The sequence below is a fragment of the Megalopta genalis genome, unplaced genomic scaffold, assembly GCF_051020955.1.
Source record: "Megalopta genalis isolate 19385.01 unplaced genomic scaffold, iyMegGena1_principal scaffold0029, whole genome shotgun sequence".
Taxonomy (NCBI): Eukaryota; Metazoa; Arthropoda; class Insecta; order Hymenoptera; family Halictidae; genus Megalopta; species Megalopta genalis.
In genome coordinates, this window is record NW_027476098.1 from 1,602,875 (window position 1) to 1,674,963 (window position 72,089).

A 72,089-nucleotide genomic window follows, 5' to 3' on the forward strand; every position below is an offset into this window, starting at 1 on the left:
AACAACAAGAACAACAAGAGCAACAAGAGCAACAAGAACAACAAGAACAACAAGAAGAACAACAAGAACAACAAGAACAACAAGAAGAACAACAAGAACAACAAGAACAACGAGAACAACGAGAACAACGAGAACAACAAGAACAACAACGAGAACAACAAGAACAACAAGAACAACAAGACCAGCAAGAACAACAAGAACAACAAGAACGACAAGAGCAACAAGAGCAACAAGAGCAACAAGAGCCACAAGAACAACAAGACCAAAAATTGCAACAAGAACAACAAGAACAACAAGAACAACAAGAACAACAAGATCAACAAGAGCAACAAAAGCAACAAGAGCAACAAGAACAACAAGAACAACAAGAACAACAAGAACAACAAGAACAACAAGAACGACAAGAGCAACAAGAGCAACAAGAGCAACAAGAGCCACAAGAACAACAAGACCAAAAATTGCAACAAGAACAACAAGAACAACAAGAACAACAAGATCAACAAGATCAACAAGAACAACAAGAACAACAAGAACAACAAGAACAACAAGAACAACAAGAACAACAAGAACAACAAGAACAACAAGAACAACAAGAACAACAAGAACAACAAGAACAACAAGAAGAACGAGAACAACGAGAACAACGAGAACAACGAGAACAACGAGAACAACGAGAACAACGAGAACAACAAGAATAACAAGAACAACAAGAACAACAAGAACAACCAGAACAACAAGAACAACCAGAACAGCAAGAAGAACAACAAGAACAACAAGAACAACATGAACAACAAGAACAACGAGAACAACGAGAACAACGAGAACAACGAGAACAATGAGAACAACGAGAACAACGAGAACATCAAGAACAACAACGAGAACAACAAGAACAACAAGAACAACAAGAACAGCAAGAACAACAAGAACAACAACAACAAGAACAACAAGAGCAACAAGAGCCACAAGAACAACAAGACCAAAAATTGCAACAAGAACAACAAGATCAACAAGAGCAACAAAAGCAACAAGAGCAACAAGAGCAACAAGAACAACAAGAACAACAAGAACAAGAACAGCAAGAACAACAACAGCAAGAACAACATGAACAACAACAACAAGAACAACAACAACAAGAGCAACAGGAACAACAACAACAACAGGAACAACAACAACAACAAGAACGACAAGAACAACAACAACAACAATAACAAGAACAACAAGAACAACAGGAACAACAAGAACAACGAGAACAACGAGAACAACGAGAACAACGAGAACAACGAGAACAACGAGAACAACGAGAACAACGAGAACAACGAGAACAACGAGAACAACAAGAACAACAACGAGAACAACAAGAACAACAAGAACAACAAGAACAACAAGACCAGCAAGAACAACAAGAACAACAAGAACAACAAGAACGACAAGAGCAACAAGAGCAACAAGAGCAACAAGAGCCACAAGAACAACAAGAACAACAAGAACAACCAGAACAACAATAACAAGAACAACAAGAACAACAAGAACAACAAGAACAACAAGAACAACCAGAACAACAATAACAAGAACAACAAGAACAACAAGAACAACAAGAACAACAAGAACAACAAGAACAACAAGAACAACAAGAACAACAAGAACAACAAGAAGAACAACAAGGACAACAAGAACAACAAGAACGACAAGAACAACAAGAACTACAAGAAGAACAACAAGAACAACAAGAAGAACAACGAGAACAACAACAAGAACAACAACAACAAGAACAACAAGAACAACAAGATCAACAAGATCAACGAGAACAACAAGAACAACAAGAACAACAAGAACAACAAGAACAACAAGAACAACAAGAACAACAAGAACAACAAGATCAACAAGATCAACAAAAACAACAAGAACTACAAGAACAACAAGAACAAGAACAACAAGAGCAACAAGAGCCACAAGAACAACAAGACCAAAAATTGCAACAAGAACAACAAGAACAACAAGAACAACAAGATCAACAAGAGCCACAAGAACAACAAGACCAAAAATTGCAACAAGAACAACAAGAACAACAAGATCAACAAGAGCAACAAAAGCAACAAGAGCAACAAGAGCAACAAGAACAACAAGAACAACAAGAACAAGAACAGCAAGAACAACAACAGCAAGAACAACATGAACAACAACAACAAGAACAACAACAACAAGAACAACAGGAACAACAACAACAACAGGAACAACAACAACAACAAGAACGACAAGAACAACAACAACAACAACAAGAACAACAAGAACAACAAGAACAACAAGAACAACAAGAACAACGAGAACAACGAGAACAACGAGAACAACGAGAACAACGAGAACAACGAGAACAACGAGAACAACGAGAACAACGAGAACAACGAGAACAACAAGAACAACAACGAGAACAACAAGAACAACAAGAACAACAAGACCAGCAAGAACAACAAGAACAACAAGAACGACAAGAGCAACAAGAGCAATAAGAGCAACAAGAGCCACAAGAACAACAAGACCAAAAATTGCAACAAGAACAACAAGAACAACAAGAACAACAAGAACAACAAGATCAACAAGAGCAACAAAAGCAACAAGAGCAACAAGAACAACAAGAACAACAAGAACAACAAGAACAACAAGAACAACAAGAACAACAAGAACGTCAAGAGCAACAAGAGCAACAAGAGCAACAAGAGCCACAAGAACAACAAGACCAAAAATTGCAACAAGAACAACAAGAACAACAAGAACAACAAGATCAACAAGATCAACAAGAACAACAAGAACAACAAGAACAACAAGAACAACAAGAACAACCAGAACAACAACAACAAGGACAACTAGAACAACAACAAGAACAACAACAAGAACAACATGAACAACAAAAACAACAAGAACCACAAGAACAACAAGAACAACCAGAACAACAAGAACAACAAGAACAACAAGAACAACAAGGACAACAACAACAACAACAACAACAAGAACAGCAAGAACAACCGGAACAACAAGAACAACAAGAACAACCAGAACAACAAGATCAACAAAAACAACAAGAACAACAAGAGCAACAAGAACAACAAGATCATCAAGAACAACGAGAACTACAACAACAACAAGGACAACAACAACAACTACAACAAGAACAGCAAGAACAACAAGAACAACAACAACAAGAACAACAAGAGCAACAAGAGCCACAAGAACAACAAGACCAAAAATTGCAACAAGAACAACAAGAACAACAAGATCAACAAGAGCAACAAAAGCAACAAGAGCAACAAGAGCAACAAGAACAACAAGAACAACAAGAACAAGAACAGCAAGAACAACAACAGCAAGAACAACATGAACAACAACAACAAGAACAACAACAACAAGAACAACAGGAACAACAACAACAACAGGAACAACAACAACAACAAGAACGACAAGAACAACAACAACAACAACAACAAGAACAACAAGAACAACAAGAACAACAAGAACAACGAGAACAATGAGAACAACGAGAACAACGAGAACAACGAGAACAACGAGAACAACGAGAACAACGAGAACAACGAGAACAACGAGAACAACGAGAACAACAAGAACAACAACGAGAACAACAAGAACAACAAGAACAACAAGACCAGCAAGAACAACAAGAACAACAAGAACGACAAGAGCAACAAGAGCAACAAGAGCAACAAGAGCCACAAGAACAACAAGACCAAAAATTGCAACAAGAACAACAAGAACAACAAGAACAACAAGAACAACAAGATCAACAAGAGCAACAAAAGCAACAAGAGCAACAAGAACAACAAGAACAACAAGAACAACAAGAACAACAAGAACAACAAGAACGACAAGAGCAACAAGAGCAACAAGAGCAACAAGAGCCACAAGAACAACAAGACCAAAAATTGCAACAAGAACAACAAGAACAACAAGAACAACAAGATCAACAAGATCAACAAGAACAACAAGAACAACAAGAACAACAAGAACAACAAGAACAACCAGAACAACAACAACAAGGACAACTAGAACAACAACAAGAACAACAACAAGAACAACATGAACAACAAAAACAACAAGAACCACAAGAACAACAAGAACAACCAGAACAACAAGAACAACAAGAACAACAAGAACAACAAGGACAACAACAACAACAACAACAACAAGAACAGCAAGAACAACCGGAACGACAAGAACGACAAGAACAACCAGAACAACAACAACAAGAACAACAAGGACAACAACAGCAACAACAACAACAGGAACAACATGAACAGTAAGAACAACAAGAACAACAAGAACAACAAGAACAACAAGAACAACAAGAACAACAAGAACAACAAGAACAACAAGAACAACAACAACAAGATCAACAAAAACAACAAGAACAACAAGAGCAACAACAACAACAGGAACAACAACAAGAACAACAAGAACAACAAGAACAACAAGAACGACAAGAGCAACAAGAGCAACAAGAGCAACAAGAGCCACAAGAACAACAAGACCAAAAATTGCAACAAGAACAACAAGAACAACAAGATCAACAAGATCAACAAGAACAACAAGAACAACAAGAACAACAAGAACAAAAAGAACAACCAGAACAACAACAACAAGGACAACTAGAACAACAACAAGAACAACAACAAGAACAACATGAACAACAAAAACAACAAGAGCAACAAGAACAACAAGAACAACCAGAACAACCAGAACAACAAGAACAACAAGAACAACAAGAACAACAAGGACAACAACAACAACAACAACAACAACAACAAGAACAACAAGAACAACCGGAACGACAAGAACGACAAGCACAACCAGAACAACAACAACAAGAACTACAAGGACAACAACAACAACAACAACAACAACAACAACAGGAACAACATGAACAGTAAGAACAACAAGAACAACAACAACAAGATCAACAAGAACAACCGGGACAACAAGAACAACAAGAACAACAAGAACAACCAGAACAACAAGATCAACAAAAACAACAAGAACAACAAGAGCAACAAGAACAACAAGATCATCAAGAACAACGAGAACTACAACAACAACAAGGACAACAACAACAACTACAACAAGAACAGCAAGAACAACAAGAACAACAACAACAAGAACAACAAGAGCAACAAGAGCCACAAGAACAACAAGACCAAAAATTGCAACAAGAACAACAAGAACAACAAGATCAACAAGAGCAACAAAAGCAACAAGAGCAACAAGAGCAACAAGAACAACAAGAACAACAAGAACAAGAACAGCAAGAACAACAACAGCAAGAACAACATGAACAACAACAACAAGAACAACAACAACAAGAACAACAGGAACAACAACAACAACAGGAACAACAACAACAACAAGAACGACAAGAACAACAACAACAACAACAACAAGAACAACAAGAACAACAAGAACAACAAGAACAACGAGAACAATGAGAACAACGAGAACAACGAGAACAACGAGAACAACGAGAACAACGAGAACAACGAGAACAACGAGAACAACGAGAACAACAAGAACAACAACGAGAACAACAAGAACAACAAGAACAACAAGACCAGCAAGAACAACAAGAACAACAAGAACGACAAGAGCAACAAGAGCAACAAGAGCAACAAGAGCCACAAGAACAACAAGACCAAAAATTGCAACAAGAACAACAAGAACAACAAGAACAACAAGAACAACAAGATCAACAAGAGCAACAAAAGCAACAAGAGCAACAAGAACAACAAGAACAACAAGAACAACAAGAACAACAAGAACAACAAGAACGACAAGAGCAACAAGAGCAACAAGAGCAACAAGAGCCACAAGAACAACAAGACCAAAAATTGCAACAAGAACAACAAGAACAACAAGAACAACAAGATCAACAAGATCAACAAGAACAACAAGAACAACAAGAACAACAAGAACAACAAGAACAACCAGAACAACAACAACAAGGACAACTAGAACAACAACAAGAACAACAACAAGAACAACATGAACAACAAAAACAACAAGAACCACAAGAACAACAAGAACAACCAGAACAACAAGAACAACAAGAACAACAAGAACAACAAGGACAACAACAACAACAACAACAACAAGAACAGCAAGAACAACCGGAACGACAAGAACGACAAGAACAACCAGAACAACAACAACAAGAACAACAAGGACAACAACAGCAACAACAACAACAGGAACAACATGAACAGTAAGAACAACAAGAACAACAAGAACAACAAGAACAACAAGAACAACAAGAACAACAAGAACAACAAGAACAACAAGAACAACAAGAACAACAACAACAAGATCAACAAAAACAACAAGAACAACAAGAGCAACAACAACAACAGGAACAACAACAAGAACAACAAGAACAACAAGAACAACAAGAACGACAAGAGCAACAAGAGCAACAAGAGCAACAAGAGCCACAAGAACAACAAGACCAAAAATTGCAACAAGAACAACAAGAACAACAAGATCAACAAGATCAACAAGAACAACAAGAACAACAAGAACAACAAGAACAAAAAGAACAACCAGAACAACAACAACAAGGACAACTAGAACAACAACAAGAACAACAACAAGAACAACATGAACAACAAAAACAACAAGAGCAACAAGAACAACAAGAACAACCAGAACAACCAGAACAACAAGAACAACAAGAACAACAAGAACAACAAGGACAACAACAACAACAACAACAACAACAAGAACAACAAGAACAACCGGAACGACAAGAACGACAAGCACAACCAGAACAACAACAACAAGAACTACAAGGACAACAACAACAACAACAACAACAACAACAACAGGAACAACATGAACAGTAAGAACAACAAGAACAACAACAACAAGATCAACAAGAACAACCGGAACAACAAGAACAACAAGAACAACAAGAACAACCAGAACAACAAGATCAACAAAAACAACAAGAACAACAAGAGCAACAAGAACAACAAGATCATCAAGAACAACGAGAACTACAACAACAACAAGGACAACAACAACAACTACAACAAGAACAGCAAGAACAACAAGAACAACAACAACAAGAACAACAAGAGCAACAAGAGCCACAAGAACAACAAGACCAAAAATTGCAACAAGAACAACAAGAACAACAAGAACAACAAGATCAACAAGAGCAACAAAAGCAACAAGAGCAACAAGAGCAACAAGAACAACAAGAACAACAAGAACAAGAACAGCAAGAACAACAACAGCAAGAACAACATGAACAACAACAACAAGAACAACAACAACAAGAGCAACAGGAACAACAACAACAACAGGAACAACAACAACAACAAGAACGACAAGAACAACAACAACAACAACAACAACAAGAACAACAAGAACAACAAGAACAACAAGAACAACGAGAACAACGAGAACAACGAGAACAACGAGAACAACGAGAACAACGAGAACAACGAGAACAACGAGAACAACAAGAACAACAACGAGAACAACGAGAACAACGAGAACAACAAGAACAACAACGAGAACAACAAGAACAACAAGAACAACAAGAACAACAAGACCAGCAAGAACAACAAGAACAACAAGAACAACAAGAACGACAAGAGCAACAAGAGCAACAAGAGCAACAAGAGCCACAAGAACAACAAGAACAACAAGAACAACCAGAACAACAATAACAAGAACAACAAGAACAACAAGAACAACAAGAACAACAAGAACAACCAGAACAACAATAACAAGAACAACAAGAACAACAAGAACAACAAGAACAACAAGAACAACAAGAACAACAAGAACAACAAGAAGAACAACAAGGACAACAAGAACAACAAGAACGACAAGAACAACAAGAACAACAAGAAGAACAACAAGAACAACAAGAAGAACAACGAGAACAACAACAAGAACAACAACAACAAGAACAACAAGAACAACAAGATCAACAAGATCAACGAGAACAACAAGAACAACAAGAACAACAAGAACAACAAGAACAACAAGAACAACAAGAACAACAAGAACAACAAGAACAACCAGTACAACCAGAACAACAATAACAAGAACAACAAGAACAACAAGAACAACAAGAACAAGAACAACAAGAACAACAAGAACAACAAGAACAACAAGATCAACAAGATCAACAAAAACAACAAGAACAACAAGAACAACAAGAACAACAAGAACAACAAGAACAACAACAACAAGGACAACTAGAACAACAACAAGAACAACAACAAGAACAACATGAACAACAAAAACAACAAGAGCAACAAGAACAACAAGAACAACCAGAACAACCAGAACAACCAGAACAACAAGAACAACAAGGACAACAACAACAACAAGAACAACAAGAACAACACGAACAACAAGAAGAACAACAACAACAACAACAACAAGAACAACAACAACAACAACTAGAACAACAAGAACAACAAGAACACCAAGAACAACAATAACTACAACAACAACAAGGACAAGAACAACAACTACAACAAGAACAACAAGAACAACAAGAACAACAAGAACAACAAGAACAACAAGAAGAACAACAAGAACAACAAGAAGAACAACGAGAACAACAACAAGAACAACAACAACAAGAACAACAAGAACAACAAGATCAACAAGATCAACGAGAACAACAAGAACAACAAGAACAACAAGAACAACAAGAACAACAAGAACAACAAGAACAACAAGAACAACAAGAACAACCAGTACAACCAGAACAACAATAACAAGAACAACAAGAACAACAAGAACAACAAGAACAAGAACAACAAGAACAACAAGAACAACAAGAACAACAAGATCAACAAGATCAACAAAAACAACAAGAACAACAAGAACAACAAGAACAACAAGAACAACAAGAACAACAAGAACAACAACAACAAGGACAACTAGAACAACAACAAGAACAACAACAAGAACAACATGAACAACAAAAACAACAAGAGCAACAAGAACAACAAGAACAACCAGAACAACCAGAACAACCAGAACAACAAGAACAACAAGGACAACAACAACAACAAGAACAACAAGAACAACACGAACAACAAGAAGAACAACAACAACAACAACAACAAGAACAACAACAACAACAACTAGAACAACAAGAACAACAAGAACACCAAGAACAACAATAACTACAACAACAACAAGGACAAGAACAACAACTACAACAAGAACAACAAGAACAACAAGAACAACAAGAACAACAAGAACAACAAGAACAACAAGAGCAACAAGAGCAACAAGAGCCACAAGAACAGCAAGACCAAAAATTGCAACAAGAACAACAAGAACAACAAGATCAACAAGAGCAACAAAAGCAACAAGAGCAACAAGAACAACAAGAACAACAAGAACAACAAGAACGACAAGAGCAACAAGAGCAACAAGAGCAACAAGAGCCACAAGAACAACAAGACCAAAAATTGCAACAAGAACAACAAGAACAACAAGAACAACAAGATCAACAAGATCAACAAGAACAACAAGAACAACAAGAACAACAAGAACAACAAGAACAACCAGAACAACAACAACAAGGACAACTAGAACAACAACAAGAACAACAACAAGAACAACATGAACAACAAAAACAACAAGAACAACAAGAACAACAAGAACAACCAGGACAACCAGAACAACAAGAACAACAAGAACAACAAGAACAACAAGGACAACAACAACAACAACAACAACAACAAGAACAACAAGAACAACCGGAACGACAAGAACGGCAAGCACAACCAGAACAACAACAACAAGAACTACAAGGACAACAACAACAACAACAACAACAGGAACAACATGAACAGTAAGAACAACAAGAACAACAACAACAAGATCAACAAGAACAACCGGAACAACAAGAACAACAAGAACAACAAGAACAACCAGAACAACAAGATCAACAAAAACAACAAGAACAACAAGAGCAACAAGAACAACAAGATCATCAAGAACAACGAGAACTACAACAACAACAAGGACAACAACAACAACTACAACAAGAACAGCAAGAACAACAAGAACAACAACAACAAGAACAACAAGAGCAACAAGAGCCACAAGAACAACAAGACCAAAAAATGCAACAAGAACAACAAGAACAACAAGAACAACAAGATCAACAAGAGCAACAAAAGCAACAAGAGCAACAAGAGCAACAAGAACAACAAGAACCACAAGAACAAGAACAGCAAGAACAACAACAGCAAGAACAACATGAACAACAACAACAAGAACAACAACAACAAGAACAACAGGAACAACAACAACAACAACAGGAACAACAACAACAACAAGAACGACAAGAACAACAACAACAACAACAACAAGAACAACAAGAACAACAAGAACAACAAGAACAACGAGAACAACGAGAACAACGAGAACAACGAGAACAACGAGAACAACGAGAACAACGAGAACAACGAGAACAACGAGAACAACAAGAACAACAACGAGAACAACAAGAACAACAAGAACAACAAGACCAGCAAGAACAACAAGAACAACAAGAACGACAAGAGCAACAAGAGCAACAAGAGCAACAAGAGCCACAAGAACAACAAGACCAAAAATTGCAACAAGAACAACAAGAACAACAAGAACAACAAGAACAACAAGATCAACAAGAGCAACAAAAGCAACAAGAGCAACAAGAACAACAAGAACAACAAGAACAACAAGAACAACAAGAACAACAAGAACGACAAGAGCAACAAGAGCAACAAGAGCAACAAGAGCCACAAGAACAACAAGACCAAAAATTGCAACAAGAACAACAAGAACAACAAGAACAACAAGATCAACAAGATCAACAAGAGCAACAAGAACAACAAGAACAACAAGAACAACAAGAACAACCAGAACAACAACAACAAGGACAACTAGAACAACAACAAGAACAACAACAAGAACAACATGAACAACAAAAACAACAAGAACCACAAGAACAACAAGAACAACCAGAACAACAAGAACAACAAGAACAACAAGAACAACAAGGACAACAACAACAACAACAACAACAAGAACAGCAAGAACAACCGGAACGACAAGAACGACAAGAACAACCAGAACAACAAGAACAACAAGAACAACAAGAACAAGAACAGCAAGAACAGCATGAACAACAACAACAAGAACAACAGGAACAACAACAACAACAGGAACAACAAGAACAACAAGAACAACAAGAACAACAAGAACAACAAGAACAACAAGAACAACAAGAACAACAAGAACAACAAGAACAACAAGAACGACAAGAACGACAAGAGCAACAAGAACAACAAGAACAACAAGAACAACAAGAACAACAAGAACAACAAGAACAACAAGAACAACAAGAACAACAAGAACAACAAGAACAACAAGAAGAACAACAAGAACAACAAGAACAACAAGAACGACAAGAACAACAGGAACAACAAGAAGAACAACAAGAACAACAAGAACAACAAGAACAACAACAAGAACAACAAGAAGAACAAGAACAACAACAAGAACAACAACAACAACAACTAGAACAACAAGAACAACAAGAACAACAAGAACAACAAGAACAACAAGAACAACAAGAACAACAAGAACAACAACAACAAGATCAACAAAAACAACAAGAACAACAAGAGCAACAACAACAACAGGAACAACAACAACAACAACAAGAACGACAAGAACAACAAGAACAACAAGATCAACAAGAACAACGAGAACTACAACAACAACAAGGACAACAACAACAACTACAACAACTACAACAAGAACAGCAACAACAAGAACAACAAGAACAACAAGAACAACAAGAACAACAAGAACAACAAGAACAACAAGAACAACAAGAACAACAAGAACAACAAGAACAACAAGAACAACAAGAACAATAAGAACAACATGAACAACAACAACAACAACAACAACAAGAACAACAAGAACAACAAGGACAACAAGAACAACAAGAACAACAAGAACAACAAGAACAACAAGAACAACAAGAACAACAAGAACAACAAGAACAACAAGAACAACAAGAACAACAAGAACAACAAGAACAACAAGAACAACAAGAACAACAAGAACAACAAGAACAACAAGAACAACAAGAACAACAAGAACAACAAGAAGAACAACAAGAACAACAAGAACAACAAGATCGACATGAACAACAAGAACAACAAGAAGAACAACAAGAACAACAAGAACAACAAGAACAACAACAAGAACAACAAGAAGAACAACAAGAACATCAACAAGAACAACAACAACAACAACTAGAACAACAAGAACAACAAGAACACCAAGAACAACAAGAACAACAAGAACACCAAGAACAACAAGAACAACAAGAACAACAAGAACAACAAGATCAACAAGATCAACAAAAACAACAAGAACAACAAGAACAACAAGAACAACAAGAACAAGAACAGCAAGAACAACAACAGCAAGAACAGCATGAACAACAACAATAAGAACAACAGGTACAACAACAACAACAGGAACAACAAGAACCACAACGACAAGAACAACAACAACAAGAACAACAAAAACAAGAACAACAAGAACAACAACAAGAACAACAAGTGCAACAAGAACAACAAGAGCAACAAGAGCAACAAGAACAACAAGAACAACAAGAAGAACAACAAGAACAACAAGATCGACAAGAACAACAAGAACAACAAGAAGAACAACAAGAACAACAAGAACAACAAGAACAACAAGAACACCAAGAACAACAAGAACAACAAGATCATCAAGAACAACGAGAACTACAACAACAACAAGGACAACAACAACAACTACAACAAGAACAGCAAGAACAACAAGAACAACAACAACAAGAACAACAAGAACAACAAGAACAACAAGAACAACAAGAACAACAAGAACAACAAGAACAACAAGAACAACAAGAACGACAAGAACAACAAGAACAACAAGAACAACAAGAACAACAAGAACGACAAGAGCAACAAGAGCAACAAGAGCAACAAGAGCCACAAGAACAACTGACCAAAAATTGCAACAAGAACAACAAGAACAACAAGAACAACAAGATCAACAAGATCAACAAGAACAACAAGAACAACAAGAACAACAAGAACAACAAGAACAACAAGAACAACAAGAACAACAAGAACAACAAGAACAACAAGAACAACAAGAACAACAAGAACAACGAGAACAACGAGAAGAACGAGAACAACGAGAACAACGAGAACAACGAGAACAACGAGAACAACGAGAACAACGAGAACAACAAGAATAACAAGAACAACAAGAACAACAAGAACAACCAGAACAACAAGAACAACCAGAACAGCAAGAAGAACAACAAGAACAACAAGATCAACATGAACAACAAGAACAACGAGAACAACGAGAACAACGAGAACAACGAGAACAATGAGAACAGCGAGAACAACGAGAACATCAAGAACAACAACGAGAACAACAAGAACAACAAGAACAACTAGAACAGCAAGAACAACAAGAACAACAACAACAAGAACAACAAGAGCAACAAGAGCCACAAGAACAACAAGACCAAAAATTGCAACAAGAACAACAAGAACAACAAGAACAACAAGATCAACAAGAGCAACAAAAGCAACAAGAGCAACAAGAGCAACAAGAACAACAAGAACAACAAGAACAAGAACAGCAAGAACAACAACAGCAAGAACAACATGAACAACAACAACAAGAACAACAACAACAAGAACAACAGGAACAACAACAACAACAGGAACAACAACAACAAGAACGACAAGAACAACAACAACAACAACAACAACAAGAACAACAAGAACAACAAGAACAACAAGAACAACGAGAACAACGACAACAACGAGAACAACGAGGACAACGAGAACAACGAGAACAACGAGAACAACGAGAACAACGAGAACAACGAGAACAACGAGAACAACAAGAACAACAACGAGAACAACAAGAACAACAAGAACAACAAGAACAACAAGAACAACAAGACCAGCAAGAACAACAAGAACAACAAGAACAACAAGAACGACAAGAGCAACAAGAGCAACAAGAGCAACAAGAGCCACAAGAACAACAAGAACAACAAGAACAACCAGAACAACAATAACAAGAACAACAAGAACAACAAGAACAACAAGAACAACAAGAACAACAAGAACAACCAGAACAACAATAACAAGAACAACAAGAACAACAAGAACAACAAGAACAACAAGAACAACAAGAACAACAAGAAGAACAACAAGGACAACAAGAACAACAAGAACGACAAGAACAACAAGAACAACAAGAAGAACAACGAGAACAACAACAAGAACAACAACAACAAGAACAACAAGAACAACAAGATCAACAAGATCAACGAGAACAACAAGAACAACAAGAACAACAAGAACAACAAGAACAACAAGAACAACAAGAACAACAAGAACAACAAGAACAACAAGAACAACCAGTACAACCAGAACAACAATAACAAGAACAACAAGAACAACAAGAACAACAAGAACAACAAGATCAACAAGATCAACAAAAACAACAAGAACAACAAGAACAACAAGAACAACAAGAACAACAACAACAAGGACAACTAGAACAACAACAAGAACAACAACAAGAACAACATGAACAACAAAAACAACAAGAGCAACAAGAACAACAAGAACAACCAGAACAACCAGAACAACCAGAACAACAAGAACAACAAGGACAACAACAACAACAAGAACAACAAGAACAACACGAACAACAAGAAGAACAACAACAACAACAACAACAAGAACAACAACAACAACAACTAGAACAACAAGAACAACAAGAACACCAAGAACAACAATAACTACAACAACAACAAGGACAAGAACAACAACTACAACAAGAACAACAAGAACAACAAGAACAACAAGAACAACAAGAACAACAAGAGCAACAAGAGCCACAAGAGCCACAAGAACAGCAAGACCAAAAATTGCAACAAGAACAACAAGAACAACAAGATCAACAAGAGCAACAAAAGCAACAAGAGCAACAAGAACAACAAGAACAACAAGAACAACAAGAACGACAAGAGCAACAAGAGCAACAAGAGCAACAAGAGCCACAAGAACAACAAGACCAAAAATTGCAACAAGAACAACAAGAACAACAAGAACAACAAGATCAACAAGATCAACAAGAACAACAAGAACAACAAGAACAACAAGAACAACAAGAACAACAAGAACAACCAGAACAACAACAACAAGGACAACTAGAACAACAACAAGAACAACAACAAGAACAACATGAACAACAAAAACAACAAGAACAACAAGAACAACAAGAACAACCAGGACAACCAGAACAACAAGAACAACAAGAACAACAAGAACAACAAGGACAACAACAACAACAACAACAACAACAAGAACAACAAGAACAACCGGAAAGACAAGAACGGCAAGCACAACCTGAACAACAACAACAAGAACTACAAGGACAACAACAACAACAACAACAACAGGAACAACATGAACAGTAAGAACAACAAGAACAACAACAACAAGATCAACAAGAACAACCGGAACAACAAGAACAACAAGAACAACAAGAACAACCAGAACAACAAGATCAACAAAAACAACAAGAACAACAAGAGCAACAAGAACAACAAGATCATCAAGAACAACGAGAACTACAACAACAACAAGGACAACAACAACAACTACAACAAGAACAGCAAGAACAACAACAACAACAACAACAACAACAACAACAAGAACAACTAGAACAACAAGAACAACAAGAACACCAAGAACAACAATAACTACAACAACAACAAGGACAAGAACAACAACTACAACAAGAACAACAAGAACAACAAGAACAACAAGAACAACAAGAACAACAAGAGCAACAAGAGCAACAAGAGCCACAAGAACAGCAAGACCAAAAATTGCAACAAGAACAACAAGAACAACAAGATCAACAAGAGCAACAAAAGCAACAAGAGCAACAAGAACAACAAGAACAACAAGAACAACAAGAACGACAAGAGCAACAAGAGCAACAAGAGCAACAAGAGCCACAAGAACAACAAGACCAAAAATTGCAACAAGAACAACAAGAACAACAAGAACAACAAGATCAACAAGATCAACAAGAACAACAAGAACAACAAGAACAACAAGAACAACAAGAACAACCAGAACAACAACAACAAGGACAACTAGAACAACAAAAGAACAACAACAAGAACAACATGAACAACAAAAACAACAAGAACAACAAGAACAACAAGAACAACCAGGACAACCAGAACAACAAGAACAACAAGAACAACAAGAACAACAAGGACAACAACAACAACAACAACAACAACAAGAACAACAAGAACAACCGGAACGACAAGAACGGCAAGCACAACCTGAACAACAACAACAAGAACTACAAGGACAACAACAACAACAACAACAACAGGAACAACATGAACAGTAAGAACAACAAGAACAACAACAACAAGATCAACAAGAACAACCGGAACAACAAGAACAACAAGAACAACAAGAACAACCAGAACAACAAGATCAACAAAAACAACAAGAACAACAAGAGCAACAAGAACAACAAGATCATCAAGAACAACGAGAACTACAACAACAACAAGGACAACAACAACAACTACAACAAGAACAGCAAGAACAACAACAACAACAACAACAACAACAACAACAACAAGAACAACAACAACAACAACAACAAAAAGAACAACAAGAACAACAAGAACAACAAGAACAAAAAGAACAACAAGAACAACAAGAACAACAAGAACAACAAGAACAACAAGAACAACAACAACAACAAGAACAACAACAACAACAACAACAACAACAACAACAACAACAAGAACAACAAGAACGACAAGAGCAACAAGAGCAACAAGAGCAACAAGAGCCACAAGATCAACAAGACCAAAAATTGCAACAAGAACAACAAGAACAACAAGATCAACAAGATCAACAAGAACAACAAGAACAACAAGGACAACAACAACAACAACAACAACAAGAACAACAAGAACAACCGGAACGACAAGAACGACAAGCACAACCAGAACAACAACAACAAGAACTACAAGGACAACAACAACAACAACAACAACAACAGGAACAACATGAACAGTAAGAACAACAAGAACAACAACAACAAGATCAACAAGAACAACCGGAACAACAAGAACAACAAGAACAACCAGAACAACAAGATCAACAAAAACAACAAGAACAACAAGAGCAACAAGAACAACAAGAACAACAAGATCAACAAGAGCAACAAAAGCAACAAGAGCAACAAGAGCAACAAGAACAACAAGAACAACAAGAACAAGAACAGCAAGAACAACAACAGCAAGAACAACATGAACAACAACAACAAGAACAACAACAACGAGAACAACAGGAACAACAACAACAACAGGAACAACAACAACAACAAGAACGACAAGAACAACAACAACAACAACAACAACAAGAACAACAAGAACAACAAGAACAACAAGAACAACGAGAACAACGAGAACAACGAGAACAACGAGAACAACGAGAACAACGAGAACAACGAGAACAACGAGAACAACGAGAACAACGAGAACAACAAGAACAACAACGAGAACAACAAGAACAACAAGAACAACAAGACCAGCAAGAACAACAAGAACAACAAGAACGACAAGAGCAACAAGAGCAACAAGAGCAACAAGAGCCATAAGAACAACAAGACCAAAAATTGCAACAAGAACAACAAGAACAACAAGAACAACAAGAACAACAAGATCAACAAGAGCAACAAAAGCAACAAGAGCAACAAGAACAACAAGAACAACAAGAACAACAAGAACAACAAGAACAACAAGAACGACAAGAGCAACAAGAGCAACAAGAGCAACAAGAGCCACAAGAACAACAAGACCAAAAATTGCAACAAGAACAACAAGAACAACAAGAACAACAAGATCAACAAGATCAACAAGAACAACAAGAACAACAAGAACAACAAGAACAACAAGAACAACCAGAACAACAACAACAAGGACAACTAGAACAACAACAAGAACAACAACAAGAACAACATGAACAACAAAAACAACAAGAACCACAAGAACAACAAGAACAACAAGGACAACAACAACAACAACAACAACAAGAACAGCAAGAACAACCGGAACGACAAGAACGACAAGAACAACCAGAACAACAACAACAAGAACAACAAGGACAACAACAGCAACAACAACAACAGGAACAACATGAACAGTAAGAACAACAAGAACAACAAGAACAACAAGAACAACAAGAACAACAAGAACAACAAGAACAACAAGACCAGCAAGAACAACAAGAACAACAAGAACGACAAGAGCAACAAGAGCAACAAGAGCAACAAGAGCCACAAGAACAACAAGACCAAAAATTGCAACAAGAACAACAAGAACAACAAGAACAACAAGAACAACAAGATCAACAAGAGCAACAAAAGCAACAAGAGCAACAAGAACAACAAGAACAACAAGAACAACAAGAACAACAAGAACAACAAGAACAACAAGAACGACAAGAGCAACAAGAGCAACAAGAGCAACAAGAGCCACAAGAACAACAAGACCAAAAATTGCAACAAGAACAACAAGAACAACAAGAACAACAAGATCAACAAGATCAACAAGAACAACAAGAACAACAAGAACAACAAGAACAACAAGAACAACAAGAACAACCAGAACAACAACAACAAGGACAACTAGAACAACAACAAGAACAACAACAAGAACAACATGAACAACAAAAACAACAAGAACCACAAGAACAACAAGAACAACCAGAACAACAAGAACAACAAGAACAACAAGAACAACAAGGACAACAACAACAACAACAACAACAAGAACAGCAAGAACAACCGGAACGACAAGAACGACAAGAACAACCAGAACAACAACAACAAGAACAACAAGGACAACAACAGCAACAACAACAACAGGAACAACATGAACAGTAAGAACAACAAGAACAACAAGAACAACAAGAACAACAAGAACAACAAGAACAACAAGAACAACAACAACAAGATCAACGAAAACAACAAGAACAACAAGAGCAACAACAACAACAGGAACAACAACAACAACAACAAGAACGACAAGAAAAACAAGAACAACAAGAAGAACAACAAGAACAACAACAAGAACAACAACAACAACAACTAGAACAACAAGAACAACAAGAACACCAAGAACAACAAGAACAACAAGAACAACAAGAACAACAAGATCAACAAGATCAACAAAAACAACAAGAACAACAAGAACAACAAGAACAACAAGAACAAGAACAGCAAGAACAATAACAGCAAGAACAGCATGAACAACAACAATAAGAACAACAGGAACAACAACAACAACAGGAACAACAAGAACCACAACGACAAGAACAACAACAACAAGAACAACAAAAACAAGAACAACAAGAACAACAACAAGAACAACAAGTGCAACAAGAACAACAAGAGCAACAAGAGCAACAAGAACAACAAGAACAACAAGAAGAACAACAAGAACAACAAGAACAACAAGATCGACAAGAACAACAAGAACAACAAGAAGAACAACAAGAACAACAAGAACAACAAGAACAACAAGAACACCAAGAACAACAAGAACAACAAGATCATCAAGAACAACGAGAACTACAACAACAACAAGGACAACAACAACAACTACAACAAGAACAGCAAGAACAACAAGAACAACAACAACAAGAACAACAAGAGCAACAAGAGCCACAAGAACAACAAGACCAAAAATTGCAACAAGAACAACAAGAACAACAAGAACAACAAGATCAACAAGAGCAACAAAAGCAACAAGAGCAACAAGAGCAACAAGAACAACAAGAACAACAAGAACAAGAACAGCAAGAACAACAACAGCAAGAACAACATGAACAACAACAACAAGAACAACAGGAAAAACAACAACAACAACAGGAACAACAACAACAACAAGAACGACAAGAACAACAACAACAACAACAACAACAAGAACAACAAGAACAACAAGAACAACAAGAACAACGAGAACAACGAGAACAACGAGAACAACGAGAACAACGAGAACAACGAGAACAACGAGAACAACGAGAACAACGAGAACAACGAGAACAACAAGAACAACAACGAGAACAACAAGAACAACAAGAACAACAAGACCAGCAAGAACAACAAGAACAACAAGAACGACAAGAGCAACAAGAGCAACAAGAGCCACAAGAACAACGAGAACAACGAGAACAACGAGAACAACGAGAACAACGAGAACAACGAGAACAACGAGAACAACGAGAACAACAAGAACAACGAGAACAACAAGAGCAACAAGAACAACAAGAACAACAAGAACAACAAGAACAACCAGAACAACAATAACAAGAACAACAAGAACAACAAGAACAACAGGAACAACCAGAACAACAATAACAAGAACAACAAGAACAACAAGAACAACAAGAACAACAAGAACAACAAGAACAACAAGAACAACAAGAACAACAAGAAGAACAACAAGGACAACAAGAACAACAAGAACGACAAGAACAACAAGAACAACAAGAAGAACAACAAGAACAACAAGAAGAACAACGAGAACAACAACAAGAACAACAACAACAAGAACAACAAGAACAACAAGAACAACAAGATCAACAAGATCAACGAGAACAACAAGAACAACAAGAACAACAAGAACAACAAGAACAACAAGAACAACCAGTACAACCAGAACAACAAGAAGAACAACAAGAACAACAAGAACAACAAGATCGACAAGAACAACAAGAACAACAAGAAGAACAACAAGAACAACAAGAACAACAAGAACAACAACAAGAACAACAAGAAGAACAACAAGAACAACAACGAGAACAACAACAACAACTAGAACAACAAGAACAACAAGAACACCAAGAACAACAAGAACAACAAGAACAACAAGAACAACCAGAACAACAAGATCAACAAAAACAACAAGAACAACAAGAACAACAAGATCAACAAGAACAACAAGAACAACAAGAACAACAAGGACAACAAGGACAACAACAATAACAACAACAAGAACAACAAGAACAACAAGAACAACGAGAACAACGAGAACAACGAGAACAACGAGAACAACGAGAACAACAAGAACAACCAGAACAACAAGAACAACCTGAACAGCAAGAAGAACAACAAGAGCAACAAGAACAACAAGAACAACAAGATCAACAAAAACAACAAGAACAACAAGAACAACAAGAACAACAAGAAAACAAGAACAACGAGAACAACGAGAAAAACGAGAACAACGAGAACAACGAGAACAACGAGAACAACGAGAACAACGAGAACAACGAGAACAACGAGAACAACGAGAACAACAAGAACAACAAGAACAACAAGAACAACCAGAACAACAAGAACAACAAGAACAACAAGATCAACAAGATCAACAAGAACAACAAGAACAACAAGAACAACAAGAACAACAAGAACAACAAGAACAACAAGATCAACAAAAACAACAAGAACAACAAGAACAACAAGAACAACGAGAACAACGAGAACAACGAGAACAACGAGAACAACGAGAACAACGAGAACAACGAGAACAACGAGAACAACGAGAACAACAAGAGCAACAAGAACAACAAGAACAACAAGAACAACAAGAACAACCTGAACAACAATAACAAGAACAACAAGAACAACAAGAACAACAAGAACAACCAGAACAAGAACAACAAGAACAACAAGAACAACAAGAACAACAAGAACAACAAGAGCAACAAGAACAACAAGAACAACAAGAACAACAAGAACAACAAGAAGAACAACAAGGACAACAAGAACAACAAGATCGACAAGATCAACAAGAACAACAAGAAGAACAACAAGAACAACGAGAACAACAACAAGAACAACAACAACAAGAACAACAAGAACAACAAGAACAACAAGATCAACAAGATCAACGAGAACAACAAGAACAACAAGAACAACAAGAACAACAAGAACAACAAGAACAACAAGAACAACAAGAACAACCAGTACAACCAGAACAACAATAACAAGAACAACAAGAACAACAAGAACAACAAGAACAACCAGTACAACCAGAACAACAATAACAAGAACAACAAGAACAACAAGAACAACCAGTACAACCAGAACAACAATAACAAGAACAACAAGAACAACAAGAACAACAAGAACAACAAGAACAACAAGAACAACAAGAACAACAAGAAGAACATCAAGGACAACAAGAACAACAAGAACGACAAGAACAACAAGAACAACAAGAAGAACAACAAGAACAACAATAAGAACAACGAGAACAACAACAAGAACAACAACAACAAGAACAACAGGAACAACAACAACAGGAACAACAACAACAACAAGAACGACAAGAACAACAACAACAACAACAACAAGAACAACAAGAACAACAAGAACAACAAGAACAACAAGAACAACGAGAACGACGAGAACAACGAGAACATCGAGAACAACGAGAACAACGAGAACAACGAGAACAACGAGAACAACGAGAACATCGAGAACAACGAGAACAACGAGAACAACAAGAACAACAACGAGAACAACAAGAACAACAAGAACAACAAGAACAACAAGAACAACAAGAACGACAAGAGCAACAAGAGCAACAAGAGCAACAAGAGCCACAAGAACAACAAGACCAAAAATTGCAACAAGAACAACAAGAACAACAAGAACAACAAGATCAACAAGATCAACAAGAACAACAAGAACAACAAGAACAACAAGAACAACAAGAACAACCAGAACAACAACAACAAGGACAACTAGAACAACAACAAGAACAACAGCCAGAACAACATGAACAACAAAAACAACAAGAACAACAAGAACAACAAGAACAACCAGAACAACAAGAACAACAAGAACAACAAGAACAACAAGGACAACAACAACAACATCAACAACAACAAGAACAACAAGAACAACCGGAACGACAAGAACGACAAGCACAACCAGAACAACAACAACAAGAACTACAAGGACAACAACAACAACAACAACAACAACAGGAACAACATGAACAGTAAGAACAACAAGAACAACAACAACAAGATCAACAAGAACAACCGGAACAACAAGAACAACAAGAACAACAAGAACAACCAGAACAACAAGATCAACAAAAACAACAAGAACAACAAGATCATCAAGAACAACGAGAACTACAACAACAACAAGGACAACAACAACAACTACAACAAGAACAGCAAGAACAACAACAACAACAACAACAACAACAACAACAACAACAACAACAAGAACAACAAGAACAACAAGAACAACAAGAACAACAAGAACAACAAGAACAACAAGAACAACAACAACAACAACAAGAACAACAAGAACAACAAGAACAACAAGAACGACAAGAGCAACAAGAGCAACAAGAGCAACAAGAGCCACAAGAACGACAAGAACGACAAGACCAAAAATTGCAACAAGAACAACAAGAACAACAAGATCAACAAGATCAACAAGAACAACAAGAACAACAAGGACAACAAGAACAACCAGAACAACAACAACAAGGACAACTAGAACAACAACAAGAACAACAACAAGAACAACATGAACAACAAAATCAACAAGAGCAACAAGAACAACAAGAACAACAAGAAAACAAGAACAACGAGAACAACGAGAAAAACGAGAACAACGAGAACAACGTGAACAACGAGAACAACGAGAACAACGAGAACAACGAGAACAACGAGAACAACGAGAACAACGAGAACAACAAGAAGAACAACAAGAGCAACAAGAACAACAAGATCAACAAAAACAACAAGAACAACAAGAACAACAAGAACAACAAGAAAACAAGAACAACGAGAACAACGAGAAAAACGAGAACAACGAGAACAACGAGAACAACGAGAACAACGAGAACAACGAGAACAACGAGAACAACGAGAACAACGAGAACAACAAGAACAACAAGAACAACAAGAACAACCAGAACAACAAGAACAACAAGAACAACAAGATCAACAAGAACAACAAGAACAACAAGAACAACAAGAACAACAAGAACAACAAGAACAACAAGAACAACAAGAACAACAACAACAACAACAAGAACAACAAGAACAACAAGAACGACAAGAGCAACAAGAGCAACAAGAGCAACAAGAGCCACAAGAACGACAAGAACGACAAGACCAAAAATTGCAACAAGAACAACAAGAACAACAAGATCAACAAGATCAACAAGAACAACAAGAACAACAAGGACAACAAGAACAACCAGAACAACAACAACAAGGACAACTAGAACAACAACAAGAACAACAACAAGAACAACATGAACAACAAAATCAACAAGAGCAACAAGAACAACAAGAACAACAAGAAGAACAACAAGAACAAAAAGAAGAACAACGAGAACAACAACAAGAACAACAACAACAAGAACAACAAGAACAACAAGAACAACAAGATCAACAAGATCAACGAGAACAACAAGAACAACAAGAACAACAAGAGCAACAAGAACAACAAGAACAACAAGAACAACCAGTACAACCAGAACAACAATAACAAGAACAACAAGAACAACAAGAACAACAAGAACAACAAGAACAACAAGAACAACAAGAACAACAAGAACAACAAGAACAACAAGAACAACAAGAACAACAAGAACAACAAGAAGAACAACAAGGACAACAAGAACAACAAGAACGACAAGAACAACAAGAACAACAAGAAGAACAACAAGAACAACAAGAAGAACAACGAGAACAACAACAAGAACAACAACAACAAGAACAACAGGAACAACAACAACAACAGGAACAACAACAACAACAAGAACGACAAGAACAACAACAACAACAACAAGAAGAACAACAAGAACAACAAGAACAACAAGAACAACGAGAACAACGAGAACAACGAGAACAACGAGAACAACGAGAACAACGAGAACAACGAGAACAACGAGAACAACGAGAACAACGAGAACAACGAGAACATCGAGAACAACGAGAACAACGAGAACAACAAGAACAACAATGAGAACAACAAGAACAACAAGAACAGCAAGAACAACAAGAACAACAAGAGCAACAAGAGCCACAAGAACAGCAAGACCAAAAATTGCAACAAGAACAACAAGAACAACAAGATCAACAAGATCAACAAGAACAACAAGAACAACAAGAACAACAAGAACAACAAGAACAACAAGAACAACCAGAACAACAACAACAAGGGCAACTAGAACAACAACAAGAACAACAACAAGAACAACATGAACAACAAAAACAACAAGAGCAACAAGAACAACAAGAACAACCAGAACAACCGGAACAACAAGAACAACAAGAACAACAAGAACAACAAGGACAACAACAACAACAACAACAACAACAAGAACAACAAGAACAACCGGAACGACAAGAACGACAAGCACAACCAGAACAACAACAACAAGAACTACAAGGACAACAACAACAACAACAACAACAGGAACAACATGAACAGTAAGAACAACAAGATCAACAAGAACAACAACAACAAGATCAACAAGAACAACCGGAACAACAAGAACAACAAGAACAACCAGAACAACCAGAACAACAAGATCAACAAAAACAACAAGAACAACAAGAGCAACAAGAACAACAAGATCATCAAGAACAACGAGAACTACAACAACAACAAGGACAACAACAACAACTACAACAAGAACAGCAAGAACAACAACAACAACAACAACAACAAGAACAACAAGAACAACAAGAACAACAAGAACAACAAGAACAACAAGAACAACAAGAACAACAAGAACAACAAGAACAACAAGAACAACAAGAACAACAAGAACAACAAGAACAACAAGAACAACAAGAACAACAAGAAGAACAACAAGATCAACAAGAACAACAAGAACAACAAGAACAACAAGAACAACAAGAACGACAAGAACAACAAGAACAACAAGATCAACAAAAACAACAAGAACAACAAGAACAACGAGAACAACGAGAACAACGAGAACAACGAGAACAACGAGAACAACAAGAACAACAAGAACAACCAGAACAACAACAACAAGGACAACTAGAACAACAACAAGAACAACAACAAGAACAACAAAAACAACAAGAGCAACAAGAACAACAAGAACAACCAGAACAACCAGAACAACAAGAACAACAAGAACAACAAGAACAACAAGGACAACAACAACAACAACAACAACAAGAACAACAAGAACAACCGGAACGACAAGAACGACAAGCACAACCAGAACAACAACAACAAGAACTACAAGGACAACAACAACAACAACAACAACAGGAACAACATGAACAGTAAGAACAACAAGAACAACAAGAACAACAACAACAAGATCAACAAGAACAACCGGAACAACAAGAACAACAAGAACAACAAGAACAACCAGAACAACAAGATCAACAAAAACAACAAGAACAACAAGAGCAACAAGAACAACAAGATCATCAAGAACAACGAGAACTACAACAACAACAAGGACAACAACAACAACTACAACAAGAACAGCAAGAACAACAACAACAACAACAACAACAACAACAACAAGAACAACAAGAACAACAAGAACAACAAGAACAACAAGAACAACAAGAACAACAAGAACAACAAGAACAACAAGAACAACAAGAACAACAAGAACAACAAGAACAACAAGAACAACAAGAACAACAAGAACAACAAGAAGAACAACAAGAACAACAAGAACAACAAGAACAACAAGAACGACAAGAACAACAAGAACAACAAGATCAACAAAAACAACAAGAACAACAAGAACAACGAGAACAACGAGAACAACGAGAACAACGAGAACAACGAGAACAACGAGAACAACGAGAACAACGAGAACAACGAGAACAACGAGAACAACAAGAACAACAAGAACAACAAGAACTACAACAACAACAAGGACAAGAGCAACAACTACAACAAGAACAACAAGAACAACAAGAACAACAAGAATAACAAGAACAACAAGAACAACAAGAACAACAAGAACGACAAGAGCAACAAGAGCAACAAGAGCAACAAGAGCCACAAGAACAACAAGACCAAAAATTGCAACAAGAACAACAAGAACAACAAGATCAACAAGATCAACAAGAACAACAAGAACAACAAGAACAACAAGAACAACAAGAACAACAAGAACAACAAGAACAACAAGAACAACCGGAACAACCGGAACAACAAGAACAACAAGAACAACAAGAACAACCAGAACAACAAGAACAACAAGAACAACCAGAACAACAAGATCAACAAAAACAACAAGATCAACAAGAACAACAAGAACCAGAAGAACAACAAGGACAACAAGGACAACAACAATAACAACAACAAGAACAACAAGAACAACAAGAAGAACAACAAGAACAACAAGAACAACAAGAACAACAAGAAGAACAACAAGAACAACAAGAAGAACAACAAGAAGAACAACAAGAACAACAAGAAGAACAACAAGAACAACAACAAGAACAACAACAAGAACAACAAGAACAACAACTAGAACAACAAGAACAACAAGAACAACAAGAACAACAAGAACAACAAGAACAACAAGAACAACAAGAACAACAAGAACAACAAGAACAACAAGAACAACAAGAACAACAAGAACAACAAGAACAACAAGAACAACAAGAACAACAAGAACAACAAGAACAACAAGAACAACAAGAACAACCGGAACAACCAGAACAACAAGAACAACAAGAACAACCAGAACAACAAGATCAACAAAAACAACAAGATCAACAAGAACAACAAGAACAACGAGAACAACGAGAACAACGAGAACAACGAGAACAACGAGAACAACGAGAACAACGAGAACAACAAGAACAACGAGAACAACGAGAACAACAAGAACAACAAGGACAACAACAAAAAGAACAACAAGAACAACAAGAACACCAAGAACAACAAGAACTACAACAACAACAAGGACAAGAACAACAACTACAACAAGAACAACAAGAACAACAAGAACAACAAGATCAACAAGATCAACAAGAACAACAAGAACAACAAGAACAACAAGAACAACAAGAACAACGAGAACAACAAGAACAACAAGAACAACCGGAACAACCGGAACAACAAGAACAACAAGAACAACAAGAACAACCAGAACAACAAGAACAACAAGAACAACCAGAACAACAAGATCAACAAAAACAACAAGATCAACAAGAACAACAAGAACCAGAAGAACAACAAGGACAACAAGGACAACAACAATAACAACAACAAGAACAACAAGAACAACAAGAAGAACAACAAGAACAACAAGAACAACAAGAACAACAAGAAGAACAACAAGAACAACAAGAAGAACAACAAGAAGAACAACAAGAACAACAAGAAGAACAACAAGAACAACAACAAGAACAACAACAAGAACAACAAGAACAACAACTAGAACAACAAGAACAACAAGAACAACAAGAACAACAAGAACAACAAGAACAACAAGAACAACAAGAACAACAAGAACAACAAGAACAACAAGAACAACAAGAACAACAAGAACAACAAGAACAACAAGAACAACAAGAACAACAAGAACAACAAGAACAACAAGAACAACAAGAACAACAAGAACAACAAGAACAACAAGAACAACAAGAACAACCGGAACAACCAGAACAACAAGAACAACAAGAACAACCAGAACAACAAGATCAACAAAAACAACAAGATCAACAAGAACAACAAGAACAACGAGAACAACGAGAACAACGAGAACAACGAGAACAACGAGAACAACGAGAACAACGAGAACAACAAGAACAACGAGAACAACGAGAACAACAAGAACAACAAGGACAACAACAAAAAGAACAACAAGAACAACAAGAACACCAAGAACAACAAGAACTACAACAACAACAAGGACAAGAACAACAACTACAACAAGAACAACAAGAACAACAAGAACAACAAGAACGACAAGAGCAACAAGAGGAACAACAAGAACAACAAGAAGAACAACGAGAACAACAACAAGAACAACAACAACAAGAACAACAGGAACAACAACAACAACAGGAACAACAACAACAACAAGAACGACAAGAACAACAACAACAACAACAACAAGAACAACAAGAACAACAAGGACAACAAGAACAACGAGAACAACGAGAACAACGAGAACAACGAGAACAACGAGAACAACGAGAACAACGAGAACAACGAGAACATCGAGAACAACGAGAACAACGAGAACAACAAGAACAACAACGAGAACAACAAGAACAACAAGAACAACAAGAACAGCAAGAACAACAAGTACAACAAGAACGACAAGAGCAACAAGAGCAACAAGAGCAACAAGAGCCACAAGAACAGCAAGACCAAAAATTGCAACAAGAACAACAAGAACAACAAGAACAACAAGATCAACAAGATCAACAAGAGCAACAAAAGCAACAAGAGCAACAAGAACAACAAGAACAACAAGAACAACAAGAACGACAAGAGCAACAAGAGCAACAAGAGCAACAAGAGCCACAAGAACAACAAGACCAAAAATTGCAACAAGAACAACAAGAACAACAAGAACAACAAGATCAACAAGATCAACAAGAACAACAAGAACAACAAGAACAACAAGAACAACAACAACAACCAGAACAACAACAACAAGGACAACTAGAACAACAACAAGAACAACAACAAGAACAACATGAACAACAAAAACAACAAGAACAACAAGAACAACAAGAACAACCAGAACAACCAGAACAACAAGAACAACAAGAACAACAAGAACAACAAGGACAACAACAACAACAACAACAACAAGAACAACAAGAACAACCGGAACGACAAGAACGACAAGCACAACCAGAACAACAACAACAAGAACTACAAGGACAACAACAACAACAACAACAACAGGAACAACATGAACAGTAAGAACAACAAGAACAACAACAACAAGATCAACAAGAACAACCGGAACAACAAGAACAACAAGAACAACAAGAACAACCAGAACAACAAGAACAACAAGAACAACAAGAACAACAAGAACAACCGGAACAACCAGAACAACAAGAACAACAAGAACAACCAGAACAACAAGATCAACAAAAACAACAAGATCAACAAGAACAACAAGAACAACGAGAACAACGAGAACAACGAGAACAACGAGAACAACGAGAACAACGAGAACAACAAGAACAACGAGAACAACGAGAACAACAAGAACAACAAGGACAACAACAAAAAGAACAACAAGAACAACAAGAACACCAAGAACAACAAGAACTACAACAACAACAAGGACAAGAACAACAACTACAACAAGAACAACAAGAACAACAAGAACAACAAGAACGACAAGAGCAACAAGAAGAACAACAAGAACAACAAGAAGAACAACGAGAACAACAACAAGAACAACAACAACAAGAACAACTGGAACAACAACAACAACAGGAACAACAACAACAACAAGAACGACAAGAACAACAACAACAACAACAACAAGAACAACAAGAACAACAAGAACAACAAGAACAACGAGAACAACGAGAACAACGAGAACAACGAGAACAACGAGAACAACGAGAACAACGAGAACAACGAGAACATCGAGAACAACGAGAACAACGAGAACAACAAGAACAGCAAGAACAACAAGTACAACAAGAACGACAAGAGCAACAAGAGCAACAAGAGCAACAAGAGCCACAAGAACAGCAAGACCAAAAATTGCAACAAGAACAACAAGAACAACAAGATCAACAAGATCAACAAGAGCAACAAAAGCAACAAGAGCAACAAGAACAACAAGAACAACAAGAACAACAAGAACGACAAGAGCAACAAGAGCAACAAGAGCAACAAGAGCCACAAGAACAACAAGACCAAACATTGCAACAAGAACAACAAGAACAACAAGAACAACAAGATCAACAAGATCAACAAAAACAACAAGAACAACAAGAACAACAAGAACAACAACAACAACCAGAACAACAACAACAAGGACAACTAGAACAACAACAAGAACAACAACAAGAACAACATGAACAACAAAAACAACAAAAACAACAAGAACAACAAGAACAACAAGAACAACCAGAACAACCAGAACAACAAGAACAACAAGAACAACAAGAACAACAAGGACAACAACAACAACAACAACAACAAGAACAACAAGAACAACCGGAACGACAAGAACGACAAGCACAACCAGAACAACAACAACAAGAACTACAAGGACAACAACAACAACAACAACAACAACAACAGGAACAACATGAACAGTAAGAACAACAAGAACAACAACAACAAGATCAACAAGAACAACCGGAACAACAAGAACAACAAGAACAACAAGAACAACCAGAACAACAAGATCAACAAAAACAACAAGAACAACAAGAGCAACAAGAACAACAAGATCATCAAGAACAACGAGAACTACAACAACAACAAGGACAACAACAACAACTACAACAAGAACAGCAAGAACAACAACAACAACAACAACAACAACAACAAGAACAACAAGAACAACAAGAACAACAAGAACAACAAGAACAACAAGAACAACAAGAACAACAAGAACAACAAGAACAACAAGAACAACAAGAACAACAAGAACAACAAGAACAACAACAACAACAAGAACAACAAGAACAACAAGAACAACAAGAACGACAAGAGCAACAAGAGCAACAAGAGCAACAAGAGCCACAAGAACAACAAGACCAAAAATTGCAACAAGAACAACAAGAACAACAAGAACAACAAGATCAACAAGATCAACAAGAACAACAAGAACAACAAGAACAACAATAACAACAACAAGAACAACAAGAACAACAAGAACAACAAGAACAACCAGAACAACAAGAACAACAAGAACAACAAGATCAACAAGAACAACAAGAACAACAAGAACAACAAGAACAACAAGAACAACAAGAACAACAAGAACAACAAGAACAACAACAACAACAACAAGAACAACAAGAACAACAAGAACGACAAGAGCAACAAGAGCAACAAGAGCAACAAGAGCCACAAGAACGACAAGAACGACAAGACCAAAAATTGCAACAAGAACAACAAGAACAACAAGATCAACAAGATCAACAAGAACAACAAGAACAACAAGGACAACAAGAACAACCAGAACAACAACAACAAGGACAACTAGAACAACAACAAGAACAACAACAAGAACAACATGAACAACAAAATCAACAAGAGCAACAAGAACAACAAGAACAACAAGAAGAACAACAAGAACAAAAAGAAGAACAACGAGAACAACAACAAGAACAACAACAACAAGAACAACAAGAACAACAAGAACAACAAGATCAACAAGATCAACGAGAACAACAAGAACAACAAGAACAACAAGAGCAACAAGAACAACAAGAACAACAAGAACAACCAGTACAACCAGAACAACAATAACAAGAACAACAAGAACAACAAGAACAACAAGAACAACAAGAACAACAAGAACAACAAGAACAACAAGAACAACAAGAACAACAAGAACAACAAGAACAACAAGAACAACAAGAAGAACAACAAGGACAACAAGAACAACAAGAACGACAAGAACAACAAGAACAACAAGAAGAACAACAAGAACAACAAGAAGAACAACGAGAACAACAACAAGAACAACAACAACAAGAACAACAGGAACAACAACAACAACAGGAACAACAACAACAACAAGAACGACAAGAACAACAACAACAACAACAAGAAGAACAACAAGAACAACAAGAACAACAAGAACAACGAGAACAACGAGAACAACGAGAACAACGAGAACAACGAGAACAACGAGAACAACGAGAACAACGAGAACAACGAGAACAACGAGAACAACGAGAACATCGAGAACAACGAGAACAACGAGAACAACAAGAACAACAATGAGAACAACAAGAACAACAAGAACAGCAAGAACAACAAGAACAACAAGAGCAACAAGAGCCACAAGAACAGCAAGACCAAAAATTGCAACAAGAACAACAAGAACAACAAGATCAACAAGATCAACAAGAACAACAAGAACAACAAGAACAACAAGAACAACAAGAACAACAAGAACAACCAGAACAACAACAACAAGGGCAACTAGAACAACAACAAGAACAACAACAAGAACAACATGAACAACAAAAACAACAAGAGCAACAAGAACAACAAGAACAACCAGAACAACCGGAACAACAAGAACAACAAGAACAACAAGAACAACAAGGACAACAACAACAACAACAACAACAACAAGAACAACAAGAACAACCGGAACGACAAGAACGACAAGCACAACCAGAACAACAACAACAAGAACTACAAGGACAACAACAACAACAACAACAACAGGAACAACATGAACAGTAAGAACAACAAGATCAACAAGAACAACAACAACAAGATCAACAAGAACAACCGGAACAACAAGAACAACAAGAACAACCAGAACAACCAGAACAACAAGATCAACAAAAACAACAAGAACAACAAGAGCAACAAGAACAACAAGATCATCAAGAACAACGAGAACTACAACAACAACAAGGACAACAACAACAACTACAACAAGAACAGCAAGAACAACAACAACAACAACAACAACAACAAGAACAACAAGAACAACAAGAACAACAAGAACAACAAGAACAACAAGAACAACAAGAACAACAAGAACAACAAGAACAACAAGAACAACAAGAACAACAAGAACAACAAGAACAACAAGAACAACAAGAACAACAAGAACAACAAGAACGACAAGAGCAACAAGAGCAACAAGAGCAACAAGAGCCACAAGAACAACAAGACCAAAAATTGCAACAAGAACAACAAGATCAACAAGATCAACAAGATCAACAAGATCAACAAGAACAACAAGAACAACAAGAACAACAAGAACACCAAGAACAACAAGAACAACAAGAGCAACAAGAACAACAAGAACAACAAGATCAACAAGATCAACAAAAACAACAAGAACAACAAGAACAACAAGAACAAGAACAGCAAGAACAACAACAGCAAGAACAGCATGAACAACTACAACAAGAACAACAGGAACAACAACAACAACAGGAACAACAAGAACAACAAGAACAACAAGAACAACAAGAACAACAAGAACAACAAGAACAACAAGAACAACAAGAACAACAAGAACAACAAGAACGACAAGAGCAACAAGAGCAACAAGAGCAACAAGAGCCACAAGAACAACAAGACCAAAAATTGCAACAAGAACAACAAGATCAACAAGATCAACAAGATCAACAAGAACAACAAGAACAACAAGAACAACAAGAACAACAAGAACAACAAGAACAACAAGAACAACAAGAACAACCGGAACAACAAGAACAACAAGAACAACAAGAACAACCAGAACAACAAGATCAACAAAAACAACAAGAACAACAAGAACAACAAGATCAACAAGAACAACAAGAACAACAAGAACAACAAGAACAACAAGGACAACAAGGACAACAACAATAACAACAACAAGAACAACGAGAACAACGAGAACAACGAGAACAACGAGAACAACGAGAACAACGAGAACAACGAGAACAACGAGAACAACAAGATCAACAAGAACAACAAGAACAACAAGAACAACAAGAACAACAAAAACAACAAGAACAACAAGAACAACAAGAACAACAAGAACAACAAGAACATCAAGAACAACAAGAACAACAAGTACAACAAGAACAACAAGAACAAAAGGAGAACAACAAGAACAACAAGAAGAACAAGAACAACAAGGACAACAACAAGAACAACAAGAAGAACAACAAGAACAACAACAAGAACAACAACAACAACTAGAACAACAGGAACAACAAGAACACCAAGAACAACAAGAACAACAAGAGCAACAAGAACAACAAGAACAACAAGATCAACAAGATCAACAAAAACAACAAGAACAACAAGAACAACAAGAACAACAAGAACAACAAGAACAACAAGAACAACAAGAACAACAAGAACAACAAGAACAAGAACAGCAAGAACAGCATGAACAACAACAACAAGAACAACAGGAACAACAACAACAACAGGAACAACAAGAACAACAAGAACAACAAGAACAACAAGAACAACAAGAACAACAAGAACAACAAGAACAACAAGAACAACAAGAACAACAAGAACGACAAGAACGACAAGAGCAACAAGAACAACAAGAACAACAAGAACAACAAGAACAACAAGAACAACAAGAACAACAAGAACAACAAGAACAACAAGAACAACAAGAACAACAAGAAGAACAACAAGAACAACAAGAACAACAAGAACGACAAGAACAACAGGAACAACAAGAAGAACAACAAGAACAACAAGAACAACAAGAACAACAACAAGAACAACAAGAAGAACAAGAACAACAACAAGAACAACAACAACAACAACTAGAACAACAAGAACAACAAGAACACCAAGAACAACAAGAACAACAAGAACAACAAGAACAACAAGAACAACAAGAACAACAAGAACAACCGGAACAACAAGAACAACAAGAACAACAAGAACAACAAGAACAACCAGAACAACAAGATCAACAAAAACAACAAGAACAACAAGAACAACAAGATCAACAAGAACAACAAGAACAACAAGAACAACAAGGACAACAAGGACAACAACAATAACAACAACAAGAACAACAAGAACAACGAGAACAACGAGAACAACGAGAACAACGGGAACAACGAGAACAACGAGAACAACAAGAACAACCAGAACAACAAGAACAACGAGAACAACGAGAACAACAAGAACAACCAGAACAACAAGAACAACCAGAACAGCAAGAAGAACAACAAGAACAACAAGAACAACAAGAACAACAAGATCAACAAAAACAACAAGAACAACAAGAACAACAAGAACAACAAGAACAACAAGAACAACAAGAACAACCAGAATAACGAGAACAACGAGAACAACGAGAACAACGAGAACAACGAGAACAACGAGAACAACGAGAACAACGAGAACAACGAGAACAACAAGAACAACAAGAACAACAAGAACGACTAGAGCAACAAGAGCAACAAGAGCAACAAGAGCCACAAGAACAACAAGGACAACAAGGACAACAACAATAACAACAAGCACAACAACAAGAACAACAAGAACAACGAGAACAACGAGAACAACGAGAACAACGAGAGCAACGAGAACAACGAGAACAACGAGAACAACGAGAACAACGAGAACAACGAGAACAACGAGAACAACAAGAACAACAAGAACAACAAGAACAACAAGAACAACAAGAACAACAAGAACAACAAGAACAACAAGAACAACAAGAACAACAAGAAGAACAACAAGAACAACAAGAACCACAAGAACGACAAGAACAACAGGAACAACAAGAAGAACAACAAGAACAACAAGAACAACAAGAACAACAAGAACAACAACAAGAAGAACAAGAACAACAACAAGAACAACAACAACAACAACTAGAACAACAAGAACAACAAGAGCACCAAGAACAACAAGAACAACAAGGACAACAAGAACAACAAGAACAACAAGATCAACAAGATCAACAAAAACAACAAGAACAACAAGAACAACAAGAACAACAAGAACAACAAGAACGACAAGAGCAACAAGAGCAACAAGAGCAACAAGAGCCACAAGAACAACAAGACCAAAAATTGCAACAAGAACAACAAGAACAACAAGAACAACAAGATCAACAAGATCAACAAGATCAACAAGAACAACAAGAACAACAAGAACAACAAGAACAACAAGAACAACAAGAACAACAAGAACAACAAGAACAACAAGAACAACAAGAACAACAAGAACAACAAGAACAACAAGAACAACAAGAACAACCGGAACAACAAGAACAACAAGAACAACAAGAACAACCAGAACAACAAGATCAACAAAAACAACAAGAACAACAAGAACAACAAGATCAACAAGAACAACAAGAACAACAAGGACAACAACAATAACAACAACAAGAACAACGAGAACAACGAGAACAACGAGAACAACGAGAACAACGAGAACAACGAGAACAACGAGAACAACAAGAACAACAAGAACAACAAGAACAACAACAAGAAGAACAAGAATAACGAGAACGACGAGAACAACAAGACCAAAAATTGCAGCAAGAACAACAAGAACAACAAGAACAACAAGAACAACGAGAACAACGAGAACAACTAGAACACCGGAAACAACGAGAACAACAAAAGCAACAAGAGCAACAAGAGCAGCAAGAACAACAAGATCAACAACAACAACAAGAACAACAAGAACAAGAATAACAAGAACAACAACAACAAGAACAACAAGAACAACAAGAACAACAAGAACAACAACAACAGTAAGAACAACAAGAAGAACAATAAGAACAAGAAGAAGAAGAACAACAAGAATAACAAGAACAACAACAAGAAGACTAACATCAAGAACAACAAGAACAACAAGAACAACAAGAACAACAAGAACAACAAGAACAACAAGAACAACAAGAACAAGAAGAACAACAAGAACAACAACAACATGAACAACAAGAGCAACAACAACCAGAACAACAAGAACAACAACAACAAGTACAACAAGAACAAAATCGACAAGAACAACAAGAACAACAAGAACAACAGGAACAAGAACAACAGGAACAAGAACGACAAGAACAACAAGAACAACAGCAACATGAACAACCAGAACAACAAGAACAACAAGAACAACAAGAACAACAAGAACAACAAGAACAACAAGAACAACAAGAACAACAAGAACAACAAGAACAACAAGAACAACTAGAACAACAACAACATGAACAACAAGAGCAACAACAACCAGAACAACAAGAACAACAACAACAAGTACAACAAGAACAAAAACGACAAGAACAACAAGAACAACAAGAACAACAGGAACAAGAACGACAAGAACAACAGCAACATGAACAACAAGAACAACAAGAACAACAAGAACAACAAGAACAACAAGAACAACAAGAACAACAAGAACAACGAGAACAACGAGAACAACGAGAACAACGAGAGCAACGAGAACAACGGTAACAATGAGAACAACAAGAGCAACAAGAGCAACAAGAACAACAAGAACAACAAGAATAACAAGAACAACAACAACAAGAACAACAAGAACAACAAGAACAACAACAACAACAACAACAGTAAGAACAACAAGAAGAACAATAAGAACAAGAAGAAGAAGAACAACAAGAACAACAAGAACAACAAGAACAACAAGAACAACAAGAACAACAAGAACAACAAGAACAACAAGAACAACAAGAACAACAAGAACAACAAGAACAACAAGAACAACAAGAACAACAAGAACAACAAGAACAACAAGAACAACAAGAACAACAAGAACAACAAGAACAACAAGAACAACAAGAACAACAAGAACAACAAGAACAACAAGAACAACAAGAACAACAAGAACAACAAGAACAACAAGAACATCAAGAACAACAAGAACAACAAGAACAACAACAACGACAACAACAACAAGAACAAGAACAACAGGAACAACAACAGCAAGAACAACAAGAACAACAAGAACAACAAGAGCAACAAGACCAACAAGAGCAACAAGAACAACAAGAACAACAAGAACAACAAGAACAACAAGAACAACAAGAACAACAAAAACAACAAGAACAACAAGAACAACAAGAACAACAAGAACAACCGGAACAACAAGAACAACAAGAACAACAAGAACAACAAGAACAACAACAACAACCAGAACAACAACAACAAGGACAACTAGAACAACAACAAGAACAACAACAAGAACAACATGAACAACAAAAACAACAAGAACAACAAGAACAACCAGAACAACCAGAACAACAAGAACAACAAGAACAACAAGAACAACAAGGACAACAACAACAACAACAACAACAAGAACAACCGGAACGACAAGAACGACAAGCACAACCAGAACAACAACAACAAGAACTACAAGGACAACAACAACAACAACAACAACAGGAACAACATGAACAGTAAGAACAACAAGAACAACAACAACAAGATCAACAAGAACAACCGGAACAACAAGAACAACAAGAACAACAAGAACAACAAGAACAACAAGAACAACAAGAACAACAAGAACAACAAGAACAACAAGAACATCAAGAACAACAAGAACAACAAGAACAACAACAACGACAACAACAACAAGAACAAGAACAACAGGAACAACAACAGCAAGAACAACAAGAACAACAAGAACAACAAGAGCAACAAGACCAACAAGAGCAACAAGAACAACAAGAACAACAAGAACAACAAGAACAACAAGAACAACAAGAACAACAAAAACAACAAGAACAACAAGAACAACAAGAACAACAAGAACAACCGGAACAACAAGAACAACAAGAACAACAAGAACAACAAGAACAACAACAACAACCAGAACAACAACAACAAGGACAACTAGAACAACAACAAGAACAACAACAAGAACAACATGAACAACAAAAACAACAAGAACAACAAGAACAACCAGAACAACCAGAACAACAAGAACAACAAGAACAACAAGAACAACAAGGACAACAACAACAACAACAACAACAAGAACAACCGGAACGACAAGAACGACAAGCACAACCAGAACAACAACAACAAGAACTACAAGGACAACAACAACAACAACAACAACAGGAACAACATGAACAGTAAGAACAACAAGAACAACAACAACAAGATCAACAAGAACAACCGGAACAACAAGAACAACAAGAACAACAAGAACAACCAGAACAACAAGATCAACAAAAACAACAAGAACAACAAGAGCAACAAGAACAACAAGATCATCAAGAACAACGAGAACTACAACAACAACAAGGACAACAACAACAACTACAACAAGAACAGCAAGAACAACAACAACAACAACAACAACAACAACAAGAACAACAAGAACAACAAGAACAACAAGAACAACAAGAACAACAAGAACAACAAGAACAACAAGAACAACAAGAACAACAAGAACAACAAGAACAACAAGAACAACAAGAACAACAACAACAACAAGAACAACAAGAACAACAAGAACAACAAGAACGACAAGAGCAACAAGAGCAACAAGAGCAACAAGAGCCACAAGAACAACAAGACCAAAAATTGCAACAAGAACAACAAGAACAACAAGAACAACAAGATCAACAAGATCAACAAGAACAACAAGAACAACAAGAACAACAATAACAACAACAAGAACAACAAGAACAACAAGAACAACAAGAAGAACAACAAGAACAACAAGAACAACAAGAACAACAAGAAGAACAACAAGAACAACAAGAAGAACAACAAGAAGAACAAGAAGAACAACAAGAAGAACAACAAGAACAACAACAAGAACAACAACTAGAACAACAAGAACAACAAGAACAACAAGAACAACAAGAACAACAAGAACAACAAGAACAACAAGAACAACAAGAACAACAAGAACAACAAGAACAACAAGAACAACAAGAACAACAAGAACAACCGGAACAACCAGAACAACAAGAACAACAAGAACAACCAGAACAACAAGATCAACAAAAACAACAAGATCAACAAGAACAACAAGAACAACGAGAACAACGAGAACAACGAGAACAACGAGAACAACGAGAACAACGAGAACAACGAGAACAACGAGAACAACGAGAACAACGAGAACAACAAGAACAACAAGGACAACAACAAAAAGAACAACAAGAACAACAAGAACACCAAGAACAACAAGAACTACAACAACAACAAGGACAAGAACAACAACTACAACAAGAACAACAAGAACAACAAGAACAACAAGAACGACAAGAGCAACAAGAAGAACAACAAGAACAACAAGAAGAACAACGAGAACAACAACAAGAACAACAACAACAAGAACAACAGGAACAACAACAACAACAGGAACAACAACAACAACAAGAACGACAAGAACAACAACAACAACAACAACAAGAACAACAAGAACAACAAGAACAACAAGAACAACGAGAACAACGAGAACAACGAGAACAACGAGAACAACGAGAACAACGAGAACAACGAGAACAACGAGAACATCGAGAACAACGAGAACAACAAGAACAACAACGAGAACAACAAGAACAACAAGAACAACAAGAACAAGAAGAACAGCAAGAACAACAAGTACAACAAGAACGACAAGAGCAACAAGAGCAACAAGAGCAACAAGAGCCACAAGAACAGCAAGACCAAAAATTGCAACAAGAACAACAAGAACAACAAGATCAACAAGATCAACAAGAGCAACAAAAGCAACAAGAGCAACAAGAACAACAAGAACAACAAGAACAACAAGAACGACAAGAGCAACAAGAGCAACAAGAGCAACAAGAGCCACAAGAACAACAAGACCAAAAATTGCAACAAGAACAACAAGAACAACAAGAACAACAAGATCAACAAGATCAACAAGAACAACAAGAACAACAAGAACAACAAGAACAACAACAACAACCAGAACAACAACAACAAGGACAACTAGAACAACAACAAGAACAACAACAAGAACAACATGAACAACAAAAACAACAAGAACAACAAGAACAACAAGAACAACCAGAACAACCAGAACAACAAGAACAACAAGAACAACAAGAACAACAAGGACAACAACAACAACAACAACAACAAGAACAACAAGAACAACCGGAACGACAAGAACGACAAGCACAACCAGAACAACAACAACAAGAACTACAAGGACAACAACAACAACAACAACAGGAACAACATGAACAGTAAGAACAACAAGAACAACAACAACAAGATCAACAAGAACAACCGGAACAACAAGAACAACAAGAACAACAAGAACAACCAGAACAACAAGATCAACAAAAACAACAAGAACAACAAGAGCAACAAGAACAACAAGATCATCAAGAACAACGAGAACTACAACAACAACAAGGACAACAACAACAACTACAACAAGAACAGCAAGAACAACAACAACAACAACAACAACAAGAACAACAAGAACAACAAGAACAACAAGAACAACAAGAACAACAAGAACAACAAGAACAACAAGAACAACAAGAACAACAAGAACAACAACAACAACAAGAACAACAAGAACAACAAGAACAACAAGAACGACAAGAGCAACAAGAGCAACAAGAGCAACAAGATCATCAAGAACAACGAGAACTACAACAACAACAAGGACAACAAGAACAACTACAACAAGAACAGCAAGAACAACAACAACAACAACAACAACAACAACAACAACAAGAACAACAAGAACAACAAGAACAACAAGAACAACAAGAACAACAAGAACAACAAGAACAACAAGAACAACAAGAACAACAAGAACAACAAGAACAACAAGAACAACAAGAACAACAAGAACAACAAGAACAACAAGAACAACAAGAACAACAAGAACAACAAGAAGAACAACAAGAACAACAAGAACAACAAGAAGAACATCAAGAACAACAAGAACAACAAGAAGAACAACAAGAACAACAAGAACAACAAGAAGAACAACAAGAACAACAAGAAGAACAACAAGAACAACAACAAGAACAACAACAACAACAACTAGAACAACAAGAACAACAAGAACAACAAGAACAACAAGAACAACAAGAACAACAAGAACAACAAGAACAACAAGAACAAGAACAGCAAGAACAACAACAGCAAGAACAACATGAACAACAACAACAAGAACAACAAAAACAAGAACAACAGGAACAACAACAACAACAAGAACGACAAGAACAACAACAACAACAACAAGAACAACAAGAACAACAAGAACAACGAGAACAACGAGAATAACGAGAACAACGAGAACAACGAGAACAACGAGAACAACGAGAACAACGAGAACAACGAGAACAACGAGAACAACGAGAACAACGAGAACAACGAGAACAACGAGAACAACGAGTACAACGAGAACAACGAGAACAACAACAACAACAACGAGAACAACAAGAACAACAAGAACAACAAGAACAGCAAGAACAACAAGAACAAAAAGAACGACAAGAGCAACAAGAGCAACAAGAGCAACAAGAGCCACAAGAACAACAAGACCAAAAATTGCAACAAGAACAACAAGAACAACAAGAACAACAAGATCAACAAGATCAACAAGAACAACAAGAACAACAAGAACAACAAGAACAACAAGAACAACAAGAACAACAAAAACAACAAGAACAACAAGAATAACAAGAACAACAAGAACAACAAGAACAACAAGAACAACAAGAACAACAAGAACAACAAGAACAACAAGAACAAGAACAGCAAGAACAACAACAGCAAGAACAACATGAACAACAACAACAAGAACAACAAAAACAAGAACAACAGGAACAACAACAACAACAAGAACGACAAGAACAACAACAACAACAACAAGAACAACAAGAACAACAAGAACAACGAGAACAACGAGAATAACGAGAACAACGAGAACAACGAGAACAACGAGAACAACGAGAACAACGAGAACAACGAGAACAACGAGAACAACGAGAACAACGAGAACAACGAGAACAACGAGAACAACGAGTACAACGAGAACAACGAGAACAACAACAACAACAACGAGAACAACAAGAACAACAAGAACAACAAGAACAGCAAGAACAACAAGAACAAAAAGAACGACAAGAGCAACAAGAGCAACAAGAGCAACAAGAGCCACAAGAACAACAAGACCAAAAATTGCAACAAGAACAACAAGAACAACAAGAACAACAAGATCAACAAGATCAACAAGAACAACAAGAACAACAAGAACAACAAGAACAACAAGAACAACAAGAACAACAAAAACAACAAGAACAACAAGAATAACAAGAACAACAAGAACAACAAGAACAACAAGAACAACAAGAACAACAAGAACAACAAGAACAACAAGTACAACAAGAACAACAAGAACAACAAGAAGAACAACAAGAACAATAAGAACAACAAGAAGAACAAGAACAACAAGGACAACAACAAGAACAACAAGAAGAACAACAAGAACAACAACAAGAACAACAACAACAACAACTAGAACAACAAGAACAACAAGAACACCAAGCACAACAAGAACAACAAGAGCAACAAGAACAACAAGAACAACAAGATCAACAAGATCAACAAAAACAACAAGAACAACAAGAACAACAAGAACAAGAACAGCAAGAACAACAACAGCAAGAACAGCATGAACAACTACAACAAGAACAACAGGAACAACAACAACAACAGGAACAACAAGAACAACAAGAACAACAAGAACAACAAGAACAACAAGAACAACAAGAACAACAAGAACAACAAGAACAACAAGAACAACAAGAACGACAAGAGCAACAAGAGCAACAAGAGCAACAAGAGCCACAAGAACAACAAGACCAAAAATTGCAACAAGAACAACAAGATCAACAAGATCAATAAGATCAACAAGAACAACAAGAACAACAAGAACAACAAGAACACCAAGAACAACAAGAACAACAAGAGCAACAAGAACAACAAGAACAACAAGATCAACAAGATCAACAAAAACAACAAGAACAACAAGAACAACAAGAACAAGAACAGCAAGAACAACAACAGCAAGAACAGCATGAACAACTACAACAAGAACAACAGGAACAACAACAACAACAGGAACAACAAGAACAACAAGAACAACAAGAACAACAAGAACAACAAGAACAACAAGAACAACAAGAACAACAAGAACAACAAGAACAACAAGAACGACAAGAGCAACAAGAGCAACAAGAGCAACAAGAGCCACAAGAACAACAAGACCAAAAATTGCAACAAGAACAACAAGATCAACAAGATCAACAAGATCAACAAGAACAACAAGAACAACAAGAACAACAAGAACAACAAGAACAACAAGAACAACAAGAACAACAAGAACAACCGGAACAACAAGAACAACAAGAACAACAAGAACAACCAGAACAACAAGATCAACAAAAACAACAAGAACAACAAGAACAACAAGATCAACAAGAACAACAAGAACAACAAGAACAACAAGAACAACAAGGACAACAAGGACAACAACAATAACAACAACAAGAACAACGAGAACAACGAGAACAACGAGAACAACGAGAACAACGAGAACAACGAGAACAACAAGATCAACAAGAACAACAAGAACAACAAAAACAACAAGAACAACAAGAACAACAAGAACAACAAGAACAACAAGAACATCAAGAACAACAAGAACAACAAGTACAACAAGAACAACAAGAACAACAAGAAGAACAACAAGAACAACAAGAAGAACAAGAACAACAAGGACAACAACAAGAACAACAAGAAGAACAACAAGAACAACATCAAGAACAACAACAACAACAACAACTAGAACAACAGGAACAACAAGAACACCAAGAACAACAAGAGCAACAAGAGCAACAAGAACAACAAGAACAACAAGATCAACAAGATCAACAAAAACAACAAGAACAACAAGAACAACAAGAACAACAAGAACAACAAGAACAACAAGAACAACCAGAACAACAAGAACAAGAACAGCAAGAACAGCATGAACAACAACAACAAGAACAACAGGAACAACAACAACAACAGGAACAACAAGAACAACAAGAACAACAAGAACAACAAGAACAACAAGAACAACAAGAACAACAAGAACAACAAGAACAACAAGAACAACAAGAACAACAAGAACAACAAGAACGACAAGAGCAACAAGAGCAACAAGAACAACAAGAACAACAAGAACAACAAGAACAACAAGAACAACAAGAACAACAAGAACAACAAGAACAACAAGAACAACAAGAACAACAAGAAGAACAACAAGAACAACAAGAACAACAAGAACGACAAGAACAACAGGAACAACAAGAAGAACAACAAGAACAACAAGAACAACAAGAACAACAACAAGAACAACAAGAAGAACAAGAACAACAACAAGAACAACAACAACAACAACTAGAACAACAAGAACAACAAGAACACCAAGAACAACAAGAACAACAAGAACAACAAGAACAACAAGAACAACAAGAACAACAAGAACAACCGGAACAACAAGAACAACAAGAACAACAAGAACAACAAGAACAACCAGAACAACAAGATCAACAAAAACAACAAGAACAACAAGAACAACAAGATCAACAAGAACAACAAGAACAACAAGAACAACAAGGACAACAAGGACAACAACAATAACAACAACAAGAACAACAAGTACAACGAGAACAACGAGAACAACGAGAACAACGAGAACAACGAGAACAACGAGAACAACGAGAACAACGAGAACAACAAGAACAACCAGAACAACAAGAACAACGAGAACAACGAGAACAACAAGAACAACCAGAACAACAAGAACAACCAGAACAGCAAGAAGAACAACAAGAACAACAAGAACAACAAGAACAACAAGATCAACAAAAACAACAAGAACAACAAGAACAACAAGAACAACAAGAACAACAAGAACAACAAGAACAACAAGAACAACCAGAATAACGAGAACAACGAGAACAACGAGAACAACGAGAACAACGAGAACAACGAGAACAACGAGAACAACGAGAACAACGAGAACAACAAGAACAACAAGAACAACAAGAACGACTAGAGCAACAAGAGCAACAAGAGCCACAAGAACAACAAGGACAACAAGGACAACAACAATAACAACAACAACAACAACAAGAACAACAAGAACAATGAGAACAACGAGAACAACGAGAACAACGAGAGCAACGAGAACAACGAGAACAACGAGAACAACGAGAACAACGAGAACAACGAGAACAACGAGAACAACAAGAACAACAAGAACAACAAGAACAACAAGAACAACAAGAACAACAAGAACAACAAGAACAACAAGAACAACAAGAACAACAAGAACAACAAGAAGAACAACAAGAACAACAAGAACCACAAGAACGACAAGAACAACAGGAACAACAAGAAGAACAACAAGAACAACAAGAACAACAAGAACAACAACAAGAAGAACAAGAACAACAACAAGAACAACAACAACAACAACTAGAACAACAAGAACAACAAGAGCACCAAGAACAACAAGGACAACAAGAACAACAAGAACAACAAGATCAACAAGATCAACAAAAACAACAAGAACAACAAGAACAACAAGAACAACAAGAACAAGAACAGCAAGAACAACAACAGCAAGAACAGCATGAACAACAACAACAAGAACAACAGGAACAACAACAACAACAGGAACAACAAGAACCACAACGACAAGAACAACAACAACAAGAACAACAAAAACAAGAACAACAAGAACAACAACAAGAACAACAAGAGCAACAAGAACAACAAGAGCAATAAGAGCAACAAGAACAACAAGATCATCAAGAACAACAAGCACAACAAGAACAACAAGGACAACAACAACAAGAACAATAAGGACAACAACAACAAAAAGAACAACAAGAACAACAAGAACAACAAGAACAACAAGAACAACAAGAAGAACAACAAGAACAACAACAAGAACAACAACAACAACAACTAGAACAACAAGAACAACAACAACAACAGGCACACCAAGAACAACAAGAACAACAAGAAGAACAACAAGAACAACAAGAACAACAAGAACGACAAGAACAACAGGAACAACAAGAAGAACAACAAGAACAACAAGAACAACAAGAACAACAACAAGAACAACAAGAAGAACAAGAACAACAACAAGAACAACAACAACAACAACTAGAACAACAAGAACAACAAGAACACCAAGAACAACAAGAACAACAAGAACAACAAGAACAACAAGAACAACAAGAACAACAAGAACAACCGGAACAACAAGAACAACAAGAACAACAAGAACAACAAGAACAACCAGAACAACAAGATCAACAAAAACAACAAGAACAACAAGAACAACAAGATCAACAAGAACAACAAGAACAACAAGAACAACAAGGACAACAAGGACAACAACAATAACAACAACAAGAACAACAAGTACAACGAGAACAACGAGAACAACGAGAACAACGAGAACAACGAGAACAACGAGAACAACGAGAACAACAAGAACAACCAGAACAACAAGAACAACGAGAACAACGAGAACAACAAGAACAACCAGAACAACAAGAACAACCAGAACAGCAAGAAGAACAACAAGAACAACAAGAACAACAAGAACAACAAGATCAACAAAAACAACAAGAACAACAAGAACAACAAGAACAACAAGAACAACAAGAACAACAAGAACAACAAGAACAACCAGAATAACGAGAACAACGAGAACAACGAGAACAACGAGAACAACGAGAACAACGAGAACAACGAGAACAACGAGAACAACGAGAACAACAAGAACAACAAGAACAACAAGAACGACTAGAGCAACAAGAGCAACAAGAGCCACAAGAACAACAAGGACAACAAGGACAACAACAATAACAACAACAACAACAACAAGAACAACAAGAACAACGAGAACAACGAGAACAACGAGAACAACGAGAGCAACGAGAACAACGAGAACAACGAGAACAACGAGAGCAACGAGAACAACGAGAACAACGAGAACAACAAGAACAACAAGAACAACAAGAACAACAAGAACAACAAGAACAACAAGAACAACAAGAACAACAAGAACAACAAGAACAACAAGAACAACAAGAACAACAAGAACAACAAGAACAACAAGAAGAACAACAAGAACAACAAGAACCACAAGAACGACAAGAACAACAGGAACAACAAGAAGAACAACAAGAACAACAAGAACAACAAGAACAACAACAAGAAGAACAAGAACAACAACAAGAACAACAACAACAACAACTAGAACAACAAGAACAACAAGAGCACCAAGAACAACAAGGACAACAAGAACAACAAGAACAACAAGATCAACAAGATCAAGAAAAACAACAAGAACAACAAGAACAACAAGAACAACAAGAACAAGAACAGCAAGAACAACAACAGCAAGAACAGCATGAACAACAACAACAAGAACAACAGGAACAACAACAACAACAGGAACAACAAGAACCACAACGACAAGAACAACAACAACAAGAACAACAAAAACAAGAACAACAAGAACAACAACAAGAACAACAAGAGCAACAAGAACAACAAGAGCAATAAGAGCAACAAGAACAACAAGATCATCAAGAACAACAAGCACAACAAGAACAACAAGGACAACAACAACAAGAACAATAAGGACAACAACAACAAAAAGAACAACAAGAACAACAAGAACAACAAGAACAACAAGAACAACAAGAACAACAAGAACAACAAGAACGACAAGAGCAACAAGAGCAACAAGAGCAACAAGAGCCACAAGAACAACAAGACCAAAAATTGCAACAAGAACAACAAGAACAACAAGAACAACAAGATCAACAAGATCAACAAGATCAACAAGAACAACAAGAACAACAAGAACAACAAGAACAACAAGAACAACAAGAACAACAAGAACAACAAGAACAACAAGAACAACAAGAACAACAAGAACAACAAGAACAACAAGAACAACAAGAACAACCGGAACAACAAGAACAACAAGAACAACAAGAACAACCAGAACAACAAGATCAACAAAAACAACAAGAACAACAAGAACAACAAGATCAACAAGAACAACAAGAACAACAAGAACAACAAGGACAACAACAATAACAACAACAAGAACAACGAGAACAACGAGAACAACGAGAACAACGAGAACAACGAGAACAACGAGAACAACGAGAACAACGAGAACAACGAGAACAACAAGAACAACAAGAACAACCAGAACAACAAGAACAACCAGAACAGCAAGAAGAACAACAAGAACAACAAGAACAACAAGAACAACAAGATCAACAAAAACAACAAAAACAACAAGAACAACAAGAACAACAAGAACAACAAGAATAACGAGAACGACGAGAACAACGAGAACAACGAGAACAACGAGAACAACGAGAACAACGAGAACAACGAGAACAACAAGAACAACAAGAACAACAAGAACGACTAGAGCAACAAGAGCAACAAGAGCAACAAGAGCCACAAGAACAACAAGACCAAAAATTGCAGCAAGAACAACAAGAACAACAAGAACAACAAGAACAACAAGAACAACAAGAACAACAAGAACAACAAGAACAACAAGAACAACAAGAACAACCAGAACAACAATAACAAGAACAACAAGAACAACAAGAACAACAAGAACAACAAGAACAACAAGAACAACAAGAGGAACAACAAGAACAACAACAAGAACTACAAGAACAACAAGAAGAACAACAAGAACAACAAGAGGAACAACAAGAACAACAACAAGAACAACAACAACAACAACTAGAACAACAAGAACAACAAGAACAACAAGAGCAACAAGAACAACAAGAACAAGAACAGCAAGAACAACAACAGCAAGAACAACATGAACAACAACAACAAGAACAACAACAACAAGAACAACAGGAACAACAACAACAACAGGAACAACAACAACAACAAGAACGACAAGAACAACCACAACAACAACAACAAGAACAACAAGAACAACAAGAACAACGAGAACAACGAGAACAACGAGAACAACGAGAACAACGAGAACAACGAGAACAACGAGAACAACGAGAACAACGAGAACAACGAGAACAACGAGAACAACGAGTACAACGAGAACAACGAGAACAACAAGAACAACAACGAGAACAACAAGAACAACAAGAACAACAAGAACAGCAAGAACAACAAGAACAAAAAGAACGACAAGAGCAACAAGAGCAACAAGAGCAACAAGAGCCACAAGAACAACAAGACCAAAAATTGCAACAAGAACAACAAGAACAACAAGAACAACAAGATCAACAAGATCAACAAGATCAACAAGAACAACAAGAACAACAAGAACAACAAGAACAGCAAGATCAACAAGAACAACAAGAACAACAAGGACAACAAGGACAACAACAATAACAACAACAAGAACAACAAGAACAACGAGAACAACGAGAACAACGAGAACAACGAGAACAACGAGAACAACGAGAACAACGAGAACAACGAGAACAACCAGAGCAACAAGAACAACCAGAACAACGAGAACAACGAGAACAACGAGAACAACGAGAACAACGAGAGCAACGAGAACTACGAGAACAACGAGAACAACGAGAACAACGAGAACAACGAGAACAACGAGAACAACGAGAACAACGAGAACAACGAGAACAACGAGAACAACGAGAACAACGAGTACAACGAGAACAACGAGAACAACGAGAACAACAAGAACAACAACGAGAACAACAAGAACAACAAGAACAACAAGAACAGCAAGAACAACAAGAACAAAAAGAACGACAAGAGCAACAAGAGCAACAAGAGCCACAAGAGCCACAAGACCAAAAATTGCAACAAGAACAACAAGAACAACAAGAACAACAAGATCAACAAGATCAACAAGATCAACAAGAACAACAAGAACAACAAGAACAACAAGAACAGCAAGATCAACAAGAACAACAAGAACAACAAGAACAACAAGGACAACAAGGACAACAACAATAACAACAACAAGAACAACAAGAACAACGAGAACAACGAGAACAACGAGAACAACGAGAACAACGAGAACAACGAGAACAACCAGAGCAACAAGAACAACCAGAACAACAAGAACAACCAGAACAGCAAGAAAAACAACAAGAACGACAAGAACAACAAGATCAACAAAAACAACAAGAACAAAAGAACAACAAGAACAACAAGAACAACAAGAACAACGAGAACAACGAGAACAACGAGAACAACGAGAACAACGAGAACAACGAGAACAACGAGAACAACGAGAACAACAAGAACAACAAGAACAACAAGAACAACAACAAGAAGAACAAGAACAACAACAAGAACAACAACAACAACAACTAGAACAACAAGAACAACAAGAGCACCAAGAACAACAAGAACAACAAGGACAACAAGTACAACAAGAACAACAAGATCAACAAGATCAACAAAAACAACAAGAACAACAAGAACAACAAGAACAACAAGAACAAGAACAGCAAGAACAACAACAGCAAGAACAGCATGAACAACAACAACAAGAACAACAGGAACAACAACAACAACAACAGGAACAACAAGAACCACAACGACAAGAACAACAAAAACAAGAACAACAAGAACAACAACAAGAACAACAAGAGCAACAAGAACAACAAGAGCAATAAGAGCAACAAGAACAACAAGATCAACAAGAACAACAAGCACAACAAGAACAACAAGGACAACAACAACAAGAACAATAAGGACAACAACAACAAAAAGAACAACAAGAACAACAAGAACAACAAGAACAACAAGAACAACAAGAACAACAAGAACAACAAGAACAACAAGAAGAACAACAAGAACAACAACAACAACAACTAGAACAACAAGAACAACAACAACAACAGGCACACCAAGAACAACAAGAACTACAACAACAACAAGGACAAGAACAACAAAATAAACAAGAACAACAAGAACAACAAGAACAACAAGAACAACAAGAACAACAAGAACAACAAGAACAACAAGAACGACAAGAGCAACAAGAGCAACAAGAGCAACAAGAGCCACAAGAACAACAAGACCAAAAATTGCAACAAGAACAACAAGAACAACAAGAACAACAAGATCAACAAGATCAACAAGATCAACAAGAACAACAAGAACAACAAGAACAACAAGAACAACAAGAACAACAAGAACAACAAGAACAACAAGAACAACAAAAACAACAAGAACAACAAGAACAACAAGAACAACAAGAACAACAAGAACAACAAGAACAACAAGAACAAGAACAGCAAGAACAGCATGAACAACAACAACAAGAACAACAGGAACAACAACAACAACAGGAACAACAAGAACAACAAGAACAACAAGAACAACAAGAACAACAAGAACAACAAGAATAACGAGAACGACGAGAACAACGAGAACAACGAGAACAGCGAGAACAACGAGAACAACGAGAACAACAAGAACAACAAGAACGACTAGAGCAACAAGAGCAACAAGAGCAACAAGAGCCACAAGAACAACAAGACCAAAAATTGCAGCAAGAACAACAAGAACAACAAGAACAACAAGAACAACGAGAACAACGAGAACAACTAGAACACCGGAAACAACGAGAACAACAAAAGCAACAAGAGCAACAAGAGCAGCAAGAACAACAAGATCAACAACAACAACAAGAACAACAAGAACAAGAATAACAAGAACAACAACAACAAGAACAACAAGAACAACAAGAACAACAAGAACAACAACAACAGTAAGAACAACAAGAAGAACAATAAGAACAAGAAGAAGAAGAACAACAAGAATAACAAGAACAACAACAAGAAGACTAACATCAAGAACAACAAGAACAACAAGAACAACAAGAACAACAAGAACAACAAGAACAACAAGAACAACAAGAACAACAAGAACAACAAGAACAACAAGAACAACAAGAACAACAAGAACAACAAGAACAACAAGAACAACAAGAACAACAAGAACAACAAGAACAACAAGAACAACAAGAACAACAAGAACAACAACAACATGAACAACAAGAGCAACAACAACCAGAACAACAAGAACAACAACAACAAGTACAACAAGAACAAAATCGACAAGAACAACAAGAACAACAAGAACAACAGGAACAAGAACAACAGGAACAAGAACGACAAGAACAACAAGAACAACAGCAACATGAACAACCAGAACAACAAGAACAACAAGAACAACAAGAACAACAAGAACAACAAGAACAACAAGAACAACAAGAACAACAAGAACAACAAGAACAACAAGAACAACAAGAACAACAAGAACAACAAGAACAACAAGAACAACAAGAACAACAATAACAACAAGAACAACAACAACGACAACAAGAACAAGAACAAGAACAACAGGAACAACAACAGCAAGAACAACAAGAAGAAGAAGAACAACAAGAACAACAAGAGCAACAAGAGCAACAAGAACAAGAAGAACAACAAGAACAACAAGAACAACAAGAACAACAAGAAAAACAAGAACAACAAGAACAACTAGAACAACAACAACATGAACAACAAGAGCAACAACAACCAGAACAACAAGAACAACAACAACAAGTACAACAAGAACAAAAACGACAAGAACAACAAGAACAACAAGAACAACAGGAACAAGAACGACAAGAACAACAGCAACATGAACAACAAGAACAACAAGAACAACAAGAACAACAAGAACAACAAGAACAACAAGAACAACGAGAACAACGAGAACAACGAGAACAACGAGAGCAACGAGAACAACGGTAACAATGAGAACAACAAGAGCAACAAGAGCATCAAGAACAACAAGAACAACAAGAATAACAAGAACAACAACAACAAGAACAACAAGAACAAGAACGACAAGAACAACAAGAACAACAGCAACATGAACAACCAGAACAACAAGAACAACAAGAACAACAAGAACAACAAGAACAACAAGAACAACAAGAACAACAAGAACAACAAGAACAACAAGAACAACAAGAACAACAAGAACAACAAGAACAACAAGAACAACAAGAACAACAAGAACAACAAGAACAACAAGAACAACAAGAACAACAAGAACAACAAGAACAACAAGAACAACAAGAACAACAAGAACAACAAGAACAACAAGAACAACAAGAACAACAAGAACAACAAGAACAACAAGAACAACAAGAACATCAAGAACAACAAGAACAACAAGAACAACAACAACGACAACAACAACAAGAACAAGAACAACAGGAACAACAACAGCAAGAACAACAAGAACAACAAGAACAACAAGAGCAACAAGAACAACAAGAGCAACAAGAACAACAAGAACAACAAGAACAACAAGAACAAGAACAACAACATCTACCAGAACCACAACAACATGAACAACAAGAACAACAACAACAACAACATCAACAACAACAAGAACAACAAGAACAAGAACAACGGGAACAACAACAGCAAGAACAACAAGGACAAAAAGAATAACAAGAACAAGAAGAACAACAAGAACAACAAGAGCAACAAGAGCAACAATAACAACAAGAACAACAAGAACAACAAGAACAACAAGAAAAACAAGAACAACAAGAAAAACAAGATCAACAAGAACAACAAGAACAACAAGAACAACAAGAACAACAAGAACAACAAGAACAACAAGAACAACAAGAACAACCGGAACAACAAGAACAACAAGAACAACAAGAACAACCAGAACAACAAGATCAACAAAAACAACAAGAACAACAAGAACAACAAGATCAACAAGAACAACAAGAACAACAAGAACAACAAGAACAACAAGAACAACAAGGACAACAAGGACAACAACAATAACAACAACAAGAACAACGAGAACAACGAGAACAACGAGAACAACGAGAACAACGAGAACAACGAGAACATCGAGAACAACAAGATCAACAAGAACAACAAGAACAACAAGAACAACAAGAACAACAAAAACAACAAGAACAACAAGGACAACAAGAACAACAAGAACAACAAGAACATCAAGAACAACAAGAACAACAAGTACAACAAGAACAACAAGAACAACAAGAAGAACAACAAGAACAACAAGAAGAACAAGAACAACAAGGACAACAACAAGAACAACAAGAAGAACAACAAGAACAACAACAAGAACAACAACAACAACAACTAGAACAACAGGAACAACACGAACAACAAGAACAACAAGAACAACAAGAACAACAAGAACAACAAGAACAACAAGAACGACAAGAGCAACAAGAGCAACAAGAACAACAAGAACAACAAGAACAACAAGAACAACAAGAACAACAAGAACAACAAGAACAACAAGAACAACAAGAACAACAAGAACAACAAGAAGAACAACAAGAACAACGAGAACAACAAGAACAACCAGAACAACAAGAACAACGAGAACAACGAGAACAACAAGAACAACCAGAACAACAAGAACAACCAGAACAGCAAGAAGAACAACAAGAACAACAAGAACAATAAGAACAACAAGATCAACAAAAACAACAAGAACAACAAGAACAACAAGAACAACAAGAACAACAAGAACAACAAGAACAACAAGAACAACCAGAATAACGAGAACAACGAGAACAACGAGAACAACGAGAACAACGAGAACAACGAGAACAACGAGAACAACGAGAACAACAAGAACAACAAGAACGACTAGAGCAACAAGAGCAACAAGAGCCACAAGAACAACAAGGACAACAAGGACAACAACAATAACAACAACAACAACAACAAGAACAACAAGAACAACGAGAACAACGAGAACAACGAGAACAACGAGAGCAACGAGAACAACGAGAACAACGAGAACAACGAGAACAACGAGAACAACGAGAACAACGAGAACAACGAGAACAACAAGAACAACAAGAACAACAAGAACAACAAGAACAACAAGAACAACAAGAACAACAAGAACAACAAGAACAACAAGAACAACAAGAACAACAAGAACAACAAGAACAACAAGAACAACAAGAACAACAAGAACAACAAGAAGAACAACAAGAACATCAAGAACCACAAGAACGACAAGAACAACAGGAACAACAAGAAGAACAACAAGAACAACAAGAACAACAAGAACAACAACAAGAAGAACAAGAACAACAACAAGAACAACAACAACAACAACTAGAACAACAAGAACAACAAGAGCACCAAGAACAACAAGAACAACAAGGACAACAAGAACAACAAGAACAACAAGATCAACAAGATCAACAAAAACAACAAGAACAACAAGAACAACAAGAACAACAAGAACAAGAACAGCAAGAACAACAACAGCAAGAACAGCATGAACAACAACAACAAGAACAACAGGAACAACAACAACAACAGGAACAACAAGAACCACAACGACAAGAACAACAACAACAAGAACAACAAAAACAAGAACAACAAGAACAACAACAAGAACAACAAGAGCAACAAGAACAACAAGAACAACAAGAACAACAAGAACAACAAGAACAACAAGAACAACAAGAACAACAAGAACAACAAGAACAACAAGAACATCAAGAACAACAAGAACAACAAGAACAACAACAACGACAACAACAACAAGAACAAGAACAACAGGAACAACAACAGCAAGAACAACAAGAACAACAAGAGCAACAAGAGCAACAAGAACAACAAGAGCAACAAGAACAACAAGAACAACAAGAACAACAAGAACAAGAACAACAACATCTACCAGAACCACAACAACATGAACAACAAGAACAACAACAACAACAACATCAACAACAACAAGAACAACAAGAACAAGAACAACGGGAACAACAACAGCAAGAACAACAAGGACAAAAAGAATAACAAGAACAAGAAGAACAACAAGAACAACAAGAGCAACAAGAGCAACAATAACAACAAGAACAACAAGAACAACAAGAACAACAAGAAAAACAAGAACAACAAGAAAAACAAGATCAACAAGAACAACAAGAACAACAAGAACAACAAGAACAACAAGAACAACAAGAACAACAAGAACAACCGGAACAACAAGAACAACAAGAACAACAAGAACAACCAGAACAACAAGATCAACAAAAACAACAAGAACAACAAGAACAACAAGATCAACAAGAACAACAAGAACAACAAGAACAACAAGAACAACAAGGACAACAAGGACAACAACAATAACAACAACAAGAACAACGAGAACAACGAGAACAACGAGAACAACGAGAACAACGAGAACAACGAGAACATCGAGAACAACAAGATCAACAAGAACAACAAGAACAACAAGAACAACAAGAACAACAAAAACAACAAGAACAACAAGAACAACAAGAACAACAAGAACAACAAGAACAACAAGAACATCAAGAACAACAAGAACAACAAGTACAACAAGAACAACAAGAACAACAAGAAGAACAACAAGAACAACAAGAAGAACAAGAACAACAAGGACAACAACAAGAACAACAAGAAGAACAACAAGAACAACAACAAGAACAACAACAACAACAACTAGAACAACAGGAACAACAAGAACAACAAGAACAACAAGAACAACAAGAACAACAAGAACAACAAGAACAACAAGAACGACAAGAGCAACAAGAGCAACAAGAACAACAAGAACAACAAGAACAACAAGAACAACAAGAACAACAAGAACAACAAGAACAACAAGAACAACAAGAACAACAAGAACAACAAGAAGAACAACAAGAACAACGAGAACAACAAGAACAACCAGAACAACAAGAACAACGAGAACAACGAGAACAACAAGAACAACCAGAACAACAAGAACAACCAGAACAGCAAGAAGAACAACAAGAACAACAAGAACAATAAGAACAACAAGATCAACAAAAACAACAAGAACAACAAGAACAACAAGAACAACAAGAACAACAAGAACAACAAGAACAACAAGAACAACCAGAATAACGAGAACAACGAGAACAACGAGAACAACGAGAACAACGAGAACAACGAGAACAACGAGAACAACGAGAACAACAAGAACAACAAGAACAACAAGAACGACTAGAGCAACAAGAGCAACAAGAGCCACAAGAACAACAAGGACAACAAGGACAACAACAATAACAACAACAACAACAACAAGAACAACAAGAACAACGAGAACAACGAGAACAACGAGAACAACGAGAGCAACGAGAACAACGAGAACAACGAGAACAACGAGAACAACGAGAACAACGAGAACAACGAGAACAACGAGAACAACAAGAACAACAAGAACAACAAGAACAACAAGAACAACAAGAACAACAAGAACAACAAGAACAACAAGAACAACAAGAACAACAAGAACAACAAGAACAACAAGAACAACAAGAACAACAAGAACAACAAGAACAACAAGAAGAACAACAAGAACAACAAGAACCACAAGAACGACAAGAACAACAGGAACAACAAGAAGAACAACAAGAACAACAAGAACAACAAGAACAACAACAAGAAGAACAAGAACAACAACAAGAACAACAACAACAACAACTAGAACAACAAGAACAACAAGAGCACCAAGAACAACAAGAACAACAAGGACAACAAGAACAACAAGAACAACAAGATCAACAAGATCAACAAAAACAACAAGAACAACAAGAACAACAAGAACAACAAGAACAAGAACAGCAAGAACAACAACAGCAAGAACAGCATGAACAACAACAACAAGAACAACAGGAACAACAACAACAACAGGAACAACAAGAACCACAACGACAAGAACAACAACAACAAGAACAACAAAAACAAGAACAACAAGAACAACAACAAGAACAACAAGAGCAACAAGAACAACAAGAGCAATAAGAGCAACAAGAACAACAAGATCATCAAGAACAACAAGCACAACAAGAACAACAAGGACAACAACAACAAGAACAATAAGGACAACAACAACAAAAAGAACAACAAGAACAACAAGAACAACAAGAACAACAAGAACAACAAGAAGAACAACAAGAACAACAACAAGAACAACAACAACAACAACTAGAACAACAAGAACAACAACAACAACAGGCACACCAAGAACAACAAGAACTACAACAACAACAAGGACAAGAACAACAAAATAAACAAGAACAACAAGAACAACAAGAACAACAAGAACAACAAGAACAACAAGAACAACAAGAACAACAAGAACGACAAGAGCAACAAGAGCAACAAGAGCAACAAGAGCCACAAGAACAACAAGACCAAAAATTGCAACAAGAACAACAAGAACAACAAGAACAACAAGATCAACAAGATCAACAAGATCAACAAGAACAACAAGAACAACAAGAACAACAAGAACAACAAGAACAACAAGAACAACAAGAACAACAAGAACAACAAGAACAACAAGAACAACAAGAACAACCGGAACAACAAGAACAACAAGAACAACAAGAACAACCAGAACAACAAGATCAACAAAAACAACAAGAACAACAAGAACAACAAGATCAACAAGAACAACAAGAACAACAAGAACAACAAGGACAACAACAATAACAACAACAAGAACAACGAGAACAACGAGAACAACGAGAACAACGAGAACAACGAGAACAACGAGAACAACGAGAACAACGAGAACAACGAGAACAACGAGAACAACAAGAACAACAAGAACAACCAGAACAACAAGAACAACCAGAACAGCAAGAAGAACAACAAGAACAACAAGAACAACAAGAACAACAAGAACAACAAGAACAACAAGATCAACAAAAACAACAAAAACAACAAGAACAACAAGAACAACAAGAACAACAAGAATAACGAGAACGACGAGAACAACGAGAACAACGAGAACAACGAGAACAACGAGAACAACGAGAACAACAAGAACAACAAGAACAGCAAGTACAACAAGAACAACAAGAACAACAAGAACAACAAGAACAACAAGAACAACAAGAACAACAAGAAGAACAACAAGAACAACAAGAACAACAAGAACAACAAGAAGAACAACATGAACTACAAGAACAACAAGAAGAACAACAAGAACAACAAGAGGAACAACAAGAACAACAACAAGAACAACAACAACAACAACTAGAACAACAAGAACAACAAGAACAACAAGAGCAACAAGAACAACAAGAACAAGAACAGCAAGAACAACAACAGCAAGAACAACATGAACAACAACAACAAGAACAACAACAACAAGAACAACAGGAACAACAACAACAACAGGAACAACAACAACAACAAGAACGACAAGAACAACAACAACAACAACAACAAGAACAACAAGAACAACAAGAACAACGAGAACAACGAGAACAACGAGAACAACGAGAACAACGAGAACAACGAGAACAACGAGAACAACGAGAACAACGAGAACAACGAGAACAACGAGAACAACGAGTACAACGAGAACAACGAGAACAACAAGAACAACAACGAGAACAACAAGAACAACAAGAACAACAAGAACAGCAAGAACAACAAGAACAAAAAGAACGACAAGAGCAACAAGAGCAACAAGAGCAACAAGAGCCACAAGAACAACAAGACCAAAAATTGCAACAAGAACAACAAGAACAACAAGAACAACAAGATCAACAAGATCAACAAGATCAACAAGAACAACAAGAACAACAAGAACAACAAGAACAGCAAGATCAACAAGAACAACAAGAACAACAAGAACAACAAGGACAACAAGGACAACAACAATAACAACAACAAGAACAACAAGAACAACGAGAACAACGAGAACAACGAGAACAACGAGAACAACGAGAACAACGAGAACAACGAGAACAACGAGAACAACCAGAGCAACAAGAACAACCAGAACAACAAGAACAACCAGAACAACGAGAACAACGAGAACAACGAGAACAACGAGAACAACGAGAGCAACGAGAACAACGAGAACAACGAGAACAACGAGAACAACGAGAACAACGAGAACAATGAGAACAACGAGAACAACGAGAACAACGAGAACAACGAGAACAACGAGAACAACGAGTACAACGAGAACAACGAGAACAACAAGAACAACAACGAGAACAACAAGAACAACAAGAACAACAAGAACAGCAAGAACAACAAGAACAAAAAGAACGACAAGAGCAACAAGAGCAACAAGAGCAACAAGAGCCACAAGAACAACAAGACCAAAAATTGCAACAAGAACAACAAGAACAACAAGAACAACAAGATCAACAAGATCAACAAGATCAACAAGAACAACAAGAACAACAAGAACAACAAGAACAGCAAGATCAACAAGAACAACAAGAACAACAAGAACAACAAGGACAACAAGGACAACAACAATAACAACAACAAGAACAACAAGAACAACGAGAACAACGAGAACAACGAGAACAACGAGAACAACGAGAACAACGAGAACAACGAGAACAACCAGAGCAACAAGGACAACCAGAACAACAAGAACAACCAGAACAGCAAGAAAAACAACAAGAACGACAAGAACAACAAGATCAACAAAAACAACAAGAACAAAAGAACAACAAGAACAACAAGAACAACAAGAACAACAAGAACAACGAGAACAACGAGAACAACGAGAACAACGAGAACAACGAGAACAACGAGAACAACGAGAACAACGAGAACAACGAGAACAACAAGAACAACAAGAACAACAAGAACAACAACAAGAAGAACAAGAACAACAACAAGAACAACAACAACAACAACTAGAACAACAAGAACAACAAGAGCACCAAGAACAACAAGAACAACAAGGACAACAAGAACAACAAGAACAACAAGATCAACAAGATCAACAAAAACAACAAGAACAACAAGAACAACAAGAACAACAAGAACAAGAACAGCAAGAACAACAACAGCAAGAACAGCATGAACAACAACAACAAGAACAACAGGAACAACAACAACAACAACAGGAACAACAAGAACCACAACGACAAGAACAACAACAACAAGAACAACAAAAACAAGAACAACAAGAACAACAACAAGAACAACAAGAGCAACAATAACAACAAGAGCAATAAGAGCAACAAGAACAACAAGATCAACAAGAACAACAAGCACAACAAGAACAACAAGGACAACAACAACAAGAACAATAAGGACAACAACAACAAAAAGAACAACAAGAACAACAAGAACAACAAGAACAACAAGAACAACAAGAACAACAAGAAGAACAACAAGAACAACAACAAGAACAACAACAACAACAACTAGAACAACAAGAACAACAACAACAACAGGCACACCAAGAACAACAAGAACTACAACAACAACAAGGACAAGAACAACAAAATAAACAAGAACAACAAGAACAACAAGAACAACAAGAACAACAAGAACAACAAGAACAACAAGAACAACAAGAACAACAAGAACAACAAGAACGACAAGAGCAACAAGAGCAACAAGAGCAACAAGAGCCACAAGAACAACAAGACCAAAAATTGCAACAAGAACAACAAGAACAACAAGAACAACAAGATCAACAAGATCAACAAGATCAACAAGAACAACAAGAACAACAAGAACAACAAGAACAACAAGAACAACAAGAACAACAAGAACAACAAGAACAACAAGAACAACAAGAACAACAAGAACAACCGGAACAACAAGAACAACAAGAACAACCAGAACAACAAGATCAACAAAAACAACAAGAACAACAAGAACAACAAGATCAACAAGAACAACAAGAACAACAAGAACAACAAGGACAACAACAATAACAACAACAAGAACAACGAGAACAACGAGAACAACGAGAACAACGAGAACAACGAGAACAACGAGAACAACGAGAACAACGAGAACAACGAGAACAACGAGAACAACGAGAACAACGAGAACAACGAGAACAACAAGAACAACAAGAACAACCAGAACAACAAGAACAACCAGAACAGCAAGAAGAACAACAAGAACAACAAGAACAACAAGAACAACAAGAACAACAAGATCAACAAAAACAACAAGAACAACAAGAACAACAAGAACAACAAGAACAACAAGAATAACGAGAACGACGAGAACAACGAGAACAACGAGAACAACGAGAACAACGAGAACAACGAGAACAACAAGAACAACAAGAACAACAAGAACGACTAGAGCAACAAGAGCAACAAGAGCAACAAGAGCCACAAGAACAACAAGACCAAAAATTGCAGCAAGAACAACAAGAACAACAAGAACAACAAGAACAACGAGAACAACGAGAACAACTAGAACACCGGAAACAACGAGAACAACAAAAGCAACAAGAGCAACAAGAGCAGCAAGAACAACAAGATCAACAACAACAACAAGAACAACAAGAACAAGAATAACAAGAACAACAACAACAAGAACAACAAGAACAACAAGAACAACAAGAACAACAAGAACAACAACAACAGTAAGAACAACAAGAAGAACAATAAGAACAAGAAGAAGAAGAACAACAAGAATAACAAGAACAACAACAAGAAGACTAACATCAAGAACAACAAGAACAACAAGAACAACAAGAACAACAAGAACAACAAGAACAACAAGAACAACAAGAACAACAAGAACAACAAGAACAAGAAGAACAACAAGAACAACAACAACATGAACAACAAGAGCAACAACAACCAGAACAACAAGAACAACAACAACAAGTACAACAAGAACAAAATCGACAAGAACAACAAGAACAACAAGAACAACAGGAACAAGAACAACAGGAACAAGAACGACAAGAACAACAAGAACAACAGCAACATGAACAACCAGAACAACAAGAACAACAAGAACAACAAGAACAACAAGAACAACAAGAACAACAAGAACAACAAGAACAACAAGAACAACAAGAACAACAAGAACAACAAGAACAACAAGAACAACAAGAACAACAATAACAACAAGAACAACAACAACGACAACAAGAACAAGAACAAGAACAACAGGAACAACAACAGCAAGAACAAAAAGAAGAAGAAGAACAACAAGAACAACAAGAGCAACAAGAGCAACAAGAACAAGAAGAACAACAAGAACAACAAGAACAACAAGAACAACAAGAAAAACAAGAACAACAAGAACAACTAGAACAACAACAACATGAACAACAAGAGCAACAACAACCAGAACAACAAGAACAACAACAACAAGTACAACAAGAACAAAAACGACAAGAACAACAAGAACAACAAGAACAACAGGAACAAGAACGACAAGAACAACAGCAACATGAACAACAAGAACAACAAGAACAACAAGAACAACAAGAACAACAAGAACAACAAGAACAACGAGAACAACGAGAACAACGAGAACAACGAGAGCAACGAGAACAACGGTAACAATGAGAACAACAAGAGCAACAAGAGCAACAAGAACAACAAGAACAACAAGAAAAACAAGAACAACAAGAACAACAAGAACAACAAGAACAACAAGAACAACAAGAACAACAAGAACAACAAAAACAAGAAGAACAACAAGAACAACAACAACTACAGCAACAACAAGGACGACAACAACAAGAACAACAACAACAAGAATAACAACAACAACAAGAACAACAAGAATAACAAGAACAACAAGAACAAGAAAAACAACAAGAACAACAAGAACAAGAACAACAAGAACAACAAGAACAACAAGAACAAGAACAACAGGAACAACAACAACAAGGACAACAAGAACAAGAACAACAAGAACAACAAGAACAACAAGAACAAGAACAACAACATCTACCAGAACCACAACAACATGAACAACAAGAACAACAACTACAACAACAAGAACAAGAACAACAAGAACAAGAACAACGGGAACAACAACAGCAAGAACAACAAGGACAAAAAGAATAACAAGAACAAGAAGAACAACAAGAACAACAAGAGCAACAAGAGCAACAATAACAACAAGAACAACAAGAACAACAAGAACAACAAGAACAACAAGAGAAACAAGAACAACAAGAACAACTAGAACAACAAGAAAAACAAGAACGACAAGAACAACAAGAACAACAACAGCAACAACAACAACAAGGACAACAAGAACAACAAGAACAAAAAGAACAACAAGAACAACAAGAACAACAAGAACAACGAGAACAACGAGAACAACGAGAACAACGAGAACAACGAGAACAACGAGGACAACAAGAACAACAAGAACAACGAGAACAACGAGAACAACTAGAACACCGGAAACAACGAGAACAACAAAAGCAACAAGAGCAACAAGAGCAGCAAGAACAACAAGAACAACAACAACAACAAGAACAACAAGAACAAGAATAACAAGAACAACAACAACAAGAACAACAACAACAAGAACAACAAGAACAACAAGAACAACAAGAACAACAACAACAGTAAGAACAACAAGAAGAACAATAAGAACAAGAAGAAGAAGAACAACAAGAATAACAAGAACAACAACAAGAAGAATAACATCAAGAACAACAAGAACAACAAGAACAACAAGAACAACAAGAACAACAAGAACAACAAGAACAACAAGAACAACAAGAACAACAAGAACAACAAGAACAACAAGAACAACAAGAACAAGAAGAACAACAAGAACAACAACAACATGAACAACAAGAGCAACAACAACCAGAACAACAAGAACAACAACAACAAGTACAACAAGAACAAAATCGACAAGAACAACAAGAACAACAAGAACAACAGGAACAAGAACAACAGGAACAAGAACGACAAGAACAACAAGAACAACAGCAACATGAACAACCAGAACAACAAGAACAACAAGAACAACAAGAACAACAAGAACAACAAGAACAACAAGAACAACAAGAACAACAAGAACAACAAGAACAACAAGAACAACAAGAACAACAAGAACAACAAGAACAACAAGAACAACAATAACAACAAGAACAACAACAACGACAACAAGAACAAGAACAAGAACAACAGGAACAACAACAGCAAGAACAAGAAGAAGAAGAAGAACAACAAGAACAACAAGAGCAACAAGAGCAACAAGAACAAGAAGAACAACAAGAACAAGAAGAACAACAAGAACAACAAGAAAAACAAGAACAACAAGAACAACTAGAACAACAACAACATGAACAACAAGAGCAACAACAACCAGAACAACAAGAACAACAACAACAAGTACAACAAGAACAAAAACGACAAGAACAACAAGAACAACAAGAACAACAGGAACAAGAACGACAAGAACAACAGCAACATGAACAACAAGAACAACGAGAACAACAAGAACAACAAGAACAACAAGAACAACAAGAACAAAGAGAACGACGAGAACAACGAGAACAACGAGAGCAACGAGAACAACGGAAACAATGAGAACAACAAGAGCAACAAGAGCAACAAGAACAACAAGAACAACAAGAACAACAAGAACAACAAGAACAACAAGAACAACAAGAACAACAAGAACAACAAGAACAACAAGAACAACAAGAACAACAAGAACAACAAGAACAACAAGAACAACAAGAACAACAAGAACAACAAGAACAACAAGAACAACAAGAACAACAAGAACAACAAGAACAACAAGAACAACAAGAACAACAAGAACAACAAGAACAACAAGAACAACAAGAACAACAAGAACAACAAGAACAACAAGAACAACAAGAACAACAAGAACAACAAGAACAACAAGAACAACAAGAACAACAAGAACAACAAGAACAACAAGAACAACAAGAACAACAAGAACAACAAGAACAACAAGAACAACAAGAACAACAAGAACAACAAGAACAACAAGAACATCAAGAACAACAAGAACAACAAGAACAACAACAACGACAACAACAACAAGAACAAGAACAACAGGAACAACAACAGCAAGAACAACAAGAACAACAAGAACAACAAGAGCAACAAGAACAACAAGAGCAACAAGAACAACAAGAACAACAAGAACAACAAGAGCAACAAGAACAACAAGAACAAGAACAACAACATCTACCAGAACCACAACAACATGAACAACAAGAACAACAACAACAACAACATCAACAACAACAAGAACAACAAGAACAAGAACAACGGGAACAACAACAGCAAGAACAACAAGGACAAAAAGAATAACAAGAACAAGAAGAACAACAAGAACAACAAGAGCAACAAGAGCAACAATAACAACAAGAACAACAAGTACAACAAGAACAACAAGAAAAACAAGAACAACAAGAAAAACAAGAACGACAAGAACAACAAGAACAACAACAGCAACAACAACAACAAGGACAACAAGAACAACAAGAACAAAAAGAACAACAAGAACAACAAGAACAACGAGAACAACGAGAACAACGAGAACAACGAGAACAACGAGAACAATGAGAACAACGAGGACAACAAGAACAACAAGAACAACAAGAACAACAAGAGAAACAAGAACAACAAGAACAACTAGAACAACAAGAAAAACAAGAACGACAAGAACAACAAGAACAACAACAGCAACAACAACAACAAGGACAACAAGAACAACAAGAACAAAAAGAACAACAAGAACAACAAGAACAACGAGAACAACGAGAACAACGAGAACAACGAGAACAACGAGAACAACGAGAACAACGAGAACAACGAGAACTACGAGAACAACGAGGGCAACAAGAACAACAGGAACAACGAGAACAACGAGAACAACTAGAACACCGGAAACAACGAGAACAACAAAAGCAACAAGAGCAACAAGAGCAGCAAGAACAACAAGAACAACAACAACAACAAGAACAACAAGAACAAGAATAACAAGAACAACAACAACAAGAACAACAACAACAAGAACAACAAGAACAACAAGAACAACAAGAACAACAAGAACAGTAAGAACAACAAGAAGAACAATAAGAACAAGAAGAAGAAGAACAACAAGAATAACAAGAACAACAACAAGAAGAAGAACATCAAGAACAACAAGAACAACAAGAACAACAAGAACAACAAGAACAACAAGAACAACAAGAACAACAAGAACAACAAGAACAACAAGAACAACAAGAACAACAAGAACAACAAGAACAACAAGAACAACAAGAACAACAAGAACAACAAGAACAACAAGAACAACAAGAACAACAAGAACAACAAGAACAACAAGAACAACAAGAACAACAAGAACAACAAGAACAACAAGAACAACAAGAACAACAAGAACAACAAGAACAACAAGAACAACAAGAACAACAAGAACAACAAGAACAACAAGAACAACAAGAACAACAAGAACAACAAGAACAACAAGAACAACAAGAACAACAAGAACAACAAGAACAAGAACGACAAGAACAACAAGAACAACAAGAACAACAAGAACAACAAGAACAACAAGAACAACAAGAACAACAAGAACAACAAGAACAACAAGAACAACAAGAACAACAAGAACAACAAGAACAACAAGAACAACAAGAACAACAAGAACAACAAGAACAACAAGAACAACAAGAACAACAAGAACAACAAGAACAACAAGAACAACAAGAACAACAACAACGACAACAAGAACAAGAACAAGAACAACAGGAACAACAACAGCAAGAACAACAAGAACAAAAACGACAAGAACAACAAGAACAACAAGAACAACAGGAACAAGAACGACAAGAACAACAGCAACATGAACAACAAGAACAACAAGAACAACAAGAACAACAAGAACAACAAGAACAACAAGAACAACGAGAACAACGAGAACAACGAGAACAACGAGAGCAACGAGAACAACGGAAACAATGAGAGCAACAAGAGCAACAAGAGCAACAAGAACAACAAGAACAACAAGAACAACAAGAACAACAAGAACAACAAGAACAACAAGAACAACAAGAACAACAAGAACAACAAGAACAACAAGAACAACAAGAACAACAAGAGCAACAAGAACAACAAGAACAACAAGAACAACAAGAACAACAAGAACAACAAGAACAACAAGAACAACAAGAACAACAAGAACAACAAGAACAACAAGAACAACAAGAACAACAAGAACAACAAGAACAACAAGAACAACAAGAACATCAAGAACAACAAGAACAACAAGAACAACAACAACGACAACAACAACAAGAACAAGAACAACAGGAACAACAACAGCAAGAACAACAAGAACAACAAGAACAACAAAAGCAACAAGATCAACAAGAGCAACAAGAACAACAAGAACAACAAGAACAACAAGAGCAACAAGAACAACAAGAACAAGAACAACAACATCTACCAGAACCACAACAACATGAACAACAAGAACAACAACAACAACAACATCAACAACAACAAGAACAACAAGAACAAGAACAACGGGAACAACAACAGCAAGAACAACAAGGACAAAAAGAATAACAAGAACAAGAAGAACAACAAGAACAACAAGAGCAACAAGAGCAACAATAACAACAAGAACAACAAGAACAACAAGAACAACAAGAAAAACAAGAACAATAAGAACAACAAGAACAACAACAACATGAACAACAAGAGCAACAACAACCAGAACAACAAGAACAAAAACAACAAGTACAACAAGAACAAAATCGACAAGAACAACAAGAACAACAAGAACAACAGGAACAAGAACAACAGGAACAAGAACAACAAGAACAACAAGAACAAAAGAACAACAAGAACAACAAGAACAACAAGAACAACAAGAACAACAAGAACAACAAGAACAACAAGAACAACAAGAACAACAACAACGACAACAAGAACAAGAACAAGAACAACAGGAACAACAACAGCAAGAACAACAAGAAGAAGAAGAACAACAAGAACAACAAGAGCAACAAGAGCAACAAGAACAACAAGAACAACAAGAACAACAAGAACAACAAGAACAACAAGAACAACAAGAAAAACAAGAACAACAAGAACAACTAGAACAACAACAACATGAACAACAAGAGCAACAACAACCAGAACAACAAGAACAACAACAACAAGTACAACAAGAACAAAAACGACAAGAACAACAAGAACAACAAGAACAACAGGAACAAGAACGACAAGAACAACAGCAACATGAACAACAAGAACAACAAGAACAACAAGAACAACAAGAACAACGAGAACAACGAGAACAACGAGAACAACGAGAACAACGAGAACAACGAGAGCAACGAGAACAACGGAAACAATGAGAACAACAAGAGCAACAAGAGCAACAAGAGCAACAAGAACAACAAGAACAACAAGAACAACAAGAACAACAAGAACAACAAGAACAACAAGAACAACAAGAACAACAAGAACAACAAGAACAACAAGAACAACAAGAACAACAAGAACAACAAGAACAACAAGAACAACAAGAACAACAAGAACAAAAAGAACAACAAGAACAACAAGAACAACAAGAACAACAAGAACAACAAGAACAACAAGAACAACAAGAACAACAAGAACAACAAGAACAACAAGAACAACAAGAACAACAAGAACAACAAGAACAACAAGAACAACAAGAACAACAAGAACAACAAGAACAACAAGAACAACAAGAACAACAAGAACAACAAGAACAACAAGAACAACAAGAACAACGAGAACAACGAGAACAACGAGAACAACGAGAACAACGAGAACAACGAGAACAATGAGAACAACGAGAACAATGAGAACAACGAGGACAACAAGAACAACAAGAACAACAAGAACAACAAGAGAAACAAGAACAACAAGAACAACTAGAACAACAAGAACAACAAGAACAACTAGAACAACAAGAAAAACAAGAACGACAAGAACAACAAGAACAACAACAGCAACAACAACAACAAGGACAACAAGAACAACAAGAACAAAAAGAACAACAAGAACAACGAGAACAACAAAAGCAACAAGAGCAACAAGAGCAGCAAGAACAACAAGAACAACAACAACAACAAGAACAACAAGAACAAGAATAACAAGAACAACAACAACAAGAACAACAACAACAAGAACAACAAGAACAACAAGAACAGTAAGAACAACAAGAAGAACAATAAGAACAAGAAGAAGAAGAACAACAAGAATAACAAGAA